General features: G+C 32.1%; 4 protein-coding genes across 20 annotated transcripts; 2 read left to right on the top strand and 2 right to left on the bottom strand.

Moving 5' to 3' along the window:
- The first annotated feature begins 11,388 nt into the window (after window positions 1-11,388).
- On the top strand, window positions 11,389-12,497 carry LOC111911265 (E3 ubiquitin-protein ligase RHA2A). Its single transcript, XM_023907066.3, has one exon. The coding sequence runs from the start codon at window positions 11,438-11,440 to the stop codon at window positions 12,044-12,046; it is 609 nt and encodes a 202-aa protein (XP_023762834.1). The 5' UTR covers window positions 11,389-11,437; the 3' UTR covers window positions 12,047-12,497.
- Window positions 12,498-27,260: 14,763 nt separating this feature from the next.
- LOC111911264 (retrovirus-related Pol polyprotein from transposon RE1) lies at window positions 27,261-38,533 on the bottom strand. Of its 16 annotated transcripts, XM_042897854.2 has the most exons (5): window positions 38,341-38,533; window positions 38,048-38,264; window positions 37,109-37,197; window positions 35,087-37,038; window positions 33,465-34,848 (listed from the first exon to the last, which is right to left on the bottom strand). In XM_042897854.2, the coding sequence occupies exon 5, from the start codon at window positions 34,833-34,835 to the stop codon at window positions 33,942-33,944; it is 894 nt and encodes a 297-aa protein (XP_042753788.1). In that variant the 5' UTR covers window positions 34,836-34,848; window positions 35,087-37,038; window positions 37,109-37,197; window positions 38,048-38,264; window positions 38,341-38,533; the 3' UTR covers window positions 33,465-33,941. The 16 variants fall into 16 exon arrangements, with proteins under 16 accessions (XP_052622581.1, XP_052622580.1, XP_042753788.1 ...); XM_023907060.3 differs by having other exon boundaries at window positions 33,465-34,854; window positions 38,048-38,533; XM_042897849.2 differs by having other exon boundaries at window positions 38,048-38,533.
- Window positions 35,648-37,550, top strand: LOC111911199 (uncharacterized). The gene is made up of 5 exons (XM_052766385.1): window positions 35,648-35,714; window positions 35,803-36,554; window positions 36,705-37,237; window positions 37,320-37,386; window positions 37,482-37,550. The coding sequence occupies exons 1-5, from the start codon at window positions 35,648-35,650 to the stop codon at window positions 37,548-37,550; spliced, it is 1,488 nt and encodes a 495-aa protein (XP_052622345.1).
- A 3,266-nt stretch (window positions 38,534-41,799) lies between the features above and the next one.
- LOC122194466 (pre-mRNA-splicing factor cwc22) lies at window positions 41,800-44,817 on the bottom strand. Of its 2 annotated transcripts, none has more exons than XM_052766069.1 (8): window positions 44,660-44,817; window positions 44,023-44,160; window positions 43,390-43,877; window positions 43,118-43,307; window positions 42,916-43,019; window positions 42,680-42,782; window positions 42,269-42,603; window positions 41,800-42,152 (listed from the first exon to the last, which is right to left on the bottom strand). In XM_052766069.1, the coding sequence occupies exons 2-8, from the start codon at window positions 44,111-44,113 to the stop codon at window positions 42,102-42,104; spliced, it is 1,362 nt and encodes a 453-aa protein (XP_052622029.1). In that variant the 5' UTR covers window positions 44,114-44,160; window positions 44,660-44,817; the 3' UTR covers window positions 41,800-42,101. The 2 variants fall into 2 exon arrangements, with proteins under 2 accessions (XP_052622029.1, XP_052622030.1); XM_052766070.1 differs by having other exon boundaries at window positions 44,023-44,156; window positions 44,660-44,806.
- Window positions 44,818-72,089: the final 27,272 nt, after the last annotated feature.

The following is a 72,089-nucleotide window of genomic DNA, read 5'->3' as shown; positions in this document are numbered from 1 at the left end:
GGTGGTGTGTGGTGTTCTTCATATTTGTGATAGGGATTGAAGAAGAACTGCAAATAGTGGCATAGTGGCGGGGGACTGCGTTTCATTTGGGGATTTCTACGGTTTTGAATCGGTTTCTTTGGGCTTTTCTGGATTTTCTCTATGTCATTTTTTTCTGGATTTGTACCATGGCTAATTGATTTCATCTACATATGTGAAGGAAGGAAACAGACAGTGGAATAGTGGCAGGAGAGCTCTAACTGCAGAGGGGCAGAAGCAGAGATGAGGCGGTTTAGGATATTTTTTTTAATTTTAATTTTTATATTTATTTTATATAATAAAAAATCATAAAAATAAAAGAAAATAAATAAATAAGGGAAATACAGTCATTTCAAATGTTGCAGGGACCAGGCTGATTACAAATTTTAATACTAGGGATTGTCCGAGTTAAAAATTTTGCTTGGGGACTAAGCATGCAAGTTTCCCCAAACCATAGGGACTATCCTTGTAATTTACCATTTTATAAATATTTATAATCATTTAAACAAAACGTATCGTAAATAATACTTCCTTTGTACCAAATTAATTGTCCACTTTTGACTTTTAAAGTTTTTTTCTTCAACTTTGACCTTAAATATTTTTCTTTGTGTTATATATTACTAGATAAAACTTATAACAATGAAAAGAAATTTAAAACACAACTCATTCATATGTTTTGCATCAAGTATTATTTATCAAAAGCAAAAATATTTAAGGTTAAAGTTGAAAAATAAAAACTTCAAAAGTCAAATGTGGGCAATTAATTTGGAACGAAGGTAATAATATTTTTGATTTTTTTTAATAAACTCACTAGAATAGTATTACGAAGAACTAAATCATTTGTTTTTTTTTTTTTTTGAATTTGGATAAAAAAAATCCATTATATTTTATAAAGACATAAAATTTCTTAAAATTAAAAAATAAACACATCAAAAACTCATTTTTGAAAATTTATTTATACAAAGTCACTAGTATATTGAGTAGAAGTATCCCTTAAATTTTTATAATTTTTGAAAAGTTTTTAATAGGTTTTTTATAAAAAATAAAAATTTAGAAAAATATTTTTTTTCAAATTTTTATTTTTATGTTCATTTTGTAGAGAAATAAAATTTTAAGTAATTTGATTTTTTCAGATTTTTTTTCAAAGAAAAAATATAAGTTATGGCCAAGAAATTAAATGGGTGGAAAAAAGAAGCTCAGTCAACCAAACGGTAACACATGGTAGATAGGGATGAGCATAAGCGGGTATCCGCCTCATTGGGCGAGAACCGGAACTGGAACCGGCGGTTCCTAGGAAGTTAGAACCGGAAATGGAACCGCTCTAGGCAGTTTTTAAATGTTTGGAACAAGTCCTGAAACCGGCGGTTCCGGTTCCGGGAGCGGGTAACCCGGTTACATTAAAGCGCAATTTAGTTCGATCCAAATCAAATCAATTCGGACCAAAGACGGACAAAATTGGACCAATATATTCTAAACCGGTCTAAGTAACACACAAACAGGTTCTGGCGGGTGTCCAACGGGTAGCGGTTCCAAAAAAACAAGAACCGGAATCGAAACCGCTTAAAACGGTTCCAGTTCCAAAATCGGCAGTTCCGAGGCGGTTCCAGTTCCAAAAACGGGTAACTGTTCCGATGCTCATCCCTAATGGCAGAGAAAGAAAAGAGGAGGGCGGGGAGGGTGCTCGTTTCTTCTTCTTCTTCTTTTTGTCTATTTAACCCTCCAAACAAATAATTTTTCCCGAAAAATATCAAAATTTTGCACATAATACAAAAACATCATATCATCTCGTGAGATTTTGACGATAAATAAAATTTAATCTTAACATTTCATTTTTTAATTCTACAGCAAATATTTATTATCGTAGTCCTCATCAATTTTTAGATCCTCACTCGATGTCATATATATATATATATATATATATATATATATATATATATATATATATATATATATATATATATATATATATATAAAAAGAGAGAGAGAGAGAGTTTAGAAAAATATTAAGTAAAGATATGGTTAGAAATTTAGTTTAGTTTTGTATTTTTTAGGAGGTAAAAACAATATATATATATATATATATATATATATATATATATATATATATATATATATATATATATATATATATATATATATATATATATATATATATATATATATATATATATATATATATATTATTTTTACCTCCTAAAAAATACAAAACTAAAGTAAATTTATAACCATATCTTTACTTAATATTTTTCTAAATTTTCTAGAACTTTCAATCCAATTTCATATTCAATGGGTTTAAAACAACTTTCAAACCAACCCCAATACATCCGAGACAACTATTAGAAACATTTTTAGTTCGAGTATTTAACACCATCCTACCACTTACAATCTGAAATCCATATGTTTTCACAAGCCTAATTTCATCATCTCGTGGTACATTCATAATAGTCGATGTAGGAAGCATATAACATATTTCCTATTTCCAGTGGCTAGTCCACATATTACAAATGTAGGTCACTTGACCTACCTTATTATTTTTTTTTAATAAGAAGTATAGAAAATGAAAATTGTGACCTACCTTAATTATGTTTAGTGAACTACCCTATTGTTTTGGCAAAAGAAAATATGTATAAATCAAGATTTTTAAAGCTTATATTTTATATTTCAATAGCCCAAATAAATAATCTATCCAAGGTGGAGATGAACAACATCGGTTATATATATATATATATATATATATATATATATATATATATATATATATATATATCGGGTATAATTGTAAGAACTTTAATTTTTTTTTTGTTTATACGATTTGACCCGACCCGAACTCACAACTAGTATTTTTTTTTTCTATCGATATCATTTTAATAGTGAACCATGTCGTTTTACGTTCTAGACTCGCCACTGCCTATTTCCCAAACCAACTTCTCGCCCTTTCCCGAATATGTTCTTGAAACCTAACCCGAACATTGATAATCGCGACCTAAAAGAAAACTCAAGAAAGTCGTTGTCATCTAAAAGAAAACTCATGAAAGTCGTTGCCTCTAGGGACGACAGAAAAGAAATCATCTTAGTTGTTTGTGAGTCGACATATATAAAGACGATTCAACTGGTAACACATGATTGACGGTATAGTAGAAGCACATTTTGAAGCGTTTTCACCAAAAACATGTTTTAATTTTAATTAATCATGATTTTTTTATTTTGTCAATAAATTTTCTATTTAATTTTATTTAATAACAAATTAATTTGTATTTATTTTTGGTTTTAAAAAGTAGGAGATGTCAAATGTAAATATTGGAATATCGATAGAGAATGATGTGGTCCTAAATTGTAGATAAAAAAGGAAAGATTTAGACCACACCCCATAACTTATAAATATGTTTATGTATATAATTAAATTTATGTAATAATCCATCCCGTTAAAAGTTAAAATTCTTCTACTTTTCGTTAGACTTATCCGCCTCATTTCCGAGTTTAACAAAAGAAAAGAAGAGAAAAGAAAAGAAAGTCACGAGAGAAAATAAAAGAAAGGAAAGGAAAACAAAATTTTCTTTCGTGTTCCCAAGTTGGAGAGAAATGGAAGAAAAATAAATCATTTTGTTCTTTCTTTCCAAATCCTCCCAAATCGGAAGGAAAGTTATGAGAGAAAGTGATCCTCCCATTTTCCTTCAATTCCTTCCACTTCTCTCCTTTAATGAAACTCGGGAACACCAATCTTTTTTATTTTATTCTCATTTCCACTCATTTCCTTTCTTTTTTCTCGTTAAGTTGAACTTGGGAACGGGGTGATCGTGAATAGACCCTTATTTACGTTATCGAATTAATATAAATTGTATTATAAATAAATGAGAAATTTTCTTCCATGTTATTTGTTTATGAAATTTTATTTATATAAAATACTTTATTTTTGTTATAAGGGAAAATATTATAATGATATATTATTTGTATAAAAATACGGTTAAAAAAGTTACAAAAAGCTAAAAGAAAATAACAATTAAAAATAAAATTATATTTAGGATAAATGATCTAAATTAAAATCGTAGTATTCGTCAATATGAAATTATTAATATAAAAAATGCATAAACCTTACTTCGTATGAAGAAGATACAGTTTTTTTCGGTGCGACATAGTACATCAATGTGCTACATAGAAATCGAAATGAAAATTGGTTGAATGTTATCCAAAACAATCTAAACGAAATTCAGAGTTCTCATAAATTCGAAACCATCAATATAAATAACGTCGAGAATGGAGTTCGTTTGAAGAAGTTATTAATTTAACATGATCTTTTATTATATAATCTTCATAGACTATAAATTAAAAACAGAATGAGAATTAGCCGAAGAAGTCTAAATGAAAGTTGTAGTACCCATCGATACCAACACATGGATATAAAGAACGTGAAAAATGGAGTTTATATATGAAATTTATGGGTTTTAGAATATTTATAACTTTACGTGTGAAGGCGATGACGTGACACCACCCGGAGGGCGTCACATGGTCTTGTCGAGAAAGAATTTCCTTCAGCAAACCAAACAACATGGCCAAACGGCGACTAGACATGTGGTACCAACAAAAACTAGACACACCATCAAGATGTGACACGTTTATGGCTCGATGGGTACTACAACTTTCACCCCTATACCGGCCTATAAATATGCCTGATTTTTTTTGTCATTTTCACCCCAATTTCTTTCTTAGTCTCTTTCGAAATTCCTAGAACAGAGTCCCAACTTTGGATGTTTTTAAGTTTTAGTAGTGAAGCTCTGGAGCATTAGAGAGCCAATAGAAATAGAGCTTTCGGTTTCAGAATTCTGCCTACGCAATTATCGGTTTCTCGCTAGAAATCTCTATAAGTTAAGCTTATAGTCGTTATTATGAACCTATAAATAAGATTTATCATTGATTCCAAGTCATAATAATGATTGATCTACTTACGGGAGTGATGTTTATGCTAGAGGTATTTAAAATAGATTTTTCAAACAGTATACTCTATATACCAAATAGACGCTAGCTCCAATATGATCTTAATTGGTTATTCATTATCAGCTATAGATCAGTATTCGTTTAGGATTGTTAATAAATAGGAAATACTATTACTATAGTCTCAAAATATAAACATATACTAACACTTAGTAATATTTATATTTAGGTTATTTAAAATAAAAGCGAAAGTATTAAGCAAAGTGCTGACTCAACTGGAAGTCTTTCACCTTTAACCAGATGATTGTGTAGTTACTTTCAAGGGTATAAACTTAATAAAAGTATTTATGGATCAAAAGATTAAATATGTATTAATTGTTTACCCTTTGTATTTTGTGTTGAACTACATATTGTATAGTATAATCTTGCTTAGTTATAAACTAGGGTTTATAAACGATGTTTAGCTCAAAGTAAGTTGAATCGTTAAATGATCTCATATTGGGGTAATATGTGAGATTAGAGCGGTCCGTAGTAGTTCTCCCCTATTTTGATGACCACAAATGGTGGGTCCATATCAAACAACTGACAAGTATATTTGTGTCATCTCCTAGAGTATAATGACAACACTTGATTATTATAGACGATATCGTGAGTTACTTTGATAGTGTGGACTTATAACCCACATATGTAGATAAAATGTGATATCATATTTATCGAATACTCTAAACATTGGTTGCCTTTAAAAGACTTACACTGGCCAAGGACTCTCGTAGCTATGTAGTCAAACAGTTACTCAAATGATTCATTAAGTAAGTTGTTTCTTCCAGATAATCGTTTGATTTAGGATATGTGAGAATCAGTTGGACTAGGTATGTATGAGTAGAGTATCTCATTGATATTTACGTAGGATTTATATATCTATATTGTTTAGAAATATGATTGTTTTGCAAGATTATTTATAGAATTCAATATCATTAAATTATTATGGCTTAAAAACCTTATGTATCTCACCGGTTTTTTCCAAACATAACCCACTCAATTTATATGCATCACATGTACCAAAATTAAGACTGTTGGGAAGTAATTAGGATGTCGAGTGAAAGAAGATATGAAACTGTAATAGTTTTTAGGACCTTTAAATATTTACATTGTAATCTATGTTGGATATTAATTATGACATCATTGGTATTTTAATATTATGAAACAACATCTTTTATCTAAAAATGTTTTATTAAACTAATATTTTTTGCAACAAATACAACTTAATATTTTAAAGTTTAAAGAACAAGTTTTAATTGATTATGTAAAATGAGCGATATCATATAAAACCATTGGTTTATGTGAATGATTAATTTATTAAATATTTTTGTAAATTGTTTTTTGTCACATTAATATTAATAAGTATTATCATAAAACTAATTAAATACTATATTTTAATATATAATTACAATTTTTTGTTCTTAAAATCAATATTTTGTTTTTTTATTATAGAAAAAACATTTAATATAAATTAATTACTAAAATAAAATATCAAACTAAAGTATATTGTATAATGTATATAGAATTATAAGTTGAATAATTATATTAAAAAATTAGGGCTTTTTTCATCCAAACAATTATATATATATTAAAAAAATGTTTCCTTATGAATAGTAAAGTTGCATGTTTTTTTTGTCAACTTTGTTTTTCATTTTTTTAGCTATTTTGATACTTTTGGTTATTGTAATCAAAATTTTTATATTTTTAGGAACTTTTTAATATTCAAAGTTTGGCCACAACACTTTAAGGAATTGACAACTTTTGTCTATTTTCTAAAAATTTGCTAATTTTAACCCCTTTAATTCTTTAACTAGTTTCACAATTTTGGTCTTTACAGTCAAAACTTTTATATTTTTTCATAAAAAACGGCCCGAGACGAAGCCCGGATTTTTCCGCTAGTTTTTTATTAAATTTTTTAGTTCTGATTTTTTTAGGAATTCAAAATCATTTCTATCATATATTGAAAAATCCATCAGTTACAATTTAATGGAAAAAAATATTTTCGTTATTTACTAAAGATTTGTTTGAAGTTAATAATTAGTTTTCAAAATTATAATATAAATATTATATAAAAAACTTCAACATCTTCGTCTGATTTTTAATATTATTTCGAAATGTAGTTATTTCTATTTCTAATCTAATAACATATTTATAAATAAAAAAATCAAATTACTCTTTGACCCGGTCAACAGGTCATCCAATTTTTAAAATTATAATATAAATATTATATAAAAAAACTGCAATAAAGTCTCTACATATTGGCCTCATAATCGATTTAGCCCTTATATATATTTTTTATTCAATTAAGTCTCAAATACCGGTAATCGTATTCAATTTAACCCTTTGACCCGGTCAACAGGTCATCCAACTTTCAAAAATTACATTTTCGGCCCAGATTTCAAAGTTTATTACAAATTTGGTACAAAATTTACACTTTTGGCCCAGATTTTAAATTTTTTTTACAAATTTGGTCCAAAATTTACCCTTTTTGCCCAAATTTTAGGATTTTTATTATGAATTCATCCTAACTTTAGTTTTCTTTACAACTTTTTTTTCTCAAAAGTTTGTTTCTAATATATTTTTTCTTTAAAACTCATATTTATACAAAAAAAACATATTTTCACATAAAAATCTTATTTTTTCTATATAAAAACTTTTTTAAAAAACTTTTTTGTATATGAAATATCTAATTATAAAAATAGGTTTCCATTATTTGTGTGATTTCTCTTAAAAAATCAATTAAGAAATTAAAAGTAACCCTAAATTATACTATTAAATTATAGTTTGTCAAAAATTAGTTACACTCATTTTAATATTATTTATTTATTCTTTAATCACATTTATAGGAAAAGTTTAAATAATAGAAGATGCTACATATTGAAAACTTCATATTTTTTGTTTCTCGCTGAATACATGTTCATACATATAGTTCATCATCACTTTAGATTTCTTTATTTAAACTTCTTTGTAAAAACAGATTCATGTGTCAATTTTGTTTGTTGTAATAACAAAAAAATAACTATCTAGAATGGAGCAATTGTCATTTGTTGATAAGGAGGTTTTTGGCAGAAAATGGCATTTAACAAATGTAAAAAAGTATTACAAACGTTGATAGTTATAACTCCTACTGAAATCAATATGGATTGTCATATATGAGATTAGAACAACTTTACATACCTTTTGTCATATATATGTGATCGAAGGTATGATTTAATTTACGAAGATGCAACAGATTGAAAAATACATATAAACAACTATATTAAAATCTCATAGAAAAAAGAATACACACTAAATAGAACACATATTTAAATATCTATATTAATAGTATAATTTAGGGTTACTTTTAATTTAGGGTAACTAGTGTAACTAGTTTTTGACAAACTATAATTTAATAGTATAATTTTGGGTTACTTTTAATTTCTTAATTGATTTTTTAAGAGAAATCACACAAATAATCCAAAAATATTTTTATAATTAGATATTTCATATACAAAAAAGTTTTTAAAAAAAGTTTTTATATATAAAAAATAAGATTTGTATGTGAAAATATGTTTTTTTTGTATAAATATGAGTTTTAAAGAAAAAACATATTAGAAACAAACTTTTGAGAAAAAAACTTGTAAAAAAGACTAAATTTAGGATGAATTCATAATAAAATTCTAAAACTTGGGCAAAAAGTGTAAATTTTGGACCAAATTTGTAAAAAAATTTAAAATCTGGGCCAAAAATGTAAAATTTGGACCAAATTTGTAATAAATTTTGAAATCTGGGCAGAAAATGTAATTTTTGAAAGTTGGATGACCCGTTGACCGGGTCAAAGGGTTAAATTGAATACGATTACCGGTATTTGGGACTTAATTGAATAAAAAAAATATATAAAGGCTAAATCGATTATGAGGCCAATATGTAGGGACTTTATTGTAGTTTTCCCAACATTTTATTGGTAATTACCTTTTTAAAATCATATATTTTACTAGTCACGACTAGGTGGTTTGCATTTGGAAAATCTATTATTATTGTGTGAGAATGATTAAGAAAGTATGTTGTTTAATTATGTGAACGCGTTGAATCTCACATAAATATGGGTATTATCACACATTCTCACTAATTTAATAATCTATAAGAGTATTATTAGGTTTTTTTTATGATTCTCATTGTGTTAGTGGTATTCATAATCGTATATGTATATAGAGTTAATTGAATATAATGTCAAAATGTAAAGACTTTATAAAAAATCTCCCTTAATGTACAATATTTACATTTACAACAAGAATTGATTTTTTTTTGTTACAAAAACCTACTCTTGTTTTATATACATTTGTAGAACTTGATTCCTTGTGTCTCTTCTTATTTACAACTTCATACCAAAACTTTTAAAATATTAATTGTATTATTAATATTGTAGTATTTGAAATACAAATCATATTAATTGTATGATTAATATTTGTTATTAGCTAATTGTTGAACATAATCTCATTTTTCAATACCCTAGAGCCCTAAACACCTATCAATATACACTAATAACATAGTGTTCATAATAACATAAATCAATGAAGATGATGATTAGATTGATTATCAAAGTAAATAGACAAAATTGCAGAAATGGTCCCTATGGTATGTAAACTTTTGGGGTTTTAGTCCAAACCACGACTTTTTTGGATTGGTTGTCCTTTTGGAGTGGTTTGTATGTGAAAATAGTCCCTCCAAAAATTGGAATGACTATAATACCCTTGGGGTATTTATTTTTCATTTTTCTTTCATTTTTTGTAAAATATAATATTTATTTATTTATTTTAACAATTAAAAAATAATATAGGACCCACCTCTCTCTCTCTCTCTTCCTCTCTCTATTTGTCTCTCTCTCTCCCAACACCCAAGAACACCTTCATAATATTAAGAACACATCTTCATAATCTTAAGAACACTCAAGAACATATTCATGAATTTAAGAATATCTTCTATAACCACCACCCTTTGACCACCATCCGCCACCACCGCCACCCTTTGACCACCGTCTACTTCCACCCTTTGACCACCATTGTTGAAATCTAATTCTAACCTTAAATCAAAACCAACAACTTAAACTTCAAATCTAACCTGCAACTCAAATCCTTCAACACCTTCATCTTCTTCAAAAATCCAAACCCAACTCATCTATTACCCATTTTCTCCTTACATACGCATATACATACACCACACAATCGGAGTTTTGGTTCCCAGTTTACAAACCCAGAAATTTGCAGACCCGTCTCCATCTACGCACCAACCATCACCTCAATTACCCTCCTGTATCAACCTCCATCGTTTCTACAAACCTTACACCACCAGGCATCATCTTCTTTACATACCCACCTCCATTACCTTGTTCTTGATTCGTTTTTTTAGACTTGTTGCCACCAGGTTCTGCATCGATTGCAAAAAAGATGAGGGGATGAGTAGATCTATTATTTCTCTCAGTATACACTTTGAAAGTTTTGACTGGTTATGGATTTTTTTGGGGTTTGGAAGGCTAGAAGTCAATTAGTCAGAGATTCAAACAGAGGATGGGTAATGCAACTTTCAGATCACTTAGGGAATTTCATAATAGTAGTTTGATGGGTGAAGAAGAAAAAATTCATCACATGGCTCGTTTGATGGGTGAAGAAGAAGAAATTCATCAGCAACGAGTGGAACTTCGGTTCCTGGAGTAAGAAGCTTAAAGATCGAATGATCGATCGTTCTTTTCTACTTTTCTTGGGGTTCTCAAATTTGGGGTTGGGGTATTAGGAGGTCACAGGGACATTAACATGCTTGTATAGATCTATGGTGTTTTTTTACAAGAGAGAGAGAGAGAGAGAGAGAGAGAGAGAGAGAGAGAGAGAGAGAGAGAGAGAGAGAGAGAGAGAGAGGTAGACCCCAAATTAGATAATTATTTTATTTTTCATTTAAATTAAATAGAAAAATCATTTAAAAAAATATAACAGAAGGGCATAATAGTCTTTTCAGTTTACTGAGGGACCAAAAACGCAAAGAAACTAGCTCAAAAAGACCATCAATCCAAAAAAATCATGATTTGGACTAAAACCCCAAAAATTTGCATACCACATGAACCATTTTTGCAATTTTGTCAAAAATTGATAATAATCATTTTACTAACCCGGTAAAATTTTGAAATAACAAAGACCTTAAAAAGTTTGAACGATCATACAAATTAAAAAATTATAGGGAGCATTTATGTAAATTTGTTTATAATAATGAATTCGAAGCTTGGGAAAGAAATCAAGAATTGAAAAGAGACGTCAAAGAAGCGGACCCACGCGTCACATGCCTAGGCCCCATGACCGACTGCGAAGAGTCTCCGGCTCCCATTCTTTAGGTTTTGTTTTTATTTATTTTATATTTTTATTTTTATTTCACATTTCTTCTGTTTCATTTCAACAACGAGGCGTATTTAACCACCACACGCCGCCTGTCTATGCTTTCATCCCTCCACGTTAACCTTCAATCTCTTTCTCTTTTCTCTCCCCCTTCTCTCAAATCAAATTCAAATCTCTCTGTGAATTCTCACTTTTTATCAATGGGTTTACAGAACCAACTTACCGATGTTTCCTCCGATTCCCTACCAATTTTCCTACTAGCCGTCATCGCCAACGGCGTTTGTTACATCCGCTCACTCGTTTTCACCTTCCTCCACTCATTAGGAATCTCTCGCTACCGATCCGATGAGGTCGACGACGCTATGCTGTTCGACGCCGTTGGCTCTGGTTTAGCCGGACTTATCCTCCTCGCCGATCAGCTCAACCTAAACCGTGTTTTCTCTTACAAATACAGCTTGTGTTCAGACCCTCGACCGGATCCGGCCTCTTCAGAATGTGTCGTGTGTTTGAACCGCCTCACCGACGGTGAACAAGTCCGGAAGCTAGACTGCCATCACGTCTTCCATAAGGAGTGTTTTGACGGATGGCTTGATCATCTCAACTTCAATTGTCCGCTTTGTAGGTCGCCGTTGGTTTCTGATGAGCGCGTGGCCATTACACGCCGCCGTGTGACGGATGATGTCGTTGATTGGTTCTCCTTTAGATGATGAATTGAAGCTAGATATACATACTTGAATGATGAATCTGTGATGATATTGATAATTGATAAGGTACTCGTGAGCAGAAATAGTCAAATTTTCAGAGGTAATGCTGTAGTGACAGGTACTTGACGCATGAATAGTTGTCCGTTAGTCTGGATTTGGTAATTACTGCTCTAGAAAAAAGGTCTCCGCCATGTTTTTACCTGTTCCAGAGGTCTTTTTTAACGCCTTAATGCAGGGTTTTTTCTTTGGAAAGGGTTGATGACAATTTTTGACATTTGACATCTTTTTAGGGTTTTTCTTTCTTTCTTTCTATGTTTCGAAAAGGGATTTTTGGCTGTGGTTTCTTGTTTCACTGTTCCAAATGTTTCTTTCTTCTGATCTTCTCAAATGTAATGTTATAAAAGAGTTTAACTCTTTTTCATCTTCAAATCGTTTACTGCAATTTAACTGTTCAGTGTTTGTAATGTTAATATTGAAATAATAAAATTTTAAAATTATTTAATAAATAATAAGCGAAAGAAAATTAACAAAAAGTTCCATTAAAGATGCTTATTATATAAAAAAAAAAAAAAGGTAGGGATTAATCACAAAAAATGCCATAAATTGGAAATCTTTACTTATTAAACTTATAAAAAACATTACATTTTTAATATTTATAATAAGCGACAAGATTTCTAGTAAAATTGTTTTTAGTGGCCTCCATCATAATATTTCGCAAAATAAGTATTTTCATGAAAAGAAGTCGACATATTGATTATTATTTAGACACTCGTGAGTCGTGAGGTCTAATATAACTCACGGAATACTATTTTTCCTCAGAATTTAAAGCTAAAACTGATAAATAAAAGTAAGTTTTTTAGACTCGAACTTTGGGTGTTTAACTTCAAATATCATGTATCTTAATCAATTTTATTGTACATAATCTTGTTTAGGGTTAATATTATAATATGATAATAGTGAGTTTTGGGTTATCCCTTTAAATAAAAGTAAGTTTTTTAGACTCGAACTTTGGGCGTTTAACTTCAAATATCATGTATCTTAATCAATTTTATTGTACATAATTTTGTTTAGGGTTAATATTATAATATGATAATAGTGATTTATCTTTTAACTGTAATTTTGTCATTATTATTTTTTTTTCTATTTTCTACAAGAAGGTTGAGCAAACCGAGACACTGATAAAACCATAATCGAATCCAAAACATAGATTTTTGGTTTAGATTTTTCAAAACCGAAAATTTCGGTTTGAGTTTAAAACTGACCGACTCATGCAAAGTGGTAAAACATAAGAAAACGTATATGAAAAATCAACACATGTTTATACCTTTTGCATTTGATACTATCGGTTTCCTTGCGTCAGAAGCTGAGGAACTACTCAATAGAGTCTAACGGGTCATTGTTAGTAATGTTAGGACCCCAATATCTATAGATATTGATTTTAAAAAAAATTAGTTTTGTCATCCAAAAAAGAGTTGCGGTACAGCTTGTTGTTCGTTTATCCGCTACGTCTATGTAAAACGTTGTTCTTTAATTAATTCACAGGTGTTTTGTACTAAAACCAAACTGACCAAATGGTTTGTGTTTTTGTCATCATTTTTTTTTTCGATTATACAAAAAGGTTGAGCAAAACCGAGACACCGATAAAACCCTGACCGAATCCAAACCGTCGGTTTTGGTTTAGATTTTTCAAAACGGAAAAAATCGGTTTGAGTTTAGAATCGGCCGACTAAAACCAAACTGAGCAAATGTGTTTGGAACTGACCCAAACCCAAGAAACCGATCTAGTCTACTTTCTCAGTCACATATTTATTCAGTTGCATATTTATTGTTCATTTTATATTTTGGAAGTTTTTATTCTTCGACTGTGACTTTAAATATTTTTATTTTTGATATATCATACTTGATACAAAATAAATGAATGTATAATGTTTTAAATGTCTTTTCATTGTTATAAGTTTCATCAAATCATTTATGACACAAATAAAAATATTTAAAGTCAAAGTTAAATAATAAATACTTCAAAAATTAAAAGTGGACAATAAATATGAGATAGATGAAATATATATATTTATTAATTATATAATTACTTAATATATTTTTAATAAATGTTTTATATTTTATTAAAATAATAAATATAGAAAATTTGAAAACCATAACCCTATTACTCTCTCTCTCTCTCTCTCTCTCTCTCTCTCTTTCTCTCTCTCTCTCTCTGACACGAGCACGACTGCATCACAAAGACACGAGCTATATCCTTTAGTTAGTAAATCGCCTAGTTGATTCGTGAAAAAGAAACAAGTAAGATAAAAGCTTTATTCTCTCATTTATAGTCCCTCAAGTCCAAATGCAAGGTTGACGATTACGCTAGGGATGAGCAAAGGAACTGAACCGGCTGGAACCGGCCCGAACCGGGAACCGAAGTCGGCCGAAATTAAGAACCGAACCAGACCGCCGGTTCCTACCGGTTCTTGTCGTGTCTTCAATGTTGGAACTGATCCTTGATAAATAGCAACAAATGGTTCCGGTTTTTGCCGGTTCTCGGTTCCAAAAATCTACAAGAATATGATCCTGGTCCTGGCCCGATCGGTTCCATCGGGTTCCAGTTCCGGTATCGGTTCCGCCAGTTCCCCGGTCCATATGCATATCCCTAGATTACGCTTTGAATTTGTTTTATTTTGTTTAGAATTGCTGGAAAATTGGTTGAATCCCAAAATCCATTTACCCATCGGCTGGGCCCAAAAACTGAAGAAATTGACCTATAAACCCAAAAATCGAACCCATTCAAAAATATAACTCAATAGGTTTCAAAACCCGAAACCAAATTTTCCTCTTTGGATTCAGTTTCACCTCCAAACTGATCCATACACACCCCTGATATTTAGGTCTATATAGAGCTAACTTTGTCTCCATTAGGCCATCTAATATGACATAATTAATAGGATGAAAAAAAATCCCCATACCCGATGAGGGACCCAAAAACCGCACCTAATTTGACCGGAAAATCCCCAAGTTAACGGGGAATGAAGATGGGGATGGGGCATCTCCAAATAAAAAAAGTGGGGATGAGGATGAGGATGAGGATGGGGATACCCCTAATCCCTAGCTCTAGACTCGATCCAGTAGATATTAATATATAAAAATCAAACAAAATATATAATTATAGTAAAATTTACAATACTTTAAATTTGATCAAAGTAATCCAACTCATTAGTAATTAATTGGTTGAAATTATATTTTTCCTTATTTGTTTATCTAACTTTACATCGTGTATAATTTTTTTCTACTTGGTTTTCTATTATTACTTCAAATATCACTCTCATAACTTTTTTACTTGATTTTTCATCTATGTAAATAAACTTGTAGAAAATTTGTTTATAGTTTTTATACAATCTATGAATATTTTATGTTTTGTAAAATCTTTAAGCTTACATTGCTAAACCTGGAATTAAAACTTTTCATATTATAGAAAAAAAAATCATCGATTCCCCATCGAGGATCCCCCAGTCCCTGTTGAGGGTAAGGATGGGGATTCGTGTATATTCCCCTTTAGGGATGGGGTAGGGATGAGGATTGGATGGGAAAGAGAATTCGAGGGATGAGGATGAGGATTTGGGTCCCCGTAAATCTTCGGCCCCGTTTCCATCTCTAATAATTAATCCACTAAAGTGCATTCTAATGGGTAATGAAAACCTATAAAAAATTACTAAATTGCATTCTAAGGAGTAATGAAAGCCTATAAAAAAATTATTGACACTACCAAATACAATTAAAAGATAAATGGTATAAATAGCAAATTGTCTATAATTGATTTTCATCCTATAACATTATCCCTTTTATTTACATTTCAAGTGAGTATTTATATCATCTAATTTTTTTTTTGAGCTATTAAGACCATATTTGTAGATACCCGTAGGGATTGGAGATAGTATATTCTTTTGAAAAGATAAATGGTGTGATGGTTTAGTGTTGAAAGACGTGTTTCTAGAGTTATATCGCATAGAACCTCAGAAAAATTGGAAGGTCAAAGAGAGAATTCAGGGAAAGGGTTTGGATGGATTGAATTGGGATTGATTGAGACAACCGAGAAGAAGCGGGGAGGCCTCTTTACTGCTGGAGTTAGGCAATAGAAATTCCACTATTACTCTATCGGAATCTAGAGACACTTGAACTTGGTAATGAAATTCATTTGGGAATTTCTTTGTGTAATCCTTAAGGTTGTTCACTGGTGATGTCGAGGCAAATGGTGTTACTTGCAAGTTCAAATGGTTGAGTTAGGTTCCAATCAAAGTCAATTGTCGTGCTTAGAGATTATTCTTGGATAAGGTTCATGTTTCTTTAAATCTTGTTGCTTGGGGTGTGCATGTGACCTCAGATCTTTTCCCCTTCTGTAATGGCATTATTGAAAGAGTTGACCATTTATTTTTTTAGTGTTCTTTTGAAGGGGCTGTTTGGAGATGGTGTAACATTCAATTTAGGTGAGCAATTGTCAGCTTTAAAAATTCAAAGATTTTAACCCTACTCATGACGTGAGGTGTGTATATCACATCGTGGGGAGGTTAGTGTAATTGCGCACCATCTTTGGGCTCACGACGTGAGACCAGCCTGAGAGGAAACCCTAATTTTAGGGGTTTTATTTTGTATTTAAAGGAAGTGAGGGATAAGGTTAGCCCACCCTCAACCTCCATCACCTCCTTAGACTCCCTTTTAAAACCATAACACCCATATTTGATCTAGATCTTGTTTGTGGTGATTCTTGCTAAGGAGGAGAAGAGGAAGAGCATTTAGTCCATTTGCATTCAAGTCTCTCCATCAAGCATTCTTACACCTTCTGGACCTTTTGTGAGTTTCAAGTTCATTGCTTTATGAGTCTATAAGCTTAGATCTAGGTTTTTATGCTTAATCCTTCATATTCTTGATGATGTGGTGATTGGAATCCATAAAGTTGCCAACTTTATGGATCTCTAGTGTCCCTTGAGTGGTATAGATGCTAGAGCTGGAATATGATTGAGTTTTAAGACTCTTGCATAAGATTTGGTGTCATTTCCTCTTTTGTGCCCTAGTTAGTGTTTGGGACATGCATTTCCAAAAAGCCACAATTTTTTTGATGTTCTGAAGTAAGTAAGACACTATGGAGGATTTAGTTGCTTGGACGAAAAGGGATTAAGAGTTTCATTAAGAACTTATGATCAGAGCGGTCTCACGATGTGAGCACATGGGTGTCACGATGTGAGGATGGTATTCCTTAACTATTTTAACTTGTCATGACGTAACCATTAGGGTCACAATGTGACTAGTGGATTGTGGGACATTCAAGTGTGGATTGATTTTGACTTTGACCAGGGTTTGACCAAGTTTGACCTAAGAGTATTTTGGATATTTTGAGTTATAATTGAGATTGTTCACTATTTGATAAATAGGTGACTAATATAGCTAATATTCGGAGCAATGTCCTGTTTAGCGATCTTTTCAGACTAAGAGTTGAGTTTTCCTCATTGTACTTGTGGGTCGAAGGCACTAATGTCGACCCACTAGATTATGTATCCGGTTATATAGGATAACGTTATGTTGGTTATATGATAGATAGGTAGCTATGTATGACTACCTATATTTGCTTGATATGTGTTTATTTTTATCTGTTGTATATGTCGACATATTGTTGTTGGGTTGAGGCGGTCCTACTTTGTGTTGAAGGCCAAGACACCCAAGCTGTTCCATATAGGTTATAGGCCTTGTGAGGTGGTCTAGTCAGGCCGAAGGACCGGAGAGTGGTCCGATAGGTTGTAGGCCCTGCGAGGCAGTCCAGTCAGGCTGAAGGCTCATATTTGCTTGTTGTTTGTTATGTTGTGTGGTGGTAATTTGGGGGAACTCACTAAGCTTTAGCTCATTCCTCTCAACCTCCTCTTTCTTTATCTCATTCCCTTCTACCCTATCATCAGTGACACCTCATCTATCTTCGGTAACATAACGCCACTAAATCACTACTACCATCATCCTCATCTTTATATTCATTATATATTTCTCCTCTGTCATCCCTGATTTGATCCATTTATAAACTTTTCATGAATGACAAAACTGGATTTTTTTTGTCTGATTTAGAATTTTATTTTTAGTTTATTATTCTAGTTAATTATGTTATTTTTAAGTATCATGTCTGAAATTAAAAACCATCTTTCCCCTTAAAATCTCTAGTTGCAAGTTTGAAATTAAAAAAAAATGTATGCCCAACTCTGCTTCGATTATGTTGCAGGTGTAATTCGATTATGTTGCAGGTGTAGTGGCGGCTCGTGGGGAATATCTCTCAATGGTGATGAGAGATGGTTGCCTCTAATATAAATGGTGGTGATGACATCGAAATAGTGATGATCACGATGGGGATTATCTCTTGATTGAACCCATATCTCCTTCGATTTTGTTAATAATGTCGAAAAGGGGAAGAAATTCATATATTTTAGAAGAAGTTTGATCTTGATTTAGATATGTTGTTTGTGATTGAGGGTGGTGTTGGTGGTAGTGATTATGAGTTGGTGTTGCTGCTGGTGGTGGTGAGATGAGTCAACATTAATGTTCAAACATAATAAAGTAAAGAAAAAAATAAGGATAACATGCTCATTTATAAGCATGTAATCGGTGTAGAAGGAATGAAGCAGGTTTAGAGTGAATCAACTTTGATACAAACCCTTTAATTAACACGACCCATACCCTTCTCCACCGAACCAACGTAAATCCTATATTAAGATGACTCATTTACAATATTAAGATTACACAATTATTATACATTCCACAAAAGTGTTATCCATAAAATATAACACGGATCAAAATTTACTACTTAAAATAACATATCATAAATAAAATAAATGTCTAATATGGAAAACATGCATAAGATAATGTAGACATTAAGATGCATCTTTAAAAATTCAGGAATGTTAACTCAGTCAAACCTATCCAAAAGAAATGATTGTAGAAAAATATTTATATGTGTTGGATTATAAACAGAACATACTGGTAAAAATCTATAGCCAACCTTTTAATTAAAGGGTTAATGGGTACGACTTATCAACGGGTAAAGGAATCAAATATTTTGATCCAAACTCATATAATTCTTATGGGTTTTCGATCGGATCAGGGTCCAAAAACCGTTGTAATTCCAGGTGTAACAATGAATGCAATTTTTTAAAATCACAACGATGAACTATTTCATGAATGCAATTTTTTAAAATCACAACGATGAACTATTTCAAAAATTGAAACTTTGGACTAAAAATATAAATTGATGCAAACCATGTAAACCAAAACTGTAATTTACCCCATTTTCTATTAAATTGACCAAACTATATAAAAAATGTATCGGTTAAAGTACACAAGTGAACATGTTACTTAGGGTGGTAAGAGTACAAACATCCAAACCCACTCAACTTATTGTCACATCAGTTTTTCTCTCTTATTTTTTTTTCATATTTCTCACCCACAACACATGGAAATAACATCTTTCCCAACCTACTAAATTAAAAACATACAAAACAACATAGGGTACAAGTTTTTAAGCTCATGGTACGAGAGAGAGAGAGAGAGAGAGAGAGAGAGAGAGAGAGAGAGAGATGATCAAAAGGGTCACTCAGGTCGTTGAAGAGAGAAAATCAATGATACCTCTATTGGAGGTACATTGGTCTTAGAGGTACCCTGATACATTCAACCAAAACACAAAAAATACCCAATACTTCGTTCATATTTCGACTGGTCGGTGTACCTCTTCCTGCATATTGCGGTAAGATGCGGTATGCATAAACACTGCACCAAGCCCATCAAGAAAAGTGTGATATACGATATGTTGGTCATGATTTTGCGGCATGGTTTTCCTTTTGCCCATTTGAAAACTAGCTGTTGGCTATTTTTTTTTTAAATCCTTATACATTAAACTTTACTTCTCATTTTAGAATCACCAAGAAACACAAAACTCTGTCTAGATTTTTCAAAAAATTTATTTCAAAATGTCTTCTTCTTCGTCGACTTCGTCCGGTAAGTTGATGTTGCGGAACCAGGATTTATCGGGGACGTCATGCGCACAACACTTGCTTATTTGCAAGAAAATGAAGGTGAAAGTTCACGTCTAAAAATAAGAAATCCTCCTCTACGGAGAGATCGTGAATCCGGGCACAACCAACCGGTGAACGGATACATCAGAAATGCAGTGTACGTGGAAAAATTCAAGCGTCGGTTCCAGATGCGTAAGGTATTATGTTTATGCATTTTTGATGATATATAAAATCGTTTTCTATATTTTCGGCAGCAGGTTAATGGAAGAGGTAAAAAAAAAGTTTCTCCACAATCCAAAAATGTACAACTACAATTCGTCTATTAACATTTTACATGGGAGCGGACTCATGGGATGAGTATTTAAGGATATCAGAGCACATGACGTGGGATTGTCTATACAAGTTTGCAAAATTTGTGATTATCCTCTATCACAATTGCTATTTACTAAGTCTATAATTAGCGACATCCATCAACTATATACAACACATGAAAACAAGTATGGGTTCCCTGATATGCTTGGTACTATTGGTTGTATCCATTGAAGTTGGGTAATGTGACATAATGCGTGGTGTGGTCAATTTATGTGAGGTGATCAAAAGCAGCCGACAATATTTTTAGAAGCAGTGGCATCGTATGACCTTTGGATTTGGCATGCATTTTTTGGTCCATCGGGTGCCAACAACGACATCAATGTTCTAGACCAATCAACGATATTCAACGACATCTACCTTAAGAAATCAAATGATGTTTCGTTTGTAGAAAAATGGGACGTCATACAAGCGTGGGTATTATGCTACTGATGGAATATATCCCGAGTTACCAGTATTTGTGAAATCATTCATATGGATTAATGTTTAAGTCGGCACAAGAATCTACTAGGAAGGGCATTGAGCGCGCATTTAATTTCCTAAAGAGACATTGATAGATATTCGCAATACCGGTACGATCTATGGAGCGTAGACGAATAATTAACCTGATGTACGCATGTATCATATTGCATAATATGATTTTAGAATATGAGATGAGGGCGATTTGCTGCTACAACGAGAATGAGAATTTACCAAATGTCGAAGGAGTTGGTATTGGTTCGGAGACGTACATGGCGAACAGAGCGGAAGTATACGATTGGATTGACACCACAACCTTCGCGCTGATTTTGTGGAACACATCTTCAATGCTCAAACGAATCTCATTGTCGACGATTGTGTTGAAGACGACTTGTTTGATGATACAAAAACTGAATCAGAAATTTTTGAAGGAGATTCGGACGACGATTTTGATGACGTGCCGAGCGACGATGATTAGATGCCACATATTATTCAACTATGTTTCGATTATGTTATTTTTTAAATATAACATATATTTTGTTTAATTAATGAAGTATTTTCTTTTTATTATTTTTAATTAATTACGTTTTATTCAATTAAAAAAATAATAAAATAAAAATGTGGTATGATATTCACCAGTTTTGTGAGATGAGTCAAAAGATGACGTGACAGTGCAAAAACTTGGTAAGTATGATATGATATCTACCGACCTGATACGGAAAAAAAAAACGTTTCCCAATTACAATCCCAATATATAAGAAAGCCATATAAAAACGATGTCGTAGTCCGTAGTGCATCGAGCATTTAGCATGTTGCGATTGCCAAAGATTGCAAATAAAAACACCATACATTTGACGTGAATTATTTGTATGTAATTTAATTTCTAACATTCTAATAAGATTCTTACTTACAATTAGAATGATTTTATACACATTATAAAATTACATAAGTAACCGTGGTCATCTATAACTATAATAAAGATGATATTTAACATTGTTCTTACATAAAAATGCATAAAAAAAAATCGTGGGCATGAACATATTTAATCCAATGGGTATACAAACTACAAAGTGTGTTGGTGATTTGTTGTCATCAATATTATTTAAGTGTAATGAGATTACTTTGTTGACCAAAGGCGATCTTAATAAATATTAAACAAGTAAGGAAGGTGTGGAGTACACACTTGTTTAAGTTTGATCAAGTTTTCAAAGTACACTGTCATTTAGGGGAACGAACGGGGGTCCAAGGGGCAGAGCCCCTGGCTGGGGTCGAGCTGCCAGGTCAGCACGGAAATTTTTTTATATAGGGTATGTTGCTATATAAAAAAATGCATCAGAAAATCGTATTTTCAGATAATTGACCATTGTTTGACCCTTATCCAAACTTCCGTTTTATGTCAGTTTTTATAGTTTATGACAGTTAGAAACTGTTATATGACAGTTTTCAGACAAATATCATAAATTCGGTTTTGGTCTCATTTTTCTGGTATAGACGAAACTATCATCAAAGCATTCTAAATTCTTGTCTCTCTGAGTCTTATCCGATTAAAGAATAATGGGAGTACCACCCAAATGCTTTAATCTGAAAGTGTTTTACACAATTCTCAGAATTCCAAGTCTTACTATATCCCAATTTCTAACAAAGTGCATTCTCGAAATTTATTATCATAAAAATTCTTTAATTTATTAATTATATATGTATAAATAACTAAAATACGAAAACATGAATAACCAAGCCAAACCAAAGTCGAACCTCTTTGATTGTTAGTTTCAGGGTTTTCTTATTGGATGGTGTGAAAACGAAACCAGTTCGATCAGTTTTTGTTCAATTACAGTTCAATTCAATCTAACCTGATACGTAATGAATGGCCCTAAGCTATTTAACATATTTGATACCACAAATTCGATAAAGCAAAAGCGGATTAAAAAGCAACTACAAGTAATAAAGGGTAATGTTTGCAAGTGGTTGAGTTGGTTGTAATGGATACAAAGCAAGTTGTCACTCTTTCTTGTTTTCTCCACAACAATTTATGCAACTTGATGGTGTTAACAAGTGGTGTGGAGTTTGCCATATGCCCCTTAATTCTTTTATTTGTTTTTTAATCTTATTTTGCTATTTTTATAATAAAAAACTGATTAACAACAATTACCTAACAAACACTCAAAATACATTCGTTAAAACACAAAATATTTATATAAATAACACATGGTTGTAATAAATTAGGCATTGAAAACAATGATGAATTTATCTCATAGCCTTTTAACATATAATCTTGAAACTCGAAAAATAATTATCAATAATAACTCGAATTTTTATATACCACAAACATAAGTTAGATGAAAAAAACTTGATGCTGATGTAACTTCTCAGCACAATTTCATAAATTTATAACAACAATCGTTTATCATGCTTAAAATAGATATTTCTTATAATATAAAACGATTTAATAATAATAATAATAATAATAAGAACGATATATAGTGTTATTTGTACCTTAAGCTTAAAGTTTAAAAAAGAAAACATTTCAACACTACAACTTGAAAAATGATAAGCCCTAAATATAGAACAAAAAGTATTTGTTGTAGTTTTGTTGGACTGGATCGAATGGGTGTTCACGTGTATTTAATTATTTGGGCCCATTTATTTTGATGGATCATGGATGCATGTTTAATCCAATTTTTATACGTTTTGTCTAATGTAACGTACCCTAGGTTAACATAAACAAACACTTAGCATACTATATAAATATCAATGAAAAATAGTAACATATAAATAATTGGTCGATTTTGGGTGATAGTATTTAACTGAAAAAACCATTTGTTTAGGTTGAAAATAAAACATATCAAATAAATTGTAGGTAAAGTCGTCAAAATCGAGATCCTACGTAAGATCGTTTTCAAGTTTGCAAAATCGAGATCCTAAGATTTCAGAAAAAACGACATAAAAGGGTAATTGATAATTTATAAAACTTTTTCCATGTAGCATGGTTAAATAGCTCAAAAAGGTAATTGACCATTTAGTAGTTAATTTTATGGTTAAATAGCTTAAATGAATATTAAGACTAATTATTTATTATATAACAATATCTACTCCTAACCTTCGTATTATTTGCTTTAAATATTTAACACGTTATTTTCTTTAACTATAAGGAAGAAATCAATAACAATTTCAACTTTTGAAACTCAATAAAAAACCATAATTGATTAATTTCTCAAACTCTTAATGCAAAGGGTTTTAGCAGTAAAAGAAAAGAAACTATAAAAATGTTCACCTTTATTGTTGAGGTTGAACCATTGAAGGATGAAACTAATAACAATCCAAAGTTAAATCTACAATTCTAGCATCAATGAGGGTAAAACGTAAAATAAGAAAATGAATTCTAAGATTTGTCATTTACTATTCACAAAATAGTCCAAGAATGAGGTAATTCGTTATAGATTAGGGATAGGGGTTATCATCTTTTGGTTCATATTTTGTAAAAGGTGGTACTATGTAAACTGTTGCATACCATCTTTTGGTTCATATTTTGCATACCATCTTTTGGTTCATATTTTGTAAATGGTGGTACATATCCACTTATATTGGTTCATATTTTGTAAATAATTACCGGTAATTAAGCAAGGGCATTAAGCAATGGTCACAATTGGTCAATGTCATATTTTATTTCAAGTTTGGTTGTGCAGGTTAGCCTTAGTTATTGACAGTTTTATTATTCATATGTGGTTCATAGTTGTTGTACTTTGATTTCACCATAATTCAATACAACATAAGTAAAATGTTCATTACATTCCAAAAGAAACAACATCATACATAGTGACTACATATCCCACTACATTATCTTAAAATACAAACCAAAACATAAACCCAATATAAACCACAACATCGACCACCCCGGAACAACACCACCTGCACCTTGCACTTGAGCTGGAACAACTTCTACTACTGCTTCTTCCATTTGTTCTACAAAATCTCCATTCCACCCATTGTGCAATTGTAAGAGCAAGTCCTTGTACCGATTAGGGAGTGGAGGATCCACCCAATCAAAGAATTTGCAATCTTTACTCGAATCCTGGATAATCCAAGATTAAAGAAAGAAAAAAAAACTAAAAGATAAAGAATTTCAACATTAACCACTAACCCTATAATTTGGGCATCCAATGAATCTTCTTCCAGGATTTCCTGTCTTCCATGAAGTCCACCTTCCAACTAAGTCGCCACAGTCGCAATGTGTCCTTTGAGGGTAGAGGTGGCAATCGTGTCGTGTCGTGTCGGGTTCGTGTCGTGTCGAAACACTAAACGGGTTGAAAGTGTTTGACCCTAACCCGACCCATTTAATTAACGTGTCGTGTCGTGTCAACCTGTTTATTTTCGTGTCGGGTTTCGGGTTAGGGCTATAGCACGAAATATGTCGTGTCATGTGAGGTTAAAAGATTGAGCATGTTGAAAGAGTAGGAGTTAGGTAGGCAGAAAGGAAAAGCTAATAGTTTGGAGGCAGAATAGATGAAGTCATAGCAAGTTCATATGACAAAAATAAAAGAGTGGAAGTTGGGGAGGCGGATGACAAAGGTCATGAGGATGCGAGAGTGGTGAAAGAGACTGGGTAGTTTGGGAGAGAATGAAAAATTGAAATGAAGTATTGATCTAGATGGCTAAGTCATTTCAACATTACAAAACAATTCAATTCGAAGGCTTTCTTTTACTTATGATTTTGATTTTGTATTTCTCTAATTTATTTAAATAATTCAAAATACTTGCATATAAATAAATGGGTCATTTTCGAGTCATATTCGAGTTGAAATTCCCAACCCTAACCTTACCCGTTTAATTTTCGTATCGTATCGTGTCAACCCGTTTATTTAAACAGGTTGAAATATCTTACCCAAACCCGTTTATTTCGTGTCGGGTTTCGTGTCGTGTCAATTTTTGCCACCTCTATTTGAGGGGGATTGAACATTCTCACAACCTTGCTTCCAACAGATGAAGAAGACGACATTCTCATCTTTTCCTTTGAAAAATACGAAGCTAGGGTTCATGGGGATTGACGGTATGGTTCTTAAGGTCGACAACTCCACATAAGCCTCTCATTTAATAAATCAGTGGTCCACGTAAGCATTTGGTGCCACTTCACCAAGTAAACCGGCTGCACCAGCAGAAAATGTCAATCGGGTCAATAAATGTCGGTAATTTAGGTTTTTGTGTCAAAAAAAATTAGTTTAGGACTATCGATTTGTAGCAGCGAGAAGGTGCAGCAGCGTAGTCCTTCGGTTGCAGCGCCGTCGGCGTTGCTTGGTTGGGCGGCGTCGTTCAACGGCGTCGTCGGAGTATGTAGCTGGGAAGGGAAGCAGACGCGAAGAGGGAAGAAGCCACAGTGCAGGAAGAAGACGCAGGAGGAGGCGGGTGTGCGATTATGTGTTAGGGCAAAAAAAAGAAACGCGTGCTTTTTTTAATTCAAACTTTGTTCCATCTCTGAAAAATTAAGAGGTATTTTTAATTTTAAGAGGTAAAAAATAAGACGTAAACAAACGATCTGAATCTGAATTTTTAAGACACTGCCTCTTAATTTTACAATTAAGAGGTAAACAAACAACCCCTAATTCTTGGAATGAATCAGAGGCTTCTTCTGTGTTTACTGCTTCATCAAAATCAAACACAAATATGATTTCTACAACTACATTTCAGCCTAATAAACACACAGAAGAACATTGAACATAAAAACTTGAGTATAAAAAATAAAGCATAACATCAAAAATTCAACAGCAACATTTCATCATATCCATTTAACACATTCAAATTCGATCGTATACCATCAAAATCAAGCATAAAACATCAAAATCAAAGCATAACATCAACTATAGATTATGATTGAACAAATTTGATTAGCATAACATAACCACTTATTTCGATTTTTTGATTTTTGACTTTGGGGGGAAAGAAGGAAGAAACAAAGAACAACAATCGATTTTCAGAAGGAGCAACAAACCTGTCGATTTGCAGCAGCGTCGTCCTTCTTCGGTTGTAGCGCCGTCGGCGTTGCTTGGTTGTGCGGCGTCATTCAGCGGCGTCGTCGGAGTATGTAAAAGGGAAGGGAAGCAGACGCGAAGGGGGAAGAAGCCGCAGCGCAGGAAGAAGACGCAGGAGGAGGCGGGTGTGCGATTATGTGTTAGGGTAAAAAAAAAAAAAGAAACGCGTGCTTTTTTTAATTCAGACTTTGTTCTATCTTTGAAAAAATAAGAGGTATTTTTAATTTTAAGAGGTAAAAAATAAGACGTAAACAAACGATCTGAATCTGAATTTATAAGACATTGCCTCTTAACTTTACAATTAAGAGGTAAACAAACAACCCCTAATTCTTGCAATGAATCAGAGGCTTCTTCTGTGTTTACTGCTTCATCCAAATCAAATACAAATATGATTTCTGCAACTACATTTCAGCCTAATAAGCACACAGAAGAACATTGGACATAAAAACTTGATGTAAAGAAACGTAATCGACACAAGATCTTCCCAACATCATCATTTCATTCACTATGAAACAGATGGTTTACATCAACAGGTTACAAATCAAACCTCACTACAAAATCACTCACGCTCTCACATTACAGATCTAGATGTGATCACGATTTATGAACAAACCCTATACAAAACCCTAACTCCAGATGAAAGAGAAACTGAGAAATACAGATGAGAAAATATCTTGGTGTCTTCAAATTAGATCATTTAACACATTATATACATCGACCCATTATACTTCGGGTATAACCCATAGAGCCATTAACCCGCGTGTATCCTTTACCTGCATTACAACTTAACACAATATACACACAAATATATTGTATAACACTTTTACCAATTAACTAACAAATTAATGTTTAAGTTTGAATATTTTATTAACTCTTTTCAACATGCCCCCTCAAACTAAACATTAATTTTTGAAAATATTTTATCACCTTTTAAAAACATCAATCATATTAAGTCTATTTACAATGTATTCATGTTGAACACTACCAAGTGACTTTGTTAAAATATCTGCATTTTGATTAGAAGATACTATTTTATTTACTTTTAAAATTCCATTCTCAATTTTTTCCCTGACAAAATGAAGATCAATTTCAAAATGTTTTGTTTTTTCATGAAATACAGGATTTAAAGCTAACTTAATTGCAGATTCATTATCACAAAAAATGTCTACAGGTAAATTAGTTTTAATACCTAAATCATGAAGTAATTTTAAAATCCATATTAATTCACAAGTTATACTTCCTAATGCTCTATATTCTGATTATGTGGATGAACGAGAAACAGTACTCTGTTTCTTGCTCTTCCAAGACACAAGAGATCCTCCTAGATATACTAGATAACCTGTTACAGATCAACGACTAAACAAGCATTTGGCTCAATCTGCATCCACAAACCCAATCAAATCTAAACTACTAGACTTAATTATATGTATTCCCATACCAGGACTATTTTTCAAATATCTCAAAAGTCTGAAAGCAATATTAACATGGGACTTATAAGGTTTATGCATGTATTGACTTAATATTTGCACAGCATAAGATATATCAGGCCTAGTCACAGTCAAATAAATCAACTTACCAATAAGTTTTTGATATTAAGTAATATTAACTAAATAATCAGATTTTTCCAATTCATATTCCCTTTTTATAACCAAATTAGGTTCAAGTGGAGTTTTAACTGGTTTACATGCTAGCATACCAAACTCATGAAGTAGTTCCATGCAATATTTCCTTTGATTTAAACATATTCCTTTTTCAGTTCTTAACACTTCAATACCCAAGAAATATTTCAACTCTCCTAAATCTTTAATTAAAAAATGAGATTTAAGAAAAGTTTTAACATTATTCACCTCAGACTCATCATTACCTGTTAGAATAATATCATCCACATAAACAAGTAGGACTACAAAAGTATTTTGAAACTGTCTAACAAATAATGAATAATCATTAATACTTTGTTTAAAACCAAAACTTAATAGAGAAGAACACAACCTTTCATTCCACTTCCTTGGGGCTTGTTTAAGCCCATAAAGAGATTTTAACAATCTGCAAACTCTGATATCATCTTTAAAATGATATCCCTCAGGTTGACACATATATACACTTTCAGATAAATTTCCATATAAAAAAGCATTGTTAATATCTACCTGATAAAGTGGCCAAGAATTATTCACAGCCAGTGTTATTACCACACGAACAGTTACAATTTTAGCCACAGGAGAAAAAGTCTCCTCATAGTCTATTCCTTCCCTTTGATTGTATCCTTTAGCCACAAGTCTAGCTTTATATCTTTTTATATCACCATTAGATTTATATTTAATTTTATATATCCAACGACACCCAATTGACCACCAAGTATTATTCCTATAGAGGGCTTCCATTTCCTCATTCATGGATTTGATCCAGTTTGGATAAGTCTTAGGTTCAACTGTTTTATTAAGATTAGAAATAAAACAGAAAGACTCAGTATTAAGAGCTGAATAATTTACAGATCTTTCAATACCATATTTATGTTTACCCTTTACAACATAATCACTAAATCTAACTGGCATGTGAACATTCCTTCCAGATCTAGTGATCCTAGTTGACAAACTTTCAGAAGGATTAGAATTAATTGAATCATTTTCCTCAGTTAATGCAGAAGAGCTTGGAAACAACACATCAGAAGGAGGCACATTTGCCTCACCAGTCCGGTTGCTGACATTAAAAGGACAAGTCTCATCCTGGTCCTGGTCTGCATTAGCACCATCCATCTGATGGCTACTTCTCAGGCTATCTGCTCTAGTATTATCTAGAATAAAACTAGAATCTAAAGACTCATCATAGGAAAATAGGTCATTTGAATTTACAGTGACAACTGAACTATCAGTTAAAGATGAAGTTTTAAGCTTGAAAGGAAACACTGATTCATAAAACTTTACATCCCTGGAAACAAAAATAAGATTAGAATCAAGACTAAGAACTTTGTAACCCTTTTTATCAGAAGAATAACCAAGAAAAACACACTTATCAGCTCTTTCAGAAAATTTATCATTATTATTCAACTTAGAGGCAAAACACAAACATCCAAATACCCTAAGTTTATCAAAAACAGGTGCACAGTTATAAACAAGTTCATAGGGAGAAGAACCATTTAAGACTGAAGTAGGTGTTCTATTAATCAAAAAAACTGAAGTTAAAATAGCATCTCCCCAGTGTTTAATTGGCAAACCAGACTGAAAAATTAAAGACCTAGCAACATTTAAAATGTGTCTATGTTTCCTCTCCACAACACCATTTTGTTGTGGAGTATGAACACAAGATGTTTGAAGCAAAATTCCTTTTGATTCAGTTAATTGTCTCATTCTGTTATTTAAAAACTTTGTACCATTGTCAGATCTAACAGCCTTTATTTTAACACTAAACTGGTTAATCAAAATATTAAAGAAAACAAGAACAGAATCATAAACTTCATCTTTAGACTTTAAAAAATAACCCAAGTTGCCCTAGTAAAATCATCCACAATAGTCAAAAAAATACCTAAATCCTTCTGTAGTTGTCACTTTATAAGGACCCCAAACATCTAAATGAATTAACTCACCAAGTTTAGAAGTAGTATGTTGACTAACAGGAAAAGATTCTCTAGTTTGTTTAGCCTTATGACAAATGTCACAAGGTGGAAGAACTTCACTTCCAATCTTAAGCCTATGTCTCAAAGAACTCAAAACTTGATCAGAAGGATGACCAAGTCTATTGTGCCAAGTTAGTTTAGACACACAACAAACAGAAGAAGAAATAGAAGAATTAGACAGACTACCTAAAGGTGCACTATTAATGTAATAGAGACCTCCAGATTCTCTACCATTCCCCACCGTCACCTTTGATTGTAAATCCTGAATTTTGCAATTATGCTCATTAAAAACAACCTTACAATTACTATCTTTACAGACCTTATGAACAGAAAGCAAATTAACATTGAAATCAGGAACAACAAACACATCAAACAGTGTTAAAGAATTAGATAAATTCATGTTACCAATTTTTTCAATCTTAGCTGATGTACCATTGGGATGACAAACCAGCAAATCTAATTTTGACACATCCACAGTGTCATGGAGTAGTGACTCAGAGGCAATCATATGTTGATTAGCCCCTGAATCAACTATCCATCTTTGACTACCAACAAAGGAATTAAAAGCTTGAAACAAACAGGTACCTGCCATATTAGCACTAACAGAAGCTTCTTCATTCACTTGCTTATCACCAATAAGTTGTAAGAGTTTGAAATATTGATCCTTAGTAAGTTGATGAAACTCAGAATCACCAATAGAACCAGAAAAATTATTAGTACTAGCACTTCCAGAAGAAGTGGTAGTAATATTAGCAGAAAAATTCTTAACAAAGTTATTCTGATTATTAGTTTCATTCCTTAACCTAAAATCCTTAGGATACCCAATTATTTTGTAACACTTCTCAATGGTATGACCCTTAATACCACAATTCTTACATTGAACAGTTTGACCCTTATTCTTATTAAAATTAGTCTTGTTATTAAACTTGCTATTTAAAGCAGAAGACTGAGATTTATTTACAGACTGAGAAGCCTGAAGAGAAGTCAAAGAACCATTTCTTTGAAGTGACTCTTCTCTAGACACAATAGAAAAAGCAGTTTTCACATTAGGTAAGGGATCCATTAATAAAATGTGACTTTTGACTTGACTGTATGAATCATCAAGTCCAGATAAAAACTGCATAAGCTTCATGAGATTAGAATGATCCTTTAGTTTAATAAAAGCATCACATGTACACTCAGTTAAACTAGTAAGACCATCAAATTCTTTCCATAAAGAATCAAGCTTATTGAAGTAATCTGACAGAATAATATCATTTTGTTTAAGAGAATTAATTTGTTGATGTATATTAAAAACAACAGATCCATCAGACTTATTATAAGTTTCAAAAAGATTTTCCCAAATATCCTCTGCTACTTCAGAATAAGCTTGACTCTGATAAATCGAGTCAGAAATAGAAGACAACAAACAAGAACAAACAACAACATTAGCCCTATCCCATTTAGTTTTTTTTTACTCATCAACACTGCTTTTTTTACAAGTACCATCAACAAAGCCTAACTTATTCCTTGCCTTAAGAGCCCTAGAAATAGAACTTCTCCATAATCTAAAATTTTCATTACCAGTTAACTTGATTGTAATTATAGAAGTGACAGCATTATTAGAAGGGTGAATGTAGAGAGGATCATCAAAATTAATTTGATCATCCTTCCCACTTCCACTAGGTGGATCAGTTGAGCCACCCGTCATAGAAGCAAATGAACCAAAACAGAAAGAAAGAAATCAAGAAAACTTGCCCCTGAACTGATCTTATGTCCAGATGGTCACCACGTATGTCGGGGCCCAAGACAACCAGAACAAAGGAAGAAATAAAACAGATATACAAAGAAAAACCAATCAACACACACACAGACCACCAGGATCTTTACAAAACAAATATGTAAGACTAAATAAAGGAATAAGAAATTGCTCACAAAGCCTTTTAGGATGAGTCAAGAGTAGGGATCGACTCTCTTTGTCCGTTCTCAGCTAGGGTTTATCAGTGATGAACTCTGACCCCTAGTGAGTTATTTCAGACTCAGAGATTAATCGATTTGGCTTAATCTTTGTTCACAAACAATCTTGTAGACAACCTTGATTTTATCTTCACAGAAGTATCCTACAAGATCACAAACAATCTCGCAATACCAGATCCAAAAGAAAACAGATGTTCGATTTGATTTTCCAGAGAAAACTCTAAATCAAACCGAACATTAAGAAGAACACAGTTGATGAAATAGAAGATCAGAGTTCACACGAACTCATGATTAAACAAACAACTGCGTTAATCAAAGAACAAATGAAGAAAGGAGTTCAGAAATTACCGGTACGATCGTGAGACGAACAATCGCAAATCAACGAACGTCACAAGAACATCGAAGGAGCCAAAGCTCTGATACCATGTAAAGAAACGTAATCGACACAAGATCTTCCCAACATCATCATTTCATTCACTATGAAACAGATGGTTTACATCAACAGGTTACAAATCAAACCTCACTACAAAATCACTCACACTCTCACATTACAGATCTAGATGTGATCACGATTTATGAACAAACCCTATACAAAACCCTAACTCCAGATGAAAGAGAAACTGAGAAATACAGATGAGAAAATATCTTGGTGTCTTCAAATGAGATCATTTAACACATTATATACATCGACCCATTATACTTCGGGTATAACCCATAGACCCATTAACCCGCGTGTATCCTTTACCTGCATTACAGCTTAACACAATATACACACAAATATATTGTATAACACTTTTACCTATTAACTAACAAATTAATGTTTAAGTTTGAATATTTTATTAACTCTTTTCAACACTTGAGTATAAAAAATAAAGCATAACATCAAAAATTCAACAGCAACATTTCATAATATCCCTTTAACACATTCAAATTCGATCGTATACCATCAAAATCAAGCATAAAAAATCAAAATCAAAGCATAACATCAACTAAAGATTATGATTGAACAAATCTGATTAGCATAACATAACCACTTATTTCGATTTTTTGATTTTCGACTTTGGGGGGAAAGAAGGAAGAAACAAAGAACAACAATCGATTTTCAGAAGGAGCAACAAACCTGTCGATTTGCAGCAGCGAGAAGGTGCAGCAGCGTCGTCCTTCTTCGGTTGCAGCGCCGTCGGGTTGTAGCGCCGTCGGCGTTGCTTGGTTGGGCGGCGGCATCGGAGTATGTAGTTGGGAAGGGAAGCAGACGCGAAGGGGGAAGAAGCCGCAGCGCAGGAAGAAGAGTGACGACGAGGAGGCGGGTGCGATTATGTGTTAGGGCAAAAAAAAAAAAGGGTGCTTTTTTTAATTCAGACTTGGGATATATACAGTAAAGTCCCGATATTTTCATCCAATTGACACGAAAGTCCCAAACTAATTTTTTTTGACACAAAAGCCTGAATTACCGGCATTTATTGACCCGATTGATCGCTTTTATGCTTTGACACATCATCATCAGTTCTTCTTCTATCTTTATGATCACCATTCCTCTTTCTGTCCCTTTTATAATCTTGTCTCCTGTCATCTTCATCATCATTCTTTTCATCTTTGTTCCTATTCCTTCTCCTTTTGTATTTATCATCTTCATCATCACTCCTTTTATCCTTACCCTTTCTCCCTCTCTTCCTGATTTCACCAATTTCCTTATCATCATACTTCCCTTTTCTACCACTTTTCCTGATCTCACCATCTTCTTCATCACTTATGTCCTCATTCTTTTTCCCTGTTTTCCTGAATTCACCAACTTCTTCATCACTTTGATCATGTTCATCAATTCTTTTCTTGTTTCTGTTGTTCTTATCATGTCCATCTTCATCATCACTCCTTACGTCCTTGGTCCTACCTCTTTTCCTCCTATCTTCATTCCTTTCCTTGTTCCTCCTATCATTGCCATCTTCATCATCATCCTTCCTTCCTCTTCTCCTATCATTATCATCTTCCTCATCCCTACCTTTATCTTTCTTTTTGTCTCTCCTTTTATCATTTTTATCTTCATTGTCACTCCATCCATCTCTTCTCCTCCTCCTATCATTAGCATAATCATCACCACACCTCTTATCCCCATTCCTATCTCTTCTCCTCCTATCATTTGCATCTTCATCATCACTCCTATTCATGTTCATATATCTCCTATCATTAACAATTTCCTTGTTCCTATCTCGTCCCCTCCTACCATCTACATCTTCTTCATCACTCTTATTGTTGAGCCTCCTATCTTGACTGTCTCTTTCACTCCTGTATCTATCATCATCTCTTCTTCTCTTATATTTATCATCTTCATCTCTGTCCCTTTGTCGCTCCATCATTTAATCAGCTTACCTGTTACTTAAATAATGGCAGAAAGTCATTTAGTGCACATTAAGGACTGCAATGTATAAGAATTTATTGCAGTGTGCTTTTACCACTTTAATTATTTTTAAAAGTATTAAGTGATTAGCAATTTAGCATTAAGATACATGTATCATAACCACTTATTTCGATTTTTTGATTTTCGACTTTGGGGGGAAAGAAGGAAGAAACAAAGAACAGCAATCGATTTTTAGAAGGAGCAACAAACCTGTCGATTTGCAGCAGCGAGAAGGTGCAGCAACGCCGTCCTTCTTCGGTTGCAGCGCCGTCGGCGTTGCTTGGTTGGGCGGCGTCGTTCAGCGGCGTCGTCAGAGTATGTAGCTAGGAAGGGAAGCAGACGCGAAGGGGGAAGAAGCCGTAGCGTAGGAAGAATACGGACGACGAGGAAGCGGGTGCGATTATGTTTTAGGGCATAAAAAAAGAAACGGGTGCTTTTTTTAATTCAGACTTGGAATATATACTGTAAAGTCCCGATATTTTCATCTAATTGACACGAAAGTCCTAAACTATTTTTTTATTTACACAAAAGCCTGAATTACCGGCATTTATTGACCCGATTGACCTTTTTTGCCGGTAACTCATTTAATAGCCGATAATCGAGTTGATGTGGCTACTAACGCTTACCTGGAAGATGACGAGGACATCATTAAATGAAGAAGGGTTAATCGAGCTGGAAAAACCTCTCTTTCTACTACGACGATTCTAGGGTTTTTACTGTGAGGGATATACGAATTCGAGTCCGAGGGAGATACGAGTTAGAGTCTTAAAGATGGAAGGTGTGTTGGACTTTGACACAATCGACGTGGAACTAGATGAAGACCTTCTAAAGAAACAGAGTAGGAGATGTAGAGATGAGTTCTTGAACTCACTGTCTTGACGATGGAGATGAAGACTTCATAATCCCATTATTTGAGAATGTTGAAGATGATGAAGTACCCGTGGAAGACGAACCTTTGGATTACGAACAGGAAGAGGAAGAAAATGTAGATGAAGTTGTGGATGAAGAGGAAAATGATAGTGAAGCTCGGTTTAAATATTCCACACATGATCCAAACATGAAATGGAATAGAATGAAACCTCAAGAGGGAGAAAGGTATGAATCTCCACAGCAACTTAAACTCTGTTTAACAAATCATGCCATATCTAAAGGTTATCAGATTAGGTTTAATAAATGTGATAGTGTTAGACTACATTGTGTGTGTGCTAGTGATCATGAGAAATTCGATTGTCCTTATTATGTTAAAGCCTCTTGGATGAGCACTGAAAAGTCATTCCAAATAAAGAAAATGTATCCACATCATACATGTGTCAAGAATTTTAACAATGGAAAACTTATGGGACCAACATGGTTAGCTAGACAATTCCTTAAAGAACTTATTAGGACACCTAATTTGAAAGCTAAGGAAATCCAAGAAAAAGTTCAACATAAATTTCACACTAAGATTTCATGGGTAAGGAGTTATAGGGCTAGATGTAGGGCAATGTCCGTGATTGAGGGAAAATTAGGTGATCACTATGCAAGGGTGTGGGATTATGGTGGTGAATTGCTAAGATCCAATCCAGACAGCACCATTAAAATTTGTGTTGAAGACAAAAATGATGGTACAACTATTTTCAAAAGGATGTACATATGTTTCAAATCAATCAAAGAAGGGTGGAAGATGGGTTGTAGTAAGGTAGTAGGGATTGATGGATCTTTTCTGAAAGGACAGTGTAAGGGACAATTATTAACAAACATAGGTAGGGACCCAAACAATCAAGTTTTTCCCATAGCTTGAGCTGTAGTTGGCATTGAGAATAAGTTTAACTGGAAGTGGTTCCTTCAGTTGCTAGAGGTTGACCTTGGAATGGATGCAGGAAGGGGCATGTGTGTAATTTCATACCAACATAAGGGTCTTCTTGAGGCAACAAAGAAGGTGTTACCATATGTTGAGCATAGACAGTGTGCACGACATATCTATGCCGACTTCAGAAAAATATATAGTGGAATTGAGTTAAGGAACCTATTCTGGAAGGCTGCCAAATCAACTGTAGAGGGGGGATTCAAGAATCACATGGATGAGATTAGACAGATTAGCCCAGGTGCTTATGAACATCTAATGGCAAGGGAGCCAAATACATGGTGCAGGGCTTTCTTTTCCACTGGATTAGCCTGTGACACTGTAGAAAATGGTAAGGCAGAATGCTTCAATGCAGTTATACTTGATTCTAGGAAGAAGCTACTACTGACCATGCTTGAAGAGATAAGGGTATATATGATGGACAGGTTTTACAACCTCAGGGAGTTAGCTGAAAAATGGGAAGGAGATGTGTGTCCATCTGCAATTAAGAAAATGGAAGAATTTGGTGAGGACTTGAAGTAAGTTCTCCTTGTTTTGTATACATTTATGCTAAGTTATTAATAACTTTTATGCTAATTCAGTAATAACTTTTATTTGCAGGTTTTGGAGGGTACACCCTAATGGACAAAATGAATTTGAAGTTAGAAATGGTCTTGAATCATATGGAGTCAACATAGAGAAAAGGAGTTGTGCGTCCTGTTATCGTTTGCAGTACGTCCTCCCTCATCTATCTCTGAATGTTTATGAATTTTAACATTGCAGAACATCACAATTTCTGCTCAAAGATCGATGGATTTTAAGATGTTTCATATAATTGTGGACAAGTTGTGAACGTTGTTTGATATATGCAATTAGATAAATTCATGGATACGGAAAATGTCATAGATGCTAGGAAATGAGGCGAACTGGATGGAGATCTTTTGGTTTCTTTTAAGATTCATACGTTAAGTAATTGATTTGTTTCTACACATTTGTTCTTTTACGCTCCTTTTGGCTTGATTCAAGCACGATATGTTGTTAAATTTAATTTCACATGCTGCTAATATTTCATAATGTATGTAGTCTGTACTTGGATTTTTTTACTCTAGTTTTATGCCATTTGGATCCAATTTGTGATATGAACTATATATCTAGAGAACCTATCGTGCTTGCTTAGGGAAGCCACTTTTCTGTTTCTCCCTGTTTTCTACACATAAATGAAAATGCTGTAACAGCTTAATGCATAAGAAGAAAATGGTTTAAGCTGCAGCATTTGGTAATGGTTTCTTTGAGTTGTTGTTTATTAGACATGCTAATCAATTAAACTTATGAATGTCAGAAGAAGCTACCTTCGGCACCTAATCTTCATATGGATGCATACTGTGAGTTTGTGACTTCCGCTGTAATGTATAATAACTGATGTCCTCACAGCGTTCATCGCTCAGAATATATGTGAATTCGTAAGAAGAAGTATAAAGAAACATATGTATAGCATAAAACTAGGTTTAAATTAGGTGGAACTAGCGGCCGTATCAAAACAAACATCTTTGAGAAGAAAACACAAACCTAAAACAAGCGAAATCCGAGATACTTAAATGAAATTGAAATGGAGAGAGAAGAGTTCATACACATTTTGACTCACAGGGAATCCTTTGTCAGTGAGCTCCGAATCCTGGAGATTTGTCGCTGTAATTTTTAGTACCGTTACATCCAATTCAAAGCTCCATTGTAGAGAGAGGGGGAGTGTATGTGTATGTGTGTGCGTGTCGTGAAGAGAAAAGGGGAAACTTAAATGGCGACCCGATCAAACCTTCTGGATCTTTACTAACCCGGCTTTTGAAAAAAAAAAAAAAAAAATCATTGAATTTTCAAGCTTTTATCTAAAAATTCATTGTTTTATTATTGTTTTTTCAAATATACCATTAAGATTTCTAATAAATTTCAGAAAAATCATTCGTAATTATTTTTCTTCAAAGACCATCATTAAAAAAACATATTTTTTTTAATACACAATAATTTCTACCATAGATCATAGTTTGTTAACAAATAGAGAATGAAAATGTTCAATTTTGACTAAAATCAAAATCAAACTGAAAATTTCAGGTTTATGATTTTTAAAATACTAAACCATCGATTTGTTGATTTTGTTTCTTGTTGTCATGGAAAAAATTGTTAGGTTGTAATGTTTTTATAATCATATCTATCATTAATAAACTCTCAGTATCATGTTTAATGTTTAAACTTTAATATACAACATAAATATATTATAACATACTTTCATATCAAACTTATTGGTAATTAAGAATGTTTGCGAGAAAACCAAAAACTAAAATTGCAAAATAGACCCGAAACCTTACCAAAAACCAAAAAATCTAAACATAAGTTTTGAATTTGAAAAGACCAAATCATCTTAGAAAACCAAAATTTTCGTTTTTGTTTTTTGAAAAATTCAGTTTTATTTTGTTTCATATTTCGAGGAATTTACACACACACACACACACACACACACACACATATATATATATATATATATATATATATATATATATATATATATATATATATATATATTGCAAAATAAGAATAATTCATAAATTATTTTGCAAAATATTAAATTTCACATTTTTCAAGTGTTGTTTAAATTATTTAACATAATGTTGTATGGTTTGTGGGTTTTTGCAAAAAAAAAAAAAAAAAAAAAAAAAAAAAAAAAAAAAAAAAACATAATTTGTTGTTTTTTTTTAGTGTTCGTCTTAATTATATGTTTGGTAAATGTGATAGTTATTTGAATCGTTATCTAGAAATCTTTATGTACCTAGGGCAATCTCTGGATCGATTTCATCTAGAAGAGATACTTTATGTGTCAGTTGATCTTCCACCTAAACAAGATCCAACTCTGGACGAATGGCTGGATGGCATGTTCTTAATGCAAAAAGACCTTCAATCAAGAACTGAACCCTTTTGTCTATCTCTCCCTCATGAAGAATCCCACGAAAAGGCTCAAGAATACTTGGATAACAACAGAATAGCATTAGATGAAAAGAAGGAATTAAATAAATGGACAATGTGGTTGTGGTCTTTGAAGATAGGAAGGTTAAAACAAAACGACAATAAATTAACTCACCATGGAAGGCTTTGGGAGATAGATCCCAAAGTATTGATCCACATTCTGTAACAAAACCAACAGCAACCCCCACGCTATCATCAGTTGGATTTTCTAGCAGAATTGTGAGTAGTTCAAGAGCAATAAGCTCATGAACTACCTATTGATTGACCAAATTAGCTATAAAACTTGACCGAAGCAAGCAATTGAGGTTGTAAAAACACATAGTGTCAGTATAATCGTAAAATAAACTACTACTCGATCTCAAATAAAACCAAGAAAAAGAAGATGATGATTCGTACCTTGTCGTTTCGCTTATATGCCCTTTGAAGCTGCAAAAAAATCCTCTTCAGAAGACGGTCTCCGAATTCTAGGAATTTCGTGTTTATAACAGCAACAAGTGCTGCAAAAACGTTTGTAAATACAGGAGATGCCGATTGGAATTTCATACATGATCGACAAAACAGTCCTCTTCCCCTTATTAAATTTTCAGCAAACAACTCGGGGATGATATACTTGATATTTGTTGCATTCACCTTGTTCATCAATTCGTTTATACTCTTTCTTAATGCATCCGATGTCATTCTTTGATATTCCATGCTACTTTTATCTTGAATATCACTCATCATACGAGATTAACAATCACCTTGATCGACAACAAACAACAACTTCTTGCTTTGATCGAGCCCTATGTTTTCCCTCTCTTTTAGAGGTGCACATAGAAACCGGATCCACCAAATGAAACCGATCCGATCCGAAAACCGGTTTCAGTCAAAACCAGTTTTGACAAAACCGGTGATCGGATTCAAACCGGTTTGACTTTTCAGACTCAAAATCGGATTTACCCCCGGATCACAAACCAGATTCTACATAAACCGGTTCTTAAACCGTTGAAAAATCTGGTAAAACTTAAAAAATCCGGATCAAACCGGTTTCAAATCGGATTCGGATTGTTGACCAGATTCGGATCGGATTTTGACGGATTCGGATCGGATTTTACCGGATCGGATCGGATCCTGGGTTTGTGCATCTCTACTCTCTTTCACGAAAACAAATTTGAATAATCGATTTTGAATCATGGGTATAGATAGAGGTTGGTTAATTAAGTATAAAATAATCTCTGATAATCATTTCACTTTCCATATAAGTATTTCTAAATCTTTATCTCTTCATTAGGTTATACCCAAGTGAAACCTCTGTAGATATATTTAAAATTTTTATATAGATAAAAAAAAATAATAAATGTCAAAAAAAAAAAAAACAATTATCGATTGTAAATAATTATGAATTAATTTGTTAAGCAAAATAAACATAATAATATTATTAGGATATGATTTTGTATTTTCAAAATTTAAATTGAATTTGATTTGTTACCACAAAAAGAAAATAATAAAAATTATAGAAAAATGACATGTGTCAAAAAGACATTCTAAAAAATTGAAACTTATTATTTTTAAGTTTCATTTATTAGAAGAGATAGATAGATTAAACTTTGGACTTTCAATCGTTTTTCATTTATTTATTGTACATATATAATTTTATAAATATTAAAATATTGCATAAATTTTAAATATGATGATCACCAAAAATTAAACTAAAAAATATATAAATATAAAGTACAATAATTATATCATAAAAAAAAACTTATACCCTGGATACTAATAATATTAATAGTATGATACCTAAAAATACTATAATTTAAATAGTAAATGATAAAACAAAATGAAGTCTTTCAAATAAAATTGTGATTTAAGTCTATTGATACTGATTTTTATTTTATTTTACTTTTATAAAAATAAAGTCTCCGTCAGTTTTCTTATTAAACGAATGAATGGAGATTAAATCCTCATGCAGAATATATCAACAACATAAACATAAACATAACAATAACAATAATTTCATTTTACATTTTTTCCAATCCTATTTAATTCCTGACTAAATAGTTTATTTATTTATTTTAATTGAATCAGTTTTAGCATTATCGCCCACAAAACAACATAGGCTAAAATTCCTGAATAATTAAGAAAAAATCTAAAATACCAATGCACTTTTAGTAAACTTGCTACAACATAATTAGTTAATACAAATAACACAAATTAAATGACATGATACAACTTATAATTTTTACATTGCATGTTCCCATATTTATTGATTGCATAAATGTTGTCTATGGATTGCAGCAGAAACTATAGTTTCAACATGTCACCAAGTTGTGAGTTGTGTTGATCCATGTATAAACCTCAACAAATTTTCCATGGTCTTTTAAGCTTTTTCTGAAAATTGATCTCTCAAACATCCCATTATGTTCTCTCTTGACTGCAGCATTCCAGTAGCATTATGCATAGCTCCATCTGTGCAACCAAAACCCCCAGGGTTTTCGTTTTACTTCTATCAATTTTGAAACGGAATGGAATGAACGATTCCATTCCATTGTACTAAGAGAAAATATTTGTTTTTCTTATCTTACCTCCTGTCCGGGTTCGAGTTTGATTTTGAGGAGTTTATGACCGGCTTCTTCAAAGTCAACACTTGACATGATTGTTAAGTAGATTGTTCTTCGAAGATTGACAAGATTTGTTTCTGTTTCATCCCTAATTCTCATTTGCTCTTCATCTTCTTCTTCTTCTGAAGATTCATCTTCATCTTCATCATCATCCTCCCCACCACCTTCTTCTTTTTCTTCTTCTTCTTCTTCTTCTTCTTCTTCTTCTTCTTCTTCAGATTCGTCGCCAAGAATTGTTTTCTTCAGGTCTTCATACTTGTTTTCATTTTCAATGAAATCAGGATCCATCTTGAAAATATCTATGCACAACAAATACTGTTTTTATACACTTTACACCTACATTTATTAAAAAAAAAAAAAAAAAAAATTATGTGCCTAGGGCAATCTCTGGATCGATTTTATCTAGAAGAGATACTTCATGTGTCAACTGATCTTCCAGCTCAACAAGATCCAACTCTGGACTTACAGCTGGATGCCCCTCTGTAGTAAAGTAAACATAACATGTTTGGAGATTATATATATATATATATATATATATATATATATATATATATATATATATATTAGTTGTAAATAGTAATAAGATATGACAAGATTTTAAGATTTTAAACCTGAAACTTGGCTTTTCTTAATGCAAATAGACCTTCAATCAAGAACTGCACCCTTTTGTCTATCTCTCCCTCATGAAGAATCCCACGAAATCGCTCAAAGATACCTGAATAATTAATTTAATTTGTTGAATATGTTAAATAATGTCAACAATGACAAATGAAAAGAACAATGTACTTTTAGAAGATAAAAAAAAATACTCACCATGCAAACCTCGGGGAGATAGATCCTGAAGAATTGATCCACATTCTGTAACAAAACCAACAGCAACCTCCACACTGTCATCAGTGGGATTCTCCAATAGAGTTGTGAGTAGTTCAAGAGCAATAAGCTCATGAACTACTTGTTGGTTGACCAAATGAGCTATAAACTTGACTGCAGCAAGTAATTGAGGCTGTGAAAACACTTAGTGTCAGTATAAATATAAAATATACTAATTCTCATAAAAGAAGTCAGGTAGATGAAACAACTTGCACCTTGTCATTTCTCTTATATGCCCTTTGAAGCTGCAAGATAATCCTTCTGAGCAGAAGGTCTCCAACTTCAGGGAGTTTGGTGTTTACAACAGCAACCAGAGCTGCAAAAACATCTGTAAAACCAGGAGATGCCATTTGGGACTTCATGCATGATCGACAAAACAGTCCTCTTCCTCTTATCAGATTTTCAGCAAACAACTCTGGGATGATGTTTTTGATGTTTGTGGCGTTGACCTTGTTGACCAAACCATTTATACTCTTTCTTAATGCATCCCATGTCATTCTTTGATATTCCATACTGCTTTTATCTTGAAATTCACTCATCATACGAGCCAACTTAAATGGTGGAATATACACCAGTCCACTCTTTCCTAAATTAGTCATGCTTTCTTGCAAATCAGCTAGCTTTTGAAATTCACTCATCCGGTTTTTCTTTATCCCCATTTTGATCGCTTTTATGCTTTGGTTAGGCATCTGAATGTGTGCATCTTAATGAATTGATGTTTGGTTAGGCATCTTAATGAGAAAAATGACTATTTTAACCTTCTAAATTATTTTCTAAATACAGAATAAACATCATACAACATCCAATAAATCAGTTCAAACAAATTGGATTATGATATTCGGATTTACATGTTTCTTCATCAACAATCTCTTTGAAGAGGGCTCGTTTTGAATTTGTTTTTGGATCATTGGGCTTCTTGCAATCTTGCTTCCAAAACATTGATGGACCTGTTTTATTGGTGGATATCTTCCATCACTAGCAACTTCCTGAACAAATATTTTCAAAAAAAAAAAAAAAAAAAAAAAAAAAAAAAACATTTCAAGATTTTCAAGCAATCACAAACACATATTCTCAAGCAATTCACGGACATATATTTTCAGATTTCCATGTCTAGTATTCACAATTCAGCAAGAACAGATTTTAATAATTTTGAAGAGGTTTCATCAATTTTGAACTTTTTATTCATAGCAACAAAATCCAACAACAACAGAGCAGCAAAATTCGAGTAAGAACATAGCAGATTTGGGAGTTCAATCACAAGATACATCAACAAAATCAACAGAATTCAGCAACAAAAACAAAGTGAAGAAATATTTTTGGAATTCAAACACAAGATAACAAGTTTTAGGCTTGAAAAAATCGATTTCACAAAAATCGATCAGCCAAACACAAGAACACAACAATTTATTGATTTTGTGTTCAGAAATAGATTTATGGGAGGTATGCTTGAAAAATCGACCCATGGAAAAAAGTAGAAAAACATACCAGCGAAGATGGAGGCGACGAGAAGGGAGGCGGCGACGGCGACGGCGGAGGTGGACCGGCGCTGTAGGTGGTCAGACTGCAACTTGAAATCGGCGGTGTAGCTGAGAAGGATGAGTACCCGCTGGAAGTAGAAAGGGGAAGAAAAAAGAGGCGGACATTATATCTGTTTTTTTAAGGGCAACGACATCTAATGTGGTTTTCAAAAACATCAAGTTTAATCTTAAGTTTAAAAAATCTTACAGATGGTCCCTGTGATTTCAAAACTTTTAACAAATGGTCCTTTTTGTTAACTCCGTTAGCTTTTGGCCGTTAAGTGGAGGGTATTTATGTCATTTCACTGCCACATGGACCATATATGAAGATTTGCCTTATTTTTTTATAAAAAAATAAAAAATATAATTATTTAATATTAAAGGGTCCCACACACACACACTCTCTCTCTCTCCCTCTCTCTCTCTCTCTCTCTCTCTCTCTCTCTCTCTCTCAATAAATACATCGTCACCATTGGGTGCTCAACCACCCCGATCTCCTTATCATCCTCCTTCGGCCCCTCTCTCCAAACTCCGCCTCCACTGTCGCTTTCTTCTCTTCCTTTCCACCACTACCACCACTCTCTCCCTCTCATCCCTCTCCATAACCTCACCACCACAAAAACAACTTGACATCATTATTACTCACTACGTATTCATTGACTTCGTATCTGCCCTAGCTACTTCCAAACCCGAACGCTAGGATCAGATCTTGCCCTCTGTCGTGATACCGAACTCGTTGGCCACATCATCCTCAGCCTCTACAGCAACCTCTTCCCCGTTATTGTTTCCAATTTCAAATCCATGTGCACTGGTGTCTCCGGTTACTACAAAGGAACGCTAATTCAGAAGATCTTTCCTAGTCAGCTTTTATGGTGGGACATCAAGGACAGAGGGATAAAGGAGAAGTAAAGCCACCGGTAGGTTTGGTTAGAATAAAGAGAGTGTCAACCCTATGGCTTGAACCTGTAGCTTGTTAGATATTTTGTTGATTGTAGTTCTGTTTTTGGAGAGTTGAAGTTGATACAAAATGGGGTTGATTTCAGGAATACTGATGGGGACTATATTTGGGATTGTGATTCTTGCTGGTTGGCGGCAGATGATGAGATATTGAAGCAGTAAACGAATTGATTGTTTGGGTTCTTTGATATCTTTGTTTGGTTTTGATTAACCAATTTGATTGTTAGGGTCTTACTTTCACTACTGATTTTCATGATTTTGTTGATGTTAGGGTTTACTGTAATATGTAATTAAAACATAATTTACCATCAGCAAGAGTTGTATGACTGCAATTAGATGTTTTAGTGATCATAGACTATGAACAAGAAATGGGTTATCAGGGGTTGCTTTTCATTGTTGAATTCCATGCTTCTTGAACTAAACATGATGAAGTGAAGAAGGGGGGATGAGATTAAAGTAATGTTGTTGGTTTGGGTTTTGGTAGAGGAGATTAAAGTGAAAAAGGAGGGAGTAAATTTGTTCATTTGACTGTATTATTCAAAAGGGTTAGGAAGAAGATGAGAGAGAGAGAGAGAGAGAGAGAGAGTGTGTGTGTGTGTGTGTGACCCTTTAATATTAAATAATTATATTTTTTCTTTTTTTTATAAAAAAAATAAGGCAAATATTCATAAATGGTCCCTGTGGCAGTGAAATGACATAAATACCCTCCACTTAACAGCCAAAAGCTAACAGAGTTAACGAAAAGGACCATTTGTTAAAAGTTTTGAAACCACAGGGACCATCTGTGAGGTTTTTTGAACTTAGGGACTAAACTTGATATTTTCGAAAACCACAGGAACCATTTTTGAAGTTTTGTCAAAGAAATTTTTTCATCCAGACTCCATATTCTATCTTACCGAATAAGAGCCTTTTTTAATGTCTGGTCTGTTAAGAGGCTAAAATAGCTTCCACCAAACGCTCTGAATCTGAACGATACAAAGTCATCCTCTTTATAGGATCATTAAGAGGCCAAACAAACAGCCCCTAAACCAAAAGAACACATTCAACAGCAACATTTCATCATATCCCTTTAACACATTCAAATTTGATCGTATACCATCAAAATCAAGCATAAAACATCAAAATCAAAGCATAACATCAACTATAGATTATGATTGAACAAATCTGATTAGCATAACATAACCACTTATTTCGATTTTTTGATTTTCGACTTTGGAGGGAAAGAAAGAAGAAACAAAGAACAGCAATCGATTTTCAGAAGGAGCAACAAACCTGTCGATTTGCAGCAGCGAGAAGGTGCAACAGCGTCGTCCTTCTTCGGTTGCAGCGTCGTCGGCGTTGCTTGGTTGGGCGGCGTCGTTCAGCGGCGTCGTCAGAGTATGTAGCTGGGAAGGGAAGCAGACGCGAAGGGGGAAGAAGTCGCAGCGCAGGAAGAAGACGCAGGAGGAGGTGGGTGTGCGATTATGTGTTGGGGCAAAAAAAAGAAACGGGTGATGATATTTCCACTTATCGATTTGATCCTTCCACTTAATATAAATTTGCATTTACATTTTTAGCCTTATTTAAAATCTACAAAAATATGATGAATTATATTATAGGGGTTTATACGATTTGCCTCTTACCATAACAAATTGAAACGTTTCTTACAAAAATTAGTTTGTTTTCTTATTTATTCATCAAACAAACCCACCAAAGGATTCCATCTTACTCAATCGTTTAAACTTTTTCATTTGAATATAAAATCTAACAAAAAATAATTTGTTTTAATCAAACAAACCCAATAATTTATTTTCTTAAACATGAGTTTTATTTTTCTTTTTATCATTTAATTATAAAATCTAATAAATGTTAATTTTTTGCTTATTTATCTATACATATCACAATAATATGTAGTGACAAACAATTCATTCCATACCCATGCATATCACAACACAATATTTAAATTAATATATATATATATATATATATATATATATATATATATATATATATATATATATATATATATATACCCATTAAAATGTTGCCTAACAAAAATTTATAAATCACAATAATTTTAAAAAAAAAATTGACGATAAAAAACATTCACCGTACTCCAGTTACATATTATTATTTATAAAAAATAAATATGCATTTAAATCAAATAAGTTGCTCTTAGATACTTTATAACTTATTTAGAAGACACGAGTAAACAAAATATTACTAAACTTTTGACTAAATCCGATACGTTATTTAAACCAATGATTCATCAGACAACAGGTATATCTCCAGAATTAAAAAAGAAAAATGAAATAAATTTTACTGTATGAGACCCTTTAAGATTCGAGTTTGTGAAATCACCATAAACACACAATCTTTCATTTACTGGTGTCTTTCCAAATGAATAATAAAGTGTTTAAGAGCAACTTATTTGATTTAAATGCATATCCAACTTTATAAATGATAATATATAATTGATGCAGGGTGAATGTTTTTTTTATAGTCATATATATATATATATATATATATATATATATATATATATATATATATATATATATATAATATTATTATGATTTGATTATTTTCGTTGGGTAACAATTTACTATGATTTAATATGTATTAATTTGAACATTTTATTGTTGTGATATAAACAACTTTGAAATAAAATAATTTTCATTACATAACATATATCATTTAGTGTATGGACAAAGAGATAAATTATTTTTTGTTAGATTTTACATTCAAATGAAAAGGTTTAAGTGGACTGGTGTAATAAGAGATATCACTTATCATTTAGTGGGTTAATTTGATAAATAAATAAGAAAACAAAGTATTTTTTGTAAGGAATAAACGAGGAGAAAAAAGAAAAATTAATTAATTTTTGTAAGTAAATAAGTGGGAAAAGAAAGGGAAATTAAGAAAACAAACTAATTTTGGTAAGGAAATGTTTAAATTTGTTATGGATAAGAGGCAAACATATAAACCCTCATATATATATATATATATATATATATATATATATATATATATATATCACTAGTTTATAACCCGTGGGAACCACGGTTACAAAATTAATTAAATTTTTATAGTAAAAACTCAAAAATTTTAATTAATTATTTTAAATAAATTATTAATTAAGAGATTTTTTAGTTATATAAAATTTAATCATTGATTAAAATAAATATGTGAAATTATATTTTATAGTTTGTATTGATTTTATTTTAATTTTTATTCTAATGTTATTAATTTAATGTAATTAGAGTGGGAAATTTAAATCTTGAAATTTGAAATGGAGTTGATAAGTGACATGCATTAATTAGGAGACATAATAATGTGACACATGACAATCTTTCTCTTTTGTTGTATATAACTTGGGTTTCCCTCAAATTCTCAAATCCTAGGCTCGTTAATTTACAAATCATTGAGTTTAATTGCTTCTGTGATTTTTAATGGTATAATGATATCTACTACAATGTGGATCTTTCTATCTTAATTACTTTTGCTATGATTTATTGTAATTTTCATATGCCTTGTATGTGTTTGATGAAATGTCATAGAGAAATATGTTTACATACTTACATACTCAGCTATTATAAGTTGTCATACTGTAATTTAGTAGTAATATGTGCGTCTAACTACCTTTTTCTTCATATGGGATTTATTTTGTTATTATAGAAATATAATATTAACAATTTGTGTGGTGAAGCTTATGAGTATACAGACTCTAATTAGTTCATACACATATAAATATTGGAGTGTTACATTGAAAGTTTAGTGTTTCATTATATTTTTCCTATTTTCATTCTTTGTCATCTGAATGATACTTTGTCTAGTTGTTAGTAACCTCTTGTTTACTAATTTTTCATGTCTTGGTTTTATGGATATTTGCATATGCAGATGCCATAATGTCAAAGTAACATGGAATGATGTGAAATTGCAACAAGTAAAAAAACAGAAATCAATGAAGTCATAGAATTATGGGAAGAAGAAGATATAAATTGAAATGATGTAATGATGAACAATATCTTATTCTTGGAAATCTCCCTCTCTCACTAGTACTTACCATTTGCCAATTACAAACCAAGAAAAAATAATGCAACAAGCACAGTAATGAGATCCTCCTTCCTTTTTATGCTTCTTTCTCATCAGGTCACCTTTTAGCCATTTTCTTTAATTTTCTTTTTTACCCTCAAGGAGTAAACATGCAAAACTCTTGGCTTACCCACTTTGGTCTCAATATTTCTGGACCTATATCAGAAATGTTAAATCAATGGAGAAAGATACCTCCCTTACTTGAGTTCTATGATTAGCAGACACCTCTGGTTTAAGAAGGTCGTTGAGAGAAACATCATTGCCTCCATAAGCAACAAAAAATCCATCATATAATTATTGTACATCTAAATGAATTGAGAGCTAGACATCACCAGATCCTTCTCTAAAAAGAAACCAAATAAAATTGAGGAACCAATAGGGCCAAGTCCTTTGAGGAGGTCTGATACTAGTAAGAAGTGTCTTCAAGGGGATTGAATTCTTCAAGAATTTTATTCTTCAAGTATTCTTCAAGAATTCTTTGGTTTGTATAAAAAGTTTATGCAGTTACGAATTTGTAAATCATTTTTTATTCTTCAATTATTCAGTAATACTTGACTTTTTCAAGAGCATTCCTTAAGAATGCTTGAATTCTTCAAGAATTGTAAATTGTATTCGGTTGAAATTTCTTATACAAGTTATATATCTTATTCTCAAAGAATGTAATTTTTGTAATTGATTTAAATTTTTTGAGTACTGTGTAAAAAAGTGTTGTATATTCTTTAAAAATATGTCATAGCCAATTAAAGTTTCTATGTAATTGAAATCAATTAAACTCAAATTAAAACTAAATGTTGCATATTCTATAAAAGCACCACATTTTCTTTAAAAACACTACATTATATAAGAATGCTTTGTGCAATTGAAATTCATTAAAATCATATTAGAATTGAAATTAGAATAGAATAAAACGTGATAAGAAAAATCAGTCAAATATATATCCTTAAAATCCTCCATTCCTAATTTGTTTATCATCAAAAAGTCTAATTTACCCTTCTGATGGTTTCAATATAGAAAATAATTAATTTTTTTCTATTTAATTTCAATAATGTCATTGATGATCCTAACATTCCATTCTTTTAATCTGATGGACACAATTTGGTCATACATTCACACTATAATTACAATTCACATTTAATCCTACCCCTATATATATACTAGACGAATTCTCGCACGTTGCACGGTGAATATTAAAAATATATTGTTAAAATGTTGAAAAATATATGTTTAAAATGGTTATGTTATTGACATTAACTTTTAGATAATATTTTTACACTAATATATATATATATATATATATATATATATATATATATATATATATATATATATATATATATATATATATAATCTCAATTATTTTGAACAATAATATTCACTGACATCAATCCACATTCCTCATTAATAGAATTAAATATAATTATCCATTTAGCATTATTTTTAACAATTATTATTATTATTGATTAATTATATTTTTACTTATGCGATCATTTTCTAATTTCAATAATGATGTTCATTTAAAATATAATTTATTTATAGCTAAATGTAACTTATAATTTGATGTTATTATCATTTAAAAATTGTTATTCATTAATTTTAAACCACTTATTATTATTAATAAATTAAATAAGACTTTTAAGAAACACTTAATACTATTATTAAAATGTGAAACATACACTAAATAATAAAGTGATAAGATATACAATTTGCATTTCAAAAGAGACTTGCATGGATAATATGACATATCCATGTAATTTGATTTTATTATTTATAATTATTGCATATTAATTTTAAAACCACTTGTTATTATTAATAAATGAAAGAAACTTTTAAAAAGCACTTATTATTATAATTAAAATGTTAAACATATACTAAATTATAAAGTGATAAGATAGACAATTTGCATTTTAAAAAAGACTTACATAGATAATATGAATAATATGACATATCCATGATTTTTAATTAATTATTGTTTTGAAGCAACATGAAGATACAAACATATATACAATAGTTAATTAAATATTATATATTTCACCTTCCATAACATATTATCGATAACATTAATCTAATCTAATTTACATTAAAATTTCAACCACAACATACAATGATATTCTTAAAAGAATACTTAAATAAAGAAAATACAAAAAAGAATTAGTATATAACAAACTTACAAATTAAAATTTTCAACATAATAACATGACTCGAAAAAATTGTTCAAAGCCCTCAAACCAACACAAAAAACTTTAAACTTGTTTTCTTTGTGAATTTTGTATGTGATTTGTATTTGTGTGTCTACTAAAAAAGATCGACCTTTTTATAGTAGAGTATATATTAATTGTTTATTAAATATATTATATAAGTTATAAAACCTTTGAATTGTTATCATTATTAAGAGACTTTTGAGTGGTATTCATTAAAATATGAGGTTTCAAATGCATGAGGTGTTTGCAAATTTTTATGGGGGTTTCAAATGCATGAGGTTCAAGGAAAAATGCTAGCTTTATAAGTATGTATGATATATATATATATATATATATATATATATATATATATATATATATATATATATATATATATATCTTATAAAGCTAGCATTCTTCTTTCACCACATTCATTTGAAACTCTCATGACTTCTCAATTTCTTCCTAATAATGGTTATAAGTTGGTTAATAAGATTAAATAAATATCAAACATAAAATGTAATCATATATAAACTAAATTTCAATATTAAAAAAATATATTTACTTCTATTTATAAAGTTATGTTTTTTAACTTTTAACATATTATACTTAATTTGTTAGTTTTAATATGTTGTTGGGTGTAAATCATTATCATTTTAAAGTTATAATTTTTGAATAATTAGTATACAATACTTAAATTATAAATTTAAATATAACATTACATGATCAACTTAAATATAAATTTTAGTTTAACTTAAATAAACCAAATAATATTTTGTAAATAGTTAAAAGTGATAAATTATAGTGTCTTTCTAATAATGATTATAAGTTGGTTAATAATGTTTAATAAATAGCAAACCAAAAGTGTAATCATAAATAAACTAAATTTCAATATTAAGATAACATCTTCACTTCTACTTATAAAGTTATATCTTTAATTTTTAACAGATTATACTTAATTTATTTGATTAAGATGTTGTTGTATGTAAACCATTACCAATTTAAAGCTGTAACTTTTAAACAGTTTGGACAAAATACTTAAATTGTTAATTTAAATATAACATCATAATGCCAACTTAAATATAAATTTCAGTTCCACTGAAAAAAATTAATGAATATTTTGTGAATATTTAAAAGTGATAAATTGTAGTGTTAAATGCAAAAACTGAATTATAATCTCAACTTAACTAAAATATTTCCTAAAGATATTTGTATAATCGTTAAAAGTTTTCAAATAAATAGCTTAATAACTTACAATAACAATAGTTAAATATAACTCTATATAAATGACTATATTGTTACCTTTAAAATCATAAAACAATGTTTGATGTTTTAAATAATTATAATGACAGAAATTAAAACGTTAAACAAATAAATTTGAAAAAATTAATTAACAATAACAACATCTATAAATAATGTTAAACCATATATTATATTTAATTTTATTAATGAGTAACTCACGGGTAGAAGTCATTCAAACGGTTAAGATTATGCAATTATAGTAGATGTATATATTATCATATAATTCAAAATAATCAATATATTATATCAATTTAGTATACAAATTATTATATAAAATTTAACAATAACGTTATTGTTATATATATATATATATATATATATATATAATAATTTCAATTATATAAATGTTTATATACAACGTGCGGACATTCGCTTAGTATATATATAAAAGTGCTAGATGGGTAAATGATTGTGTTATTTGTATTTCGTGGGGTTTATGATTAAGTTTTGTAATTTATTCAAATAAAATAAAAATGAGAGAGAAAGAGAGGAGGGTATTTATTGGTATTAATGAAGGATTGAGCAGGTCAAGTCTTAGTTTGTTGGTGCTGCTCCTGCCCCCTCAACAAACCAGCAACTCCACTGCAATCCTCTGTCCCATCACCCCTTTTACTTTTCCTATTTATTAACACAGTATTTGTCTTACTATTTTATCAACTCTTTGAGAAAAGTGAAAAATAAATTTACAAGTATATATTTTAGTTTAAATGCATCAATCGTATTCCCCGAATGTTTAAAATTTAAAATAGAAAAGATTAATTTTATAGATAGAAAATATTATTTTTGCTCGTACAATTACTGTAAATTACAATTTAGGTCGTTGTGGTTTGGTCATATTCTTACTTTTAATTTACGTTTGAAGATTTGAAACAATATATCCATGTGGTTTAAAAAAATTGCATTGTGCATGTCCATTTTATTCTTATTTTTATTTTTTTGTTTTTCTTTTATATATATATATATATATATATATATATATATATATATATATATATATATATATATATATAATTGTTTAGTTTTCTTATATTTTTCCATTTATATTTTATTTTAATTATTTATATATTTTATGATTTGTATTTTTCTTAAAATTTTATTCAAATATATTTTTAATGTTTTTATATTTGTTAGTTTACATTTTTTTGACGTTTGTTCAATAACTTTTCTAGGTGTTTTTTGTTCGAATATAACTTTTAATGTTTTTTTTGGTCTTTCATATTTTTTTTATATCTTTGTAAACCTTTTAAAAATATTTTTTATATAAAAAATATAAAAAAGTTTGTTAAATATGAATATGATTAATACATATTAGGTGTAAAATTATTTATTTTAATAGAGTTATTATATAGGCTAACTGAAATTCGAAACGAGTGTCAATGGTTTCGAGTTAAATTTTTTTAGTTTTTGAATTTTTTTAACATCTTGTTCTGAATGGAAAATACTAATCAGAATTCATATAATTCAAACACATGTGTCAATGTTTTCGAATTCATTTTTTTTTTATTTTTAAAAATCTTTTTCGTTTTCGAGTTATATGTTTTCCAATTAGCTATTAGATAACTTGAAACTCATTTTCAAATTTCGGTTATCATATCTATTAATCCTATTAAAAAATAATTTTATACCTAATCAATGTTAATAATATTCACATTTAACGAACTTTTTTTACATTTTTTACAACAAATATTTTAAAAATATAAACAAAAAACGTCAAAAAATATTAAAATGTATGCAAACAACACGTCAAAAAATTAGGAAAAAACTATTCAAAAAAACATCAAAAAAATATAAAAGAACACAATAAAAAACATTAAACGATATACTGAAAAAGATGTCAAATAAAATCTAAAAAAATAAAAAATATATAAATAAATAAAACAAAATATAAGAGAAAAAAAATAAACCATAATATATATATATATATATATATATATATATATATATATATATATATATATATATATATATATATATATATAAATATAAGAAAAACAAAAATAAAAAAATAAGGGTAAAATTGTCTTTTTAAACGGACTAAAGATGTGCATTGCAATTTATTTAAATCACAATGAAGCATCCTGTTAAATTTTCAAAGATTTGATTGAAAATACGAATCTAACCGTATAGAAAAAAATTGTAATTTACTTATACAATTATTAAAACAATAAATTAAATATACACATATACATACATGCCACAATAAGAAGCTTTTTGATTGAACATAGGCCATACTTGTTGTATTGCATGTGTTTCATAACTTGAACGAACAAAATGACATCACGTTATTGGGTCTTATATTATCAAGAATTCATTATAAAATTTGTCAAATACATAATTAGAACTACAGAAGCTAGCATCTTTAATGAGAGGTGGATGAGAGTAGGTATCAGATTTAAACATATGAGATGATATTTAGTTCTTTAAAATCACGAAATTCGGGATTAAGTATTGTTGGATATCGGTGATAGTACCGAAAATCGATATCATTTCTGGTACCGCTTATGTTAATTTAGTTTGGTACTCAATATCATTTTTCATCTATTTCGCTATTCGAGATTTTTGGATGGGTACTGATTCATCTCATACTCAACACTAAATGATAGATGGAGGTTGAATATAAAATCGACTATTCATTTTTTGGTCAAATGATTAATCTGATCGAAACAAACTAAATGGTTTTTGAGTTTGTCTATAATACAAGAAATCCCTTTTAATCAAAGACAATTCACATTTTATTTAGTATATATAGTGAAACTTTAAATCTTTTTTATTTATTAGTTAATTAAATGTTTAATAAACATGAAATAATAATTCATTTTAGGACAAATAACATAAAAAGCCATAAGTTTGATAGAAATATACATTTTGTCTACTTATGTTAGGTTCATTAAATCTGGAAGTTTACAAAAAATAAAAATAAAAATCAATTTGACTATTTTTTCAGTTTACCTAGTAAAACCAAACATTTCTGTTAAATTTAAAAACTTTTATAAACTAGAAAATATGGTAAAACCGTACATTTCTATCAAATAAAACGCTTTAAACCAAAATACACAAAAAGCTAAAAATGAAAAAGAAACTGCAAACATCTGGTTTTAATGAACCTAAAATATGTAAAAAGTTAAATCTGCATATTTTTATCAAATTTAAACTTGAATGTAATTTGCCTTTAATTTTAATGTTTGATATTAAACATTAAATTCTTAATTGTAATATAATATTTTTGGTATTTTCTATAACTATATATGTAGGAATTTATCTTCTTTCGAATTTTTGAAAAAAAAGAAAACTGAAAAAATTATATTTTTAGTTTTGGCTTTTTGTGATATCGTGTTTCTATAATTATTTATCCTTCTTACACATATTTTGGTAATTTTATGTCGGCAAAAACAACTTACAATCTCATAAATATTTTGACAAAATATCATATTATTCGTATTTTTCGCTTCCAACTATGTCCGACATGGAATACAAGTTCTAAATAGAGTTTCTTCGTAATATTAAGGGTAAATTACACGATTGGTCCCTTTGGTTTGAGGTAATCTGCATGTTGGTCCCTATAAAAAGTTTTTAGCTCGGATCATCCCTATATTTTGTCTTCGTTTCGAATTTAGTCCCTAATCAAGTTAAAAAGGTTGACTTTTCCTTAATAATATATATATTTTTATTTCTTTTATAATTTTATTTTAGTTAATTTATATATTAAATATTAAATAATTAAATAAACCCATCCCCAACTAACCCCCACCCCCACAACCCTCCTTTCATATTTTCCTCTTTTGTTCTTGTATCCTGTAATGTGACCGACTCAAATCCTTAAAAGTCATTGTCTGTCTTCTGTACCACCACCACATTTCTTATCGTCGGAGTTAAAATCAATACTTCTGTAGCAGTTAACCTAAACATGTAATTGGAATGCTTCTTTTTCATTGTTCAACTTTATTTAGTGAAACAACAAATATGAAAACTTCAACAACAAATAGAAACACTTTCATCAAAACTCAAAATTAGTCTTTATTTATATCAACATCTAGAATTTACATTCTTAAATCGTAATTAACTACCGATTCTCGCTTCCCATGGTTGTCCAAGATACAGATTCATTGTCACAATTAACAAAAAGCAAAATCAAACCAAAACGAAGAGATTGCTAAGATGGATCAATAAATTGAGGAACAAAAAAGGCATTTACTGGTGTTGATCAATAAATAATTTGAAGAAAAATGGAGATGGAGATTTCTCTATTGGGTGTTAAGATTCTGCATCCGTAGATATTTAGTAAAAAGAAATGGAAAAAAGGACCAGTTTGGTTAATCTTCGAACCCAGTTTTCTCCCACATTGTGTTTCGTACCCTGCTTAGATTTCTTCCTTTCAGAGTCCTCCCGATTCCTTCATGAACTGAAAATGACGTCATTCTCCTCCTCGCCAGAAACTCATGTGGCGCAATCTGATCTCCACCACAGATATCATCATCATCGAAATCATCGTCGTCACTGTCTCTCCTCTGATTCTCCATGTAATCCTCTTTGAGTATCTTAGACCGAATAGAACATTGACCGACATCGAAGACATCTTTCCTTCAAGCTCTCCTCGCAAACCCCCACCTCAAAGTCTACCCCCTTCTTCTCCCTGCCATTGCACCCTATACAACCCTCTTGATCGATTAGGGTTCAAACTAGCTGAAAACCTGATGCAAGCCCAAGCAACAGCAACTCAACAGGAGTCCAACACAGGCCCAAGAGAACCACCCGGAAACCTGCTAGATTAATGGACTAAAGTAGTGCATAAGAAGAAGTCTTTGTTGATTGAGTCTTTCCTTAGTTTCAGTTGTAGTGGCAAGATATTAGGCCACGTTTAGATGCATGCATAAGGTCTTTTGACCATTTCCCATTCCTAGTTTCTAGATAGATAGCAGCTTATTTAAACAGATGTAATTTTCCTTCTTTTGGCATGAACTAAAAACAGAAATTTGCTCCAAACTCGTCTGACTTCTTGGGAGACTTGCCATCTCAAATTGACACTTATCAAATTGGTGCTTTCATCCAACCGTTCCCATGCCTCCGAAAGAAGAGACTAGCCACCCAAAAGACAACCCCTTTGACCTCCTACAGGAAAACATACTCCAACTCACTCACCTATCCACTGCAACCAATGCCAAACTAGACCAACTGATCCACCTCATCACCATTCAGAACCTACCACCAACTCCACTGCCACCTCCACCACCTCCCCCGCCACCACCTCAACAACACCGACCCCCAAAGATTATCCTTCCAAATTTCGACGGCTCCAACCCGTTAGATTGGATCTTCCAAGCTAACAACTACTTTGATTATTATAATATGCCTAATAATCAAAGACTTCAATTAGCTGTTTTCTATTTCACAGGAGAGGCCTTAAGTTGGTACAAACACCTTGCTACCAACCAATTGTTAACTACGTGGGCAGAATTTTGCCGAGCCCTGGAACTCCGCTTTGGTCCATCATCATATGAAAATCACCAAGCCAACCTGTTCAAGCTAAAATAGACAACCACAGTGGCAACCTATCAAGCCGAGTTCGAGAAGATTAGTAATTGTGTCGATGGGCTAACACTGGTAGCCCTTCGTAATTGTTTTATCTCAGGCCTCCGTGACGACATCCAAAACGAAATAGCCATCCATCACCCCACGTCACTTCACCAAACCTATGGCCTCGCCAAGCTCATAGAAGACAAACTTACCGATCATAAACCCCGTTACACATCCAATAGATCTTCATTTACACCTTACTCATCTTAAACTACCACACCGCCAACTACCCCACTCAAACCCACCAATCTGCCACCCCTGCTTAATACTCCCCGACAAAAAACCCCCCCTCCCACTCACTCATCTCTCTTCTGAAGCTCTCCAACAGCGACGATTAGCAGGATTATGCTTTAAGTGCCCCGAAAAATACAGTCCTGGGCATAAATGTATCCCACCCCAGTTTCTCATGATTGTGGATAACGACGACGAGTCCTTTCCAAAACTTCCTTCAGTCACCACCAAGGAGAATTCTCCAACAAGCTTAACGCCACACTTACTCTCCCTATCAATGACTGCCTTTTACGGGATCGATTCCCCTCAAGTCCTACGTGTCACTGGCTATATCAACAATCAACCGGTTAAAGTACTCGTCGACTCCGGTAGTACTCACAATATCATTCAGCCCCGTGTCGTTCAAGTTCTAAACTTGACACCTGCTGCTATTGCGTCGTTCCTAGTAATGGTGGGCAGTGGCACCTTTTTCCACTGTGATAGTATATGCCCTAATTTACCCATCTATTTACACAAAACCCTATTTACCATTCCTTTCTTTGTCATACCTGTTGAAGGGGCAGATATCATTATGGGTTTAGCCTGGCTTCGTACCCTAGGCCCAATTTTGGCAGATTTTTCAATACCTCAACTTACCTTTAACCATGACCCATCAGTAATTACTCTTAAAGGAGAGCCCATCTCCAGTCCAGCTTCCCCATCGACTATCCAAGGCTTAATACAAAAACAGAGTGTGGCCTTTTTGCACACCTTGTACTTTCACTTTGAACCATCTCAACCAGAATCGCCACCAGCTACCCAAACCCACGATAACGCCACTATTGTTGCCCTGCTTCAGACTTATAATCAAATCTTCGCAATACCCACTTCCCTGCCTCCCTCACGCACAAACGACCACCACATCCCCATTATTCCCAACGCCCTACCTGTCAACATTAAGCCCTATCGATACCCATATTACCAGAAGTGGATCATGACCACTCTCATCAAAGAAAGGCTCACGAAAGGTGTGATTAAACCAAGCCAGAGTCCATACTCATCACCGGTTCTATTAGTTCGCAAAAAAGATGGCAAATGGAGGTTTTGCGTCGATTACCGGACACTCAATGCTATCACCATAAAGGATCGCTTTCCAATTACCACAGTAGATGAACTCCTTGATGAACTTCATGGTGCTTCTGTGTTTTCTAAAATCGACCTACGCGCGGGATACCACCAAATTTGGGTTGCCTCCGGAGACACCCACAAGACGGATTTTCGAACCATTGATGGTCATTACGAGTTTCTTGTAATGCCCTTTGGCCTCTCCAATGACCCATCCACTTTCCAAGCAACGATGAACGAATTATTTCGTGATGTTTTATGTCGTTACGTACTTGTGTTTTTCGATGACATTTTAGTCTACAACTCCTCCTTAGACCACCATTACCAGCACTTAGAGCAGGTGTTCATCAAATTCGGCCAACACAGTTTCTATGCGAAAAGCTCTAAGTGTACCTTTGCTGTTGACACCAGCGGCTACCTGGGCCACATCATCTATGCTAATGGAGTGCAAGCTGACCCAGAAAAGCTAGTCGCCATCCAAAAATGGCCACGACCCACGAACCTTACTAATTTACGTGTTTTTCTTGGTCTTACAAGGTACTATCGGCGTTTTGTTCCACGTTATGCAACCATTGCATCAGGTCTTATTGACCTTCTGCGGAAGCCCTCATTTACATGGACCTCAAAAGCTAATACAACATTTCAGAGCCTCAAAGCTGCCATGACCACCCTGGTCACTCTCACCCTTCCTAACTTCACAAAACCTTTCGAAGTTACAACTGATGCTTCCGCGATTGCCATTGGTGTTGTATTGTCACGGGAGGATAAACCTATTGCCTTCTTCAACAAATGTTTCTGTCCCTGTATGCAGGTTGCGTCCACCTATGTGAGAGAACTATCCGCCATCACAGAAGCTGTTAAAAAGTGGCATCAATACCTCATAGGGTGCAAGTTTCTAATCTTCACAGATCAGCACAGCCTCAAACACCTACTCTCTCAAGTGGTCCAGATACCATAACAGTATAAATGGGCAACGAAACTTCTTGGGTATGATTTTGAAATCATCTACAAGCCGGGGAAAGAAAACTTAGTCGCCGATGCTCTAAGTCGGATGGAAACACCACAACTACTGGCCCTTTCTACAAAACACCCCACCTGGCTCAAAGAGCTCCGCCATTTTTTACCACCCCCACGGGACTAGCGTTGACTCGAACACTCCTTACTAAACCAACCAACCACGAAGTCTTCCAGCTCTGCGATGGGTTAATCTACCACAAGCAGCGCCTATACATTCCGGAGGAACCTTCCATCTGCCAACAATTGCTCAAGGAATACCATGCTTCACCCTTGGGCAGACATTCGGGCACCCTACCCATAATGAAACGCATCTCCCCCATCTTCTTATGGCCAAAGCTGAAGATCGATGTGACTACCTTCATTCACAATTGTGCTTCCTGCCAACAGATCAAGTCGCCAATACATAAACCATATGGTCTGCTCCAACCACTTCCGGTTCCATCCATGGCATGGCAAGACATTTCAATGGATTTTATTACACACTTACCTCTCTCTACAGGAAAAACAGCAATATGGGTGATTGTTGATCGCTTTTCAAAGACAGCACACTTTATCACCTTACCAACCAACTTTGGTGCGGTTACCTTAGCAAGACTCTTCCTCAGCCATATTTACAAGCTACATGGCATCCCTAAAAGCATTGTGTCAGATCGCGATTCCATTTTTCTTAGTTCCTTTTGGAAAGAGCTCTTTAAGCAACTAGGTACACATCTTCGTTACTCAACGATGTACCGCCCGCAAACAGATGGCCAAACGGAGGTCGTTAATCGATGCCTTCAAAACTACCTTCGCTCCTTTGTTAGTGATGAACCCCGTTGCTGGACCAAGTTCCTTCACTTCCGGAATTTTGGTACAATTCAGCTCACCACAACGCCATCGGGATGCCACCCTTCCAAGCCTTATATGGTCATCCCGTACCAGACCTCCATCATTATCGAGCAAGTACCTCAACAACAGCCACTATCGACACCACCTTAAAAGAACACCAAATACTATGTACACTCCTCAAAGAAAACCTTAGACAAGCCCAACAAAGAATGACAACATTGGCTAATGCACACAGGATGGACAAGAAATTTTCAGTAGGCGACATGGTCTACTTAAGGATGAAGGATTATCGCCAGAATTCATTACATTCACGGGAGACCAAGAAACTAACCAAGAGATTTTATGGACCCTTCATAGTTTTGGAACGTATCGGCCAGGTTGTATACCGCTTGGCTCTTCCTGCGGAAGCCAAAATCCACTCAGTTTTCCACGTATCATTACTTCGCCAAGCCAATGGAAACCCCACACCGATCCCGCTGCCAGAAATCACATCAGTAGCTACTGTGCAACCCAAAAACATCCTTCAACATAAACATGATGGAAAGTCGGTCCAAGTTTTGGTGGAATAGGACAATGCATATATGACACATCCTACATGGGAGTCTTTTGCCGATTTTCGTCTCCGGGTTCCAGAATTTTGTGTGAACAATCCCCTCACTTCATCGCTCGAGGACGAGCTCATTGCAAAGGAGGGGGAAATTGATGCAAGCCCAAGCAACAACAACCCAACAGGAGTCCAAAACATGCCCAAGAGAACCACCCGGAAACCTGCTAGATTAATGGACTAAAGTAGTGCATAAGAAGAAGTCTTGGCTGATTGAGTATTTCCTTAGTTTCAGTTGTAGTGGCAAGATATTAGGTCATGTTTAGGTGCATGCATAAGGTCTTGTGACCATTTCCCATTCCTAGTTTCTAGATAGATAGCAGCTTATTTAAACAGGTGTAATTTTCCTTCTTTTGGCATGAATTAAAAACAGAAAATTGCTCCAAACTCGTCTGACTTCTTGGGAGACTTGCCATCTCAAATTGGCACTTATCAAAACCCTGAAAAATCAACCATGTTCATGCTATTCTTAGACATAATCGAGTCCATATCAACTCGATTAGGCTTCCAATTAGAAGAATCGAAGCTACTACATTAGATGTTTATATAAGTGATTGATTTCTTGAATCGCTTTCTCTTGAATTGATTTTCGAGTTCGTTTTGGGGATTTGAACCTCATTGTAAACCCCCTGCTCTAATTGTGAGGTGTATGGCGATCGATCTTCACCGTACGAACGATATTATTTCTGACGGAAAAAGTGATTTCCGACAACGAGTCAACGAAGGTGGTCGGTGGCAGTGTATAAAGCGATGTCCTTTGGAGATGACAAAGTTATTATGGAAGTTCGGAATTGGGAAGACGAAACGGGGATGAAGAGGAAATTTAAGGGAAGATTTCTTAAGTGTTTTTTCAATTTGTTTTGATTTATGTTTTATTTATAATTTATAATAATAGATAAATAATGCAAAATATATAGAATAAGGGTAATCTTGTCATTTTATGTCTATCAAGGACCAAACGTGTAACAAAAATATACAAGAGGGATGGTTCGATTTAGAAATTCTTTATAGGGACCAACCATGCTGACGACCTCAAACGACATGGGCTATTCGTGTAATTTACCCTAATATTAATAATTTTTATGGAGTTCTTCATAATGTTATTACTATTTATGTAAGGATTAATGTCAACAAATGACCACCAATAAGTCTTAATTTATGTTTAGAGTCACTTATCTTTAGTTTGTATGGAATGTCAAAAAAAAATTATTTTATTTTGGTTTCATTACACCATTAAATGAAATTTCAACTCGATAAAATTGTATTCAATCTTACATATCCTTCATCATACGTTGTTATTATAAATTCTCAATATAGATACCATATAAAGTTATGCCCAACAAAAATAAACAAATTCCAATACTTTGAATGTCACAATGAACGCCACATAAAATTGAACTTCATCAAATTAAAATTCACTCTATTGGTGTTATGAAAAATAAGAAAAGAAAATTAATCTATTAAGTATAATTGAAAAATAAACGGCTTAAAGAGGAAATTAAACATTAGCTCTAAATTCATTTACATAGTTTTTTTTTGTTTTGTTTTTTTTTTTGTTTTTTTGTTTTGTTTTGTTTTGTTTTGTTTTGTTTTTTTTTTTTGTTTTTTTTTATTTTTATAATCCATAAATAAACTCCATGGAAATTTTATACTATAGTGTATATATGTTAAAAAGTTTAAAAATAAAATAAATAAATAAAACTTTTCAACTGTAGTTGCTCTCAGCAAACAAGTAAAATTATTTTAAGATGTTAACTGGATGCAATAAAATTGTTTTACTGAAACGGAAAATAAAAATAATTTGAGAACTTTCAGAAAAACATAAAGTATTAATTTGGATTTTTTTACAATAAATAATAATTGCAAAAACTTTCTGCCACAATCATTCATATCCAATATATATCATCACATCATGTTAAAAAGTATAACTATTTTCGTTTTTTTTGACATTATTCATTATCTAAACCAGCTTTTCCACATACTTTATATATTATGAAACAACCGGTTTTTTACTTTTTAGTTTAACTTATTATGAGTTCTTTCTTTTTAACTTATTATATTAGTATAAAATATGACAATAATTTTACCATATAACATAAAACCAAACTTGTAAAATAGTTAATAAGACTAATGTTAACCAAGAGATCAATCATAACAAACGTTTCCATTATATTATCATTCATAATCAAATTACATGATTGGTGTAAGCCATGCATACATAATAATATAAAAAACATTTGCTAAAATAGTTATTAAGCAAGACCAAATCATCCTATCCCTACCCTGGCCCATGTAAATAAACCAAAACCTATCTTAAAAACACACTAGAAACATCAAGTGTCAAAACCCACGATGCTACAAAGAATCAAAAATTACATTGTATGCATCTCTTACATCCCCATGTTGAAACCATTACATCCTTACAAACTAGAAAATTCTAAGAATACCCAAACTCCAAAGAGAAAAGACCGAAAGGGTAAGAAATATGAAGTATTCATTGAAAACTAAAGGTAGTGATAAAAGTTCGGACCGGTACCCTCAATTCCCCAAGCACAGCAATTCACTTTTTGCTCTTTCCTGTTATGTGATTTGGAAGAGCAAATGAAATTGCATAGCTTTCATTTTGTTGGCTTGTTTCTTTTAAAAGAAGAGAAGTGGTGGCGCTTCCGCTCTCCGCCTCCTCCACCAATCACTTCCGCCATGGGATTCAGGTGAAGTCCGCCACATACCACCATTCATGTCCTCTTTTTAAGGATACCACGAGCCACAAGTGGAGAGAGAGAGAGAGAGAGAGAGAGAGAGAGAGAGAGAGAGAGAGAGAGAGAGAGAGAGAGAGAGAGAGAGAGAGAGAGAGAGAATGAAAAGAAGGTGAAAGTAATAAGTGAGTGGACATGAGGGGTCAATATATAAAGGGAAACTGTTACTTTTTTAAAACTAATATTATAATTTATTTGTAAAAATTTAATTGGAGGTAAAATAACTCTATTCATTTATTTATATTTATAATTTATAATTAGATTATGACCCCGCGTAAAACGCGGGGAACATATAAAAATATAGATGTAAATGTATAAAAAAGTTAAATGTTTGAAAAAAAAAATACTTGAATATCTATAATAGTTGAATGACCTCTTTGTAAACAAACTTTTTGTTTTATTAGTTAGACAACCTTTTTCGTAATATATGAGTATCTTCAATCCCTTTTCACTTGCGACGCGAGAAACAAAAAATATATAACTGAAAATGAGTGAAGACAAGCTTATGCAAGTATAATCCAACATTTGATAATTATTGTCATTGACCTTTGTTAGTGGCCATAACAAAATAAACTACTATAGGGAATTGCCTCCGCTGAAAACAAAATGAGATTCTTTCATTAGACGAAGTTAAAATCATGCAAGGTATATAAGTAGTCTCCATAAAGAATCTATCATATATGATTCAGGCTTCAATGACGTTTCTTCCGAGCCTAACAATCTATAATCTAGTACAATTGCATAGTCCTTTGATTTGGTCGATATTACAAAGTAATATGACTGGAACACCTATTTTTTAGTGTAAGTTTATGGTTGGAAATTCTAGATGTCTTAAAATAATTCAATACAATTGAAGAGTAAATTGATTCCTCAAAAAAACCTGGTAACTCTATATCACGTAAAGAATTTGAACTCATATGTTTTCCCTTTATCTTTCATCAATCCTAAAATGTAGTCATTGGTAGCATCAAATTCTTCATTTGTAGGGACCAAAATAGCTTTATCTTGAAAATATGATTGATCATCAAGATGATTTTCAAAGGATAGATAAATGATGAATACAATTGAATGAATATGGTCACCTATAGAGCAAACAACAACGTCTTCTGGAAATTCAATTTCAGCTTCACCATCATTAGGGCCGCCAATATTACCATCACCAATTTTAACAATCCACTTATCAAATGCTTTTGTCTCATCCAAATCTTAGTTATACAACCAAAATAAATCTCATGTTTACGGTTAAACGTAAAAATGTACATCACGTCGTAATTTGGACGAATATAATGCATGCACAGTATCCGAACAATTGCCTCTTTGTATTGCTAGAAGAATTTGTCTAAAGCCATCTCCATATAAAATGGTCTTGCCTCCAAACGATTCTTAAAGATAAATACCTACAAAGCAATGATATCCTCTTTGTTGACCATATTTGATGTATAAACTTCATTGTCGTTGAATTGTTCGTCAGAGTTCACTAATACTTTTGTATTGGCACGCGATATCCCTCTAGACAATGCCACATAAAGCTGGCCATGCGTGAAACCGATTCTGGGAGATAAATACCTACATTTGGAATTGTTTCTCCGTAAGTTTTATTGATTGCCATCGCGAAACATAATTTGATTAGAAATAGTTTTCTTATCAGCTTGAATGGTAACATGTCATCTTCATGTGGACATAGAGGAAACCTTGGACCAAATCTCTAGATAGTTTATTTTGACTATTAGTGATGCAACGATACCAAATATTTTCTTTTGATGATAAGTTTCAGACGACTATTTAAGGGCTTAAGGTTTACACAGAGGGTGTGTTGCAATAAATATTAGCAAATTGGTTAAAAATGAGACTTATTTATGAATGCAAATTTTCATATGTTCTTAGCAAGAACATGCTATACTTTAAAGAACACGTAATATATTGTTCTTGTATAATCTCTTATTCATATATAAGTATACATTAATCCAAAAAAATATATTTATTTTGTCAAAATATTTGTTTAAAAACTAAAATAATATGTGAAATTTATTTTAAAACGAATAGATGCTAAAACTCCTTTTCGTAATATGATTTTCATTAGGGGTGAGCGCGGTGCGGTTCGGTGCGGTTATTAGCCAAAACCTCACTATTAACCGCAAATGCGGTTAATCAATTTTCAAAACCGCTTGGTGCGGTTATTTTTGTGGTGCGGTTAGGCGGTTACTTTTGCGGTACGGTTTTGTTTTTTTTTGTGTTGCGGTTATTAACCGCATGGATTTGGTCCGGCTATTTTGTGTGGTTTTTAACCACAGTTTAGAGCTCAAACGGTTTTAAGAGTTAAAACATATTACTTGTAATAATAAAAAAATCATAAGGTATAACACAATTAACTTAAATCACAAACAACTAATATCTTAAAAACGTCAAATCAATAATAATTAACAATAAATATCTTAAAATTGTCTAATTTCACATGTTTCAAAGTTAAAAATAGCAAAAACCCAACAATTTTGTCTTCTAATATTTTATCCATCTTTCATCCATGAAACTTGTCTTCTTTTTAATATTTAATATATTAATAATTAATAAAAAAATTGTATATAATATATGCGGTGCGGTGCGGTTTTTTTGTGGTTTTTGAAAACTAATAACCGCACCGCACCGTAATTTTGCGGTTTTTAAAAAACAGAAAACCTCACCATCGGTTTTTATTGCGGTTGCGGTTTATGTGATTTTTGCGGTTAATTTTAATTGCGGCGCGGTTTTTGCTCACCCCTAATTTTCATATATGAAAAAACATAAACAATGATTACTTTTATAATTTGAAAAATTCAAACATGATTACTTTTATATATTTGACAAAATTTTTGTATAACAAAACTTTAGAACATAATTAATCGTTTAAAGATAATAATGAAATATTGAAATAAAGAATCAATTAATTGGTTGCTATCTTATTTTTATTTTTATAAGGTGATAATCTCGTTATGTCTTATTTAAAAACTTATATTATAATATAACTTTTATATATATATATATATATATATATATATATATATATATATATATATATATATATATATATATATATATGTTAAATACAAAATAAATTAATATATTGTTATCATTCTACTTTTTTTTTTTTTTTTTTTTTTTTTTTTTTTTTTTTTTTTTTGCAAATTTCAATACTAAAAACAAATTTTCCCTAGAAAATTGTCATATTAATGACCCACTAATTAACAATTAAATTTATATATTACATAAATGGTTCACATGTGAACAAAAATACACAAATGGTCCATATTTGAAATATTTTTCTTACATAAATGGTCTATTACGCGAAAGAAAATGAAAATGTACTTTCCATTAATAAAATATTTTCAAAAAAATCCTATTAATTTGCTCTAATGTAGAAAAAAATAATTTTTTTCTAGATTAGCCAAAACGAATACGGAAAAGCCATTTTTTGAAACTACGATGCTATTAATGAACTTTTTTGCAAAGTTTAATGCTATTAAAGATTTTTTTCTAGAAAACAATCTTTTAAATGAGCTTCAATATACAAAAAACATAATTTTCCATATCAACTAAAAATAATCCAAAAAAGTCATTTTTTAAGAGTATGATGCTATATATGAACTTTTTTTTCAAAGTTTAATATTAAAAGCAATTTTTTTTCCAAAAAAGGTCATAATATAAGGTTAAAATAACATATTGTAAAATATTTATCGATCTACATGAGCAAGAAGTAAATGTTTTCATCAATACCCAATAAGGTATATAAATCATGTCTCCTTCTGTAATAAATTCCAACGCCCCACAATGTGAAATCCCCTCAGTCGCAGCATTCCATAACTCAAACCACATCCGATAATCAATATGAAGAGAAGCTGCAATAAAAAATAATAATTGTCACCTTCTTATACAAATATTAGAGATTATTGGGGTATTAGATAGTGTAATAACTTGCAATTAAATATAATTTTAAAATAAAACTTAGTATGAGAAACTAACCAATGTGATTAAGGGTCAAAGAAGACATTATAACTAAAACATAAACAAAGAACTATTAGGGATGAAACATGAAACTTTAAGGAGAAACATACAAATTTAAACCGTGAAGGATAACAAAAATCGACAAGTATATTTTTTAAGTAGTTTAAACCAATATATTTTTAAATTAATTTAAACCGGGCCACAAGTTTATCCCAATATTGTTCCCTTAAGCATTTCATCAAACAGGTAGTAGACATGTAGACCAAACAAAATTTCCAAGTATCCAAATCAAGGTTTCAAATCCTAAAACATCAAAAAAAAAAAAAAAAAAAAAAAAAAAAAAAAAAAAAAAAACAAATTTGTGATTTTAACAACCAAAAGCAAAGGATATGACATACATTGTGTATGAGTCTATCGTTTATAATTTGATTGCTCAACTTTTTGAACAATTCGTCAAAAGTATGAAAAAATGGGGAATCCCATAGAAAGATCCGATTCAAATTTCTAAATAACACAACTGTGACAATTATTTTTCAAACCACAAAATTTGACACCTTCATAACATAAAAATCAAAATATATTTTACTTACGTTCACAAGAACACAGATGAATTCGACCATTTCTGTTGTTTGTCAACTCCAATTTCGACCTACAAGAAATCTAAAAAAAATCAAACAACTTGAGTAACAATCATTTTAATGTTATCACAACTTTAGCATAAATGTCGCTAAATAGAACAAATATTAGTTATCAAGAAATAAACATATATGAGATGACTAAAAAGTTGTCAAGTGGAATTTGAGTTAGTTGTTTTCTTACCTTTATCTGATATATTTATAATTTCAGTCGTTCGACTACAAATCTAAATCGTTAAGTAAAAATCAAAACAACATGTTTTCCTCCATTTTATTCTCCACTACAAAACTTAGGTTAGATATATTATGTAAAGAATTGAGGGAGGCGGGGTATTTTTATATTTTATTTTTTATGAGATTTAATTGTTATTAACAGAATTCCTAATGGATTAAGTTGGAGACATGGACTTAATGGATTAAGTTGTAAAAGATGCACTTTTGGTCCCTTTAAGACTTAAAGACTAGATCTTGTTTGTTAGGACCATTCTAATGGATAAAGTTGGAAACTTTATCCATTATGGGGCTATTAGGAACCATAAAAATGCGATCTTGGTCCTTCTATCCCTTCCATGCACATGTTGTGATGTCTTAATGGATTAATAAGTTAGGGTTTCAGCTCTTGGACTTCCCCTGGCCATGGAAAGTCATAAAGGTGGAAACTTTATGAGTCAAGGTAATGTTTTGAGGCTAGATCTGAGTTTGGGTGAAAAGTCCTTAAGGGATTAAGTGCTTAACGGAAAGGATGGAGCCAACTCGAGTATGCTAGGCTTAATCTTTGTACGTTGGACGCACTAAGTCGTCCCATGTACATGGGGAGTATGTTGAGTATGCTGGGCGTACTCAACCAGCCTTGGACTTTGACTTTTATTGACTCTGTTGACCGTTGACTTTTTTACCAAGTTTAATTTTAGGTCAAACTTAAGGGTTTTGATTCGCGATTAACATTCTATGTGGTTATGATGTTAGTGGATTCGTGGGAGCTAGCAGTGTAGCAAGGAGCGTATCACAGTGTTCTCAGGTTTCTTCATTTCAAGCGAGTTTCGCCTCACTGTACTCGTGGGTCGAAGGCACCAATGTCGGCCCACTAGTTTTGGTTATGTGTTAATCGAGGGAAGCTTTAGGAACTGTATATAGTGATGTAGGATAAAATGAGAGCTCTTGATCTAGGCTCTTTTACTTTTACCTTGATTGGTTGTGGTTGTAGAGTAGGATCACCTATCTGGGCGTCTATCTCACCTCTGATTATATACGGTCATGCATTCCTTGTATTGTTGATATTTAGTATGTTTCTATCCTATAATTATATGTTAGATATGTATCCTGCTATCGAGTATGCTGCTATGTTGTAGTGATCTGTTAGATTTGTATCAAGGTATCGAGTATGTTGCATTGATGTAGTGATCTGTAGAACTATATGTTATCTGAACTTGCTAGTTATCATCTGGTAGAGTGCCCTAAGGATTGTTTGTGGTCATATAGGATAGCCCGAGAACTCTTGATCGAGGCTTTCTTTCATGTTCCTTGTTTGGTTGTGGCTCTAGAGTAGGATCATCTGTTTGGGTGGCTATCTCACATCTAGTTACTTATGGTTACGCATTTCATGGAGGTTAGCTAGTAGCAGGATTGTATGCTGTGAGAGGACTAACAGGTAGTAGTGAGCTGTATGATTGATGTTTGCGTGTATTATATGTCTACTTGATCCATGATTGTTTATATGTTGACATATTGTAACATCCCAAGTCCCAGGTATATTATTTAATTAATTTCATTGATAGTGTTAGAGAAACTCGACGAGTTGGATACCCCAACTCGCCGAGTAGAGGAGATAATGGCTGCGTGATTTTTAGAGTCTACTCAATGAGTTGGAGGACCCCAACTCGACTAGTAGGTGCTGAGTGAGAAAATCCTAATTTTTGGGGTTTGTGTCCTATTTAAAGGACCTTAAGCCCTCATTTCCTCCTCCCTTATCATCCCAACCCTCTGTGAGAAACCCTAATCGTGTGTAACCATTTGTGTGAGAGAGAAAGAAGCTAACTTTAGGTGTTTCGGTGCACATTTGGAAGAGGAGTGAAGAGCATCAAGCCTTGGAACGAGAAGAGGCTTGTGGATCAAGTGTTTCTCTGTGTTAGCTACAATTTGGAGGTAAAAAGCTACCACCTTGATCATG

This window comes from Lactuca sativa, chromosome 8, assembly GCF_002870075.4.
Source record: "Lactuca sativa cultivar Salinas chromosome 8, Lsat_Salinas_v11, whole genome shotgun sequence".
Classification (NCBI taxonomy): domain Eukaryota; kingdom Viridiplantae; phylum Streptophyta; class Magnoliopsida; order Asterales; family Asteraceae; genus Lactuca; species Lactuca sativa.
This window is presented reverse-complemented; position numbering and strand designations above follow the sequence as displayed.

What these genes read in the sequence shown, in the direction of transcription:
- LOC111911265 (XM_023907066.3), top strand. Translation starts at nt 11,438, where the DNA reads ATGCTTTCATCCCTCCACGTTAACCTTCAATCTCTTTCTCTTTTCTCT.
- LOC111911264 (XM_052766620.1), bottom strand. Translation starts at nt 30,262, where the DNA reads ATGAGACAATTAACTGAATCAAAAGGAATTTTGCTTCAAACATCTTGT.
- LOC111911199 (XM_052766385.1), top strand. Translation starts at nt 35,648, where the DNA reads ATGGAAGGTGTGTTGGACTTTGACACAATCGACGTGGAACTAGATGAA. An exon ending in GAATTTGGTGAGGACTTGAA is followed by an intron (nt 37,238 to 37,319) that starts GTAAGTTCTCCT and finishes TTTTATTTGCAG; the next exon opens with GTTTTGGAGGGTACACCCTA. An exon ending in ATGGTCTTGAATCATATGGA is followed by an intron (nt 37,387 to 37,481) that starts GTCAACATAGAG and finishes TTAACATTGCAG; the next exon opens with AACATCACAATTTCTGCTCA.
- LOC122194466 (XM_052766069.1), bottom strand. Translation starts at nt 44,113, where the DNA reads ATGTTTTGGAAGCAAGATTGCAAGAAGCCCAATGATCCAAAAACAAAT. An exon ending in ATCTCCCCGAGGTTTGCATG is followed by an intron (nt 43,020 to 43,117) that starts GTGAGTATTTTT and finishes TTAATTATTCAG; the next exon opens with GTATCTTTGAGCGATTTCGT. An exon ending in AACTCGAACCCGGACAGGAG is followed by an intron (nt 42,153 to 42,268) that starts GTAAGATAAGAA and finishes TTGGTTGCACAG; the next exon opens with ATGGAGCTATGCATAATGCT.